The sequence below is a fragment of the Magallana gigas genome, chromosome 2, assembly GCF_963853765.1.
Source record: "Magallana gigas chromosome 2, xbMagGiga1.1, whole genome shotgun sequence".
Lineage (NCBI taxonomy): Eukaryota > Metazoa > Mollusca > Bivalvia > Ostreida > Ostreidae > Magallana > Magallana gigas.
The window spans coordinates 1,362,273-1,434,361 of NC_088854.1; the positions used below are offsets into that span (position 1 = coordinate 1,362,273).

The following is a 72,089-nucleotide window of genomic DNA, read 5'->3' on the forward strand; positions in this document are numbered from 1 at the left end:
AAACTTCATGCCCGGGTTATACACATATGTCTTACATATCAAATAGGTGTTTCATTGGCTTCCAGTCTGCTTGCGGTATGACCGCTGTTTGTCTCTAAAGGAATTTTGTACATAGAAAATAACAAGTCTAAATTTGCCTTCTCGTTCATCGACTCTTTAGTTAATTAAACTGGATTTAAATTTTGAACTATGCATTGTGAGCAAAATCTATATAGATTAAACATTTTGGATGACCAATACATCAAACAATATATACAATCTTATCGATCGAAGCATGGTTTTTTTGTTAATGTTATGAGACATAAGTTTACCCTTTTTTCAATACTTTATCACGGACAAAACCAGTCAAATTCATTATTTTTAAAACAATCTTCATCAATATCTTAGTATCTATCATCGGATACTTAGTTTTAATTTTTAATTTACCGTGTGCAGTACATGTATCTCTCTTCATATGGGCATTTTTCACACCTTATTCACTCATCTTCTTCAGAAAAGTATCAGGCAATTGCAAAAAAGCTAAATTTTAACATAGATTGAAACGCCTAATTAAACTTATGATTTTTGGAAGCATATTCGAGGAAAACGTGGACAATTACAAATTCAAACTTTCAAGATCCCGTCTTTCAGTACTGTGAGTACTTTGCTTTCATTTATTGCATATTAAATATACCTAGCAAAAAACGATGATATATAAGATTATACATGTATATGGAAAAAAAAATTATCTTACAACACCATTCATATATTCGAAAATAATTTTGTGTTGCTGGTGAGAATATTTCCAGTTTATTTAGCATGACTAAAATGCGTTTTCTATGAATTTGTTATTAATGATTAATTGTAATATAAATGTACTGTGACGCTGATGTAATGCTTTATTTTGGAAACAATTTAACCTCCAAACAGATAAAAGCTTACATGTTGAAAAACTTACAAATGTATAAATAACATCAGTTAACACACATCACAAAAAAATCCCCGTTCTGGAAAATGTGTTACTGACATATGATGCATAATAACTATATTGCGTGACATTATTCTGATGATTATTAACAGTAACTGAAATATGAAAAGTATATATATTGTTCAGTAAAACAAAAAAGGGTAATATTCAAGACACCGTTTTTTTTAGAGAAGCGTACCTATCACCACAGTAAAGCAAACGGATATCTGATCCGTTCTTCGTGTTTAAAGAAAGCAAAGAAATATAATTACAAGCAAAAGAGCGCAGTTTAAGAGGATTAACAGGCGACAGTTTAAAGAATTTTGAAGATAAGCCGTAAATAATATATTAATCTGATTTTACGCGACATTTTTAAAAATGGTAAGCTAATTTTACTCAATTTCTGTAGTTGAATAATTGCAAAGTATTCAAATTAATTTAAAAAGTAATAATTCTTTGGTGATTCAAATAGGTATGAAAGTAAAATTCAAAGATAATACAAATAAATGAAACAAATGCAACTTGTTATCATTGTGAATATATGAGCAACTTGTTCAGGATCAAAGTGAAGGATTAAATTTGAGGTCTTATAGAAAAACGATAAATAGAATTCAGAAAAATTGTTTAGAATAATAGTAAGGGTTCCGATTTTTATCAGAAGATTTAAATTGTCCTGATAACTGCTTCCTTCATAGACTGTATGAGCCATGATGGAATATATGTTGCTGTTAAAATTCATTTTTACATCTCACATTGAATCTTTCTTTTTTTTTTTTTTTATTCCATATTCAAAAATGAAAGAGCGTAAATTATCGTTATGGCCGGCCTTAAAATATGAAATAAGACAGCATTTAAACACGTATTATAATAGATATTTGAAAATATAAAGACCTTGTTGTCCTTTTAGCTTGGCTTGATTTTATCGTCTTTGTTTGTCAAATTTTCTGAGGTGCTGTTGTAGTTCATAACTATTCTGACATTTGGTTTGTAAAAACCTATAAGGAAATTAAAATAAAATAAGATTTTATATATGTGTAAAAATGTGCGCCTGTATTCATTGAATAAAACAGTACTCATATGCATTGCTATATTGTTCATTTATACAGTCATTATCCGCATTAATTAATGAAATTTCTTAAAAAGACGCCAAATTTTCATGTTATTAAAATTCTTGACCTTCGCAGCAGTTGATCGCCACCTGTTCATTTATATGGCTGCTCCTAGACCTGCTTGTTGTCCTTGGTAATAGTAACAACGCACTAACAACGTCATTGATTCGGAACCAACTCAGTTTACTGGAGAAACCGAACAACAAGTTGGATAATGTCTCTAAATGTGGATGTCGTAAGTCTTTATTCTTCCTGTTTTATTCTTATTTAGGTTTTCTACAATGTTTTTTTTAAATATGAATTTTATCAAAAAAATATTCAGTAAAATCAGAGTAATACGTAAATTTATAATTTTTGTATCAATCTACACTGACGGAATGCATCTCCAAACTTATTAAGTATAGTAGTCACGGAAATAGTCAAATCTCGAAGTGTGTTTAATGCTTCAAAACAATGCTTAAAACTTGTGAAATTGATAATGTCGTCCAATTACGATGTCATAATTGATTCAATTAGTCATTTTCGTTTACTTAACGGCTTCTATTGAGTTATGTAGAAAATGAAACAGTTTCTTCACATTCTATACCAAATCATAAGAAAAATTATTTCGATACCTATAGTAGCATTCAACTCGACATTATCTTAAGGGATAGGTGAACAGCTTGTTTAAAGGTTTTTTTGTGGGGAGAATGAGGGCATTTTAGATATATCGTATTAATCAAAAATGGACATAACTCTTAAATTTATCACTTATTTCCTTCACATTTCATTTAAAATGACAGTGTAAAATTCTATCTAGAATTTTATAAACATGTACACACCTTTCATTTACTAGATTCTGACCTTGAAGAGTTACTAAGGTCTAAAATGAATTGTAGACTTATTATTAACGAGATGAGTTGATGTGATCAAATTATTTATTTGGCGAAATAAAAATATGGTTATAATGTGGATTTGAACAATTATGGTACATTTTGGTATGTACGTTATCTAATATTAGACTTATTTTAGCCTCGAAAAGCCAGATTGTTTTCCATGCTGAAATGGGTTCTGATAAAACCTATAATAAAGGTTCCATATGGGTGTATGACAAAATGGTCACCAATATTGGAAATGCCTACAATCCTAGTACAGGGAAATTCAGTGCACCTACAACTGGTATCTACCAGTTCAATTGGTATACTTTGTGTAATCCTGGATCAATGGCACATGCGGGGTTGTTTGTAAATGGAAAATTCACAGCAAACCAAGTTTACAATAACGGGGGTGGTATCAGAATATGGATTACAGCGGGTAGCAGCATTGCCCTTTCACTGAAAAAAGGAGATGAAGTTTACATAATGGATGCCCATGGAGGAACTGCTCCGACACTACGAAGTTACTTTACGGCTTTTGGTGGCGTACGGATAAATTAACATATTGTATGTTCAATAATTATAAAGTTGAAATAAATATCAAACTAATGGTTATGTATACAGTATTCTTTATTTTTTGTTGAATAGTCAAATATCTTCGTCTTCTTAAATGATTGTTTGTGAGGTGCAAATGATCAGTCCAAAAACAAGAGGCCAACAAGCTTTGAAGGTCACATAAGGACATTAGTAACAGCTTAGAATTGTCTTCGATTGGAATAAAGACTCCAAAATGAATCTTAAAATGCAAAAACAAAACTCATTAACGCGCTTACCCCCGCCTTTATTATTTGATGTTTTCAAAACTCAATTCATGAAAGGAGGGGGAGCAAGAGTCAGAGGAATTTTGGATTTTTTCTACCCTAGCACAAGGAGCTAAATTTATAAACTCAGGGGTCATGAATTTCACAATTTCGGTCAAAGCCTCATAAATTATAACAAGAAATTCAGTATATAGCACTAAGAGTTGTAGTCGTAGTAAAAGTAGTCGTGGTAGTAGTTATATTAGTAGTCGTAGTAGTAGAAGTAGCAGCAGTAGTAGTAGTAGTAGTAGTAGTAGTAGTAATTGTAGTAGTAATTATAGTAGTAGTCGTTGTAGTAGTATTAATATTGGTAGTAGTAGTAGTAGTAGTAGACCACGATCTTGGTCTAAAATCTAACCATGTCTTTGGGTGTAAACAAGAAGACACCATACCATAACAGGCGGAATAGCACAGTTTTGGATCATTATCAGATATTATTTGAAGAATTTTATTGCCCGATTACACTACATTCAATGAACTCTACAACGAAAGAACTTTTTTCCATTTATTCTATTAAACTTCAGCGTTCTTAATCTGTCCCTCAGTTTATCGTTATCTGCCGTTGTTGCTTCTTGCAGACGTGTCTGTAGCCTTTGGTGACTGCATTACAAAGCCACCCCTCCAGAACCAATTCAGTTCTCCGAAAAAGGTTAAAAACATGTTGGATAATGTCTCCAGATGTAGTTGCTGCAAGTACTGAGTATTTTGTGCGCCTTTTTGACATTTCGAAAGGTGACACAAACTTTTAACGCTTGTAGTAATCTACATCAACGGAATTCCTAACGTCTAAATATCAAAGCCGGAAAATGATTTTTTCGACCAATTTCTAAATGAAACGACAAATGTAGTGGACAAAATTTAACATGAAAAATAAAGATACTTATCTTAAATAAAATTTTCATTTTTTGTTTATTCATTTGTTTTTTATTTTTATTTTCTTTTAGAATTGTTTAAGTCTATAATGAATTATGATTCCTGATACAGGATTTAGTCTTTTCGATCAAACAATAAATAAATAAGGTGGAGAGAAGAAGAAAGAAGAATGGATGGAAAACTATAGTACATTCTATTTTATATACCTATGTTTATTTGTATCTACCAGTTCAATTGGTATAGTTTGAGTCATCCTAAAGATACGTCGCATCCAAGGTTGTTTGTCAAGGGAGAAATAAAACCCAGACGGGCTTTCAATAATGGTGGTCGTTCTGATCAATGAATAACAGCTGGAAGCAGCATGATCCTTTCACTGAAAGAGAGAGATGAAGTTAACATTATGGGCATGAATATTCGGCAGATATTCGAAGTCATTTGACGACGATTGGTGGCGTACTGGTAAATTAATCATTCGCACTATCAGAGCTTGTGAATTAAAAAAGAAAAGAAAACCTATTGGAATATTTGGTATCAATGTACACAATGAAAACCACTAAATCTTGAATATTCAAAATCCATACTCTCCTTTGTAGAGCAAAATGGTTAACATGAGCACTTTTTCTAATCTAGGTCACTACTTCTTCTATGTGCTCAAACTAAACGACTTGTGCTGAAACACACCTATTAGATATAGTAATGAAAACATAATTTAGACATAAACAAAATAAACGTATTTGTATTTTGTTATACGAAGTTTTTTTCATTCATTTTCTTAAAAGATATAACATTGATTGCGATGGATAGATAATTGGATAACACGTTAGGTTGTAAACAGAGAAATGTTTATGGATCGACATCGTAACGAGGCGTTCTTGAAAATTACAATCGCAATTTGTCAAAGGAGTTAATTTAGTTAAAATTCATTTCTGACTTTATTAATTACAAGCCTCGATCAAAATTTCAAACGCAATAGCAGAGACTATTCGTGATTAGTCATTCACGGATCACGGTCAAATTTAACTCCTTGTGCTTTTCTGTCCGTTTTGTTTCGTAAAAAGAACTTCGAAGATAAAATTGCTTTCCTCTATAATGTCGGAGGAAATCATGCTCTTGAATCTGATTCTGCGATAGTTTCCCTTGAAAATGCCCAAGTAGACTCTAACTCAACTTTTCATTGCGTTGTTTTCAAATTTGTAACCGCTCTGCGACTTCAGAAGTGGTACTATTCCGCCAAGCTTCATCCGTTTTAATTCAAGTGTACAAGTGAATTTTCTTTTCTGGATCCATAAAGCCCGAAGGGCTTTTATGAGATTTGATTACGTGACCAACCCGTACTTATATCCCGATAAACATCCAAAAATGATATTTCTTACATATATATATATATATATATATATATATATATATATATATATATATATATATATATATATATATATATATATATATATATATATATATATACTAAGAATCTAAACATAAAAGTGTCTGTTACAACCTGCAGAATAGATCTCACAAATCACAATGCCCCAGCAAGTAGGTAACTGTTCACAGTTTAATGTCTTTGAACAAAAGTCCAATGAGATGTTAATAGGTATTTTTTACTATAATGTAATTCTAGCATATTCTAAAATATATGTGTACAAGAAGTTACATGAATTACCTGGACACTCTAGAATGTTCTAGAAAGAATAACTGGCCACTTCAAAATATTCCAGGATAATGTTTTGTACAAGTTGCTATCCTTTAAAAAAGGACTGCAATACGTGGACCACATGCATGTGTTTTCAACGAAAACGTGAAAGCCTTAAGATTATCAAAGTTTCCACCGACTCTAGCAGCCCACTTTAAACCACTAAATTTGTACGGTATATTACGTATATGTATAGCCCTGACTTTTTATATTAGAGTTTAAAGGGTTCATTCTCAAAAATAATTATGATCTATATTAATAAAGATTGCATGTATAGTATCAGGCATTCGGCGAATTCTACTATTTGCGCACACATTACGCTTGCAGAATTTTGTAACCTACATGCAGTGACAGCTTTGTGTAAATTAATTTCATATTTTGATGCATTTTTCTTGAGATTTTAACTTTTATACAGTCACATAATTATTCAATCATACTTAAATGCTTAAAAAAATGTAATCGGGAAGTACTCTACTGTAGCGTCGCCTGCTGTAAAAGTAAAGTTAAGCTACATGATTGCAAATTATGCTATTTGATGCCTATTGTAATTTCGGCATAAAATTAAATTATTTCGTAATGCTGACAGTTCCTATCACATGCCGATCATTTCTTTTAAACGGAATACTTTGTTTCTGTACTGTTTACCGACAACTTTACAATTACAGCGCCTTTGAACTTGGTATGGTATCCTGATACCTATTTAGATAAACGTGTGCTAGCCTGGTTCCCTGAGCTACCCATTACGCCTAGGAACCAGGCTAACTCATGCACAGGTTGAATTTTCCCCATAGCATTCGGTTTAACCCCGCTTATATATTTTCTGCGTGGACCTCAGGGCTACGCAACAAATCGACTAAATATTTTTTTTAAAAATGAGTATAACCAACGCCTTGTTTCAAACCATATTGACATACATATTTAAAGTTTTGTTTATTTGAAAATAATCAATTTTTTAAATTTTTATACGCTGTAAAGTTAAAAGTCTTGGTTAGAGATAACCAGATATTTTTATTCTTCAATGCCACATGAACTTTTAATTCCAATATAACAAATAAAGGAAACAACACCTCAAGATTATGTGTCATCCTACAAAATTAAACAACACTTTTAGCGTCTTTCTGCACATGAAGTCAAGCCGGCTTAGCTTGCTTAAAGAAAAAATTCAAATAATACAAAAATAATATATTTTTTAAATATGTGCCAATAAATTAAATCTATACCTTTATTTTATATAGGCTTTAGATATACGCAACGGAGTAAAAAAAGCAAGCTAAAATATGATTCAATGTTTTAAACGTCATTTTTGTTAGAGCAAATATCATTAATGTCAATGTAGATAACAGAAAATAAGCTTAAAGCCCAGCCTATTTTGTATTCAGCTGTTGCCTTCATTTATCATGTTCTCAACAGGCTCTAACCAGAAGTACAAACCAAACAGTACAGATTAATTCATAAACAAGAGTTATAAATTATATCTTGAATGATGATACTTACAATTGCTAACTAAAACAATTTACTAATGATAAAGTAAAAATGACATTATAAAACAGTTAACCTACTACTTTGCATCAAGCTCAGGCCGTAAAAGCACAACAAAAATATACACAAATGGTAAGTATTTTTGTTTTTTTTATTTTTTAAACCTTTGCTTCCTGGTTTATTCAAATTAAATCAACTATCCACTTTTGGTTTTATTACATTTTAATTGCAAGGTATCATGTGACTAAGTATCTCTACCTAATTAAAAGTCAGGTACTTTGTTGTAAAGATGATAAGAGTGAAAATGAAAAAAATCAATTTTGATTGTCCCTTAAGCATCAAAATAAAGAGAGCAAAATTACGAACATTATCTTTATCTTCGACCAGTTTGTATGTTTAAATGAACGTGTACATATCATTATTTTCTTAAATTTTAATTTTTTTGAAAGAGGTTTGGCGTCAGCAATTTGTGTTCTCAATGAAATAACCCACCTTTAGCCAATCTCAAATGCTTAAATTAGAAACAGTTTAACAATCAAGAATATATCAATTACTGTAGATTCTTAATTGAACGCTAGGAATTAATATCCGCGTAAAATCGCGAGAAACACCCTTCGCGGATTTTAAAATCTCGCCATTATAATCTGAGAGTTCAGAACTATAGGAAATAAGGAGAAAAGTTCCACGTTCACGATTTTATATTCTCGCAATTTGATACAAACCACCAGGATCGCGGAATTAAGTACTCGCGTAATATAAGGAATTTAGAGTATAGTTACTTGAATAAATTTTTATTTATAAGGCATTGGTCAGTGCTAGATTATGCAACTGAAGGCAGTTCAAATAATGATCATAAATTGATTGAAACTAGCTTCCCTTTTCAATTGCAGTATTAACAAAATACTTGTTAATCACGGCATGATTTTATAAACTCTAACATAATTAAATGAGGGGTAATCAGACATTGAGCATCAGCGTTCTTTTTCACAGCAGTTGGTTGCCACTTGCTCCTTTCTTTGTGTGCTGCTAGATGTGTCTGTTGTTCTTGGTGAATGCAACAATACAATGATATCATCACTGATCCAAAACCAAATCACTTTGCTGGAGAAAGCCACTAACATGTTGGATAGTCAATCTGAATATAGATGTCGCAAGTCTCGAGTTTCACTTGTTTAATTTAATCGTGTTTTAACTTATTACTTTGAGAATAAGTTAACTTATTTGTGAAGACAAAATTCCCCAACTAAAGATTGAATATGTTATAACAAAAATATAAAAAAAGAATTCTAAGCATATGAACTTGACAAAAGCTTAATTCTTCATAGGAATCTAATGCCAATTGCGATTTTTTAAAATGTAAATGTACTGTTTTATATCATAATGAAATTATGTCGAGTCGAATATTCACCAAATTTACACCAAAAGTCGATTTAAATATTTTAAGAAAAATAAAAAAAGTTTCGTTGAATTAAAATCTTTAATTCAAAAAAGTTAAATTCTATTTTGGCATCTTATGTCAAATATGGTGGTATCTATATCATTGGGGTCCATTGGGTACAAACACCCACCGAAAATGCATACATCAGCTTGTATTAAAATATTTCAAATATTAGCCACGTGTAGGCTCTAAAAATCGGTATTATGCTATATATACATATTTGAGAGCGGATTTTGAATGAAACGTAATATGTCTCGGTATATTTATTTCTTTCTACAAAGGTATTTTATCTGCCTTATTCGTACTACTTTTTTGATATTAATATTTTAATTTGGGAGAGAAAGGTACATTATTATCCATGTATTTTTTTCACTTGTGTGATTATACTACAGTATTAATCTTCATTTTAGCTTTAAAAAGACAAGTTGTATTCCATGCCGAATTGGGTTCATATAAAACATACCAAAAAGGTTCTATCTGGATTTATGACAAAGTTAATACAAATGTTGGAAATGCTTACGATCCTAGCACTGGGAAATTCACAGCACCCACAAATGGTATCTAACAGTTCAATTGGTATACTCTGAGTGATCCTAAAGCAACATCTCATGCCGGTTTGTTTGTAAATGGAGAAATAAAAGCACGTCAGGCTTCAAATAACAGTGGCGGTTCATACCAATTTATTACAGCGGGTAGTAGTATTGCGCTTCTACTAAGCAAAGGAGATAAAGTTTATATAAGGGATGGTATGGCTATACGGCAAATCTTCGGAGTCAATGGACAGCGTTTGGTGGCGTACTGATAAATTGACATATCGCAGTTTCATTGAATGTAAAGTCAAAATAAAAAAAAAAAGATTATTCACTAATTACATGTTTACTTGTCAAAAGTGTATCGGAAGATATATGATCGACACTGTCAACCTACCTACGTAAAAAGATAATATTTAGTGGGTGTCAAGTGTGTAGAAGAAGAAAAATGAACAAGTGACAGTTTTTAATTTATTCGGGAATACGAAATTGCTATTCTTGTCAGAGGGTTTTGTAGCATGGTTATTATTAAAACCATGGCTTGTGGTTATAGGCAAAGGTTATCATAGTGTTTTAATAAAAGAAGAGAGAACTTTGACCTACATTGCTCACATCAGCAACAGTTATCAATGGAATCATTGCATTCCTCTTTAAATTACAAAAGAAGGTGTAACTTTCAAAAATGAATTTACTCTATATTAGGATAACAAGATGCCAATTCAAATTATCACAAATAGTAGCAATGTATTAATTAAGAAAATTTTAAAATGCATGCCAAATTGAGTGTAATAATTATATTATAAGTAATCTATAATCGTTAAAATTTCAATTACTTGTAATCGTAATTAAATCGAATACAGCAAACATTTTCGGTGTTTTTATAATTAGATATTCGATTTCTCCCCAGAGATAACAAATGCTATGTTGTTTTGACATATTCTATTAAAATAGCACTGTTTGAAGATAAAAACTTGACTATAAAGATAAAGATATCATCATTTATTCCACATGAGTTTTACTCTTTTTGCTTCATGCAGCATGCTTGGTCAGTTGGTACGTATGCACTTTGTTCCTTTTGTGTTTTTTACCTTCTTTGAAAACTTTTGTTGAGGACGACATGCTCAATTCAATTTTACAAAATGATGTTCATGAACATTTTATATCAATTAGGGTTACTTATAATATATCAAAAGTCAACCACAACATTTTTTTATTGAAATCAACTCCAATTTTTTGCTTTTCATTTGAATATATTGGGGAAAAGCGTTCTTGTGAGAAAAAAAATTATGTTTAAATAAGTAACCATTAGATTGTTCAATCCATATTGAAATATGATACATTTATGGTGATTTTGAATTAATATCGTTAATAATTAAAAATGACCATGTCATTGGACTTTATTGCCAAAGTGCGGTGTGTCTTTCTTTTCTTCAACTTATCACGAAAAATGCAAGTTTTGAGAAAAAAGTTTATGTATAAAACTTTGTGGTTAATTATACCAAACAGCTACTAGAGTATGTTACACTTTTTTTTAAATGATGAAAAAAATACTTCAAAACTCTATTTTCAATACGAGTATTGAATGCGGAATGAGCATGATGTGTTCATCTGTAGAATATTAACTAATAAAGAGTAAATAATACTCTGAATAAAAAAGGACTTACTGTTTAGGGTTTTCAGTTTTCCATTGCAAATGGTTAGCATTATTTGAAAATATCAATTCAAGACTTATAGTGAACTTCAAATAAAAATGTAGTTCGTAATGTTACGCCTAACGCGCATACTCGTATCTCTCTCTCTCTCTCTCTCTCTCTCTCTCTCTCTCTCTCTCTCTCTCTCTCTCTCTCTCTCTCTTCTCAGTAGTTTCTCTGTATCATAGTCTGAATAACATCTATACTTGGTTCATATTCATAAGTAACGCCAAACAATGACTATTTGCCACAATTTGAATGAAATAATAAAAAAAAGATATTGGTAGGGGTAATTTTTTCTCCCTCGTTTCACTCCTCCGAAAATAAATATTTTCTTGACTAATCTATTAAAAAACAAAACAAATATTTTAGGATTGATGCGTTCGTTACAAATCGCATTTAATATTCATAGTATAACATACAAATAAACGACAACATAAAAAAAATCTCAAAAAACATATTAGGGTCAGGGCGGGTAGGGAAAGCCAAAGACAACTTATAGTGCTTTGTAACGAACGTCACAGTAATCGAATACCCCCTGGTAAATTTATTCATACTGAGCGCGAAAGCGCTCGTGCATATAACCAGTCTTGAAGTAAACCAGGTAATCTGAAAATCAAGAGTGATTAAAAAACGAAAACTATCGGAAATTAACGAAGTTAAAAACGTAAAAAAATAAATTAATGATATTAATAATAGTTATCAGAAGATACTCTTAGTAATAAAACTATTGGGAAAGATTACTGGGAAAATATCGAAAAAAGTATATCCTACAACATCATTCATATATTGGGAAATACATTTTATGTTGGTGAGTGAATTTTCAGTTTCACCTTACATGACTGAAAATCGTTTGGATGACTAACTGTTAGCATGAATTGATTGAAAGATGTACTGTGACGGTGATTTATACACACAATATTTGGAAAACAATTCAACCTATCAATAGATTTATAGCTTATATGTTTGGAAACTAACAAAATGTATGAATTAATTCCGTACTGCCTTGAAACTCCCTGTTTAGGTAAATGTGTTACCTACATATGATATATAATGACCATATTGCGTGACTTTATTCTAACGATTAATAACATTAATTGGTATATTATGTAAAGTATAGATATTGTTCAGATACCGTTGTTGAGAGAAGCTTACCATTGTAAAAGCAATCTAAGCATCCAATTAGTTCTTTGTGTGTAAAGAAAGCAAACAATACCCATACAATAACAAGCGGAAATTAAAGTGCTTTCAGGAGGATTGCCCGACAAAGTTTAAAGAATTCCAAAGATATTAATCAGATTATACACGACAAATGAAATGGTAAGCCGTTTTTACCAATTTTTTTGGTTTTATATTTAAAAAAAATTGGGCAAAAGATATTTTTTTTGTTTCTGTTTTTTTGTTTCATATTTAAAAATTTTTTTGCAAAAGATATATTTATTTATAAAACAGAATACTTTCTATGATGATTCAATAAATATGGAAGTATTGAGCAATATAGATAAAACAAAAAGAAATGGTTTTCCTTAAGTGACTGTTGAACTATGTACGAAACCATATTGCTGTGTCTATTTATTCTTTGTTGAATCTTTGTTCAAGTATCCATTTTTAGTAACAAAATAATGAAATAAGACGACATTTTAACAATGTAAGTTATCATAGACGTTATTATAAACATTTGATTAACTAGTGTTATTAAATGAACTATACACTATTAAGTAAGGTATTTTTTAAACAATAAAAAGAATGAAATGCTGGCAAATTAATTGAATATGGTTATATTGTAATTTTTGCCAGTAATAACTATGTGAAAAGAATCGAATCGAATAGCTATAAGAAAAAGAAAATTTTCTCAATTTAAGAGATGTAAATACAAGAAATTCAGCAAGTTGTGCTTTTAGCCAAGCATAAAATTGCTGTTAAATACCTTTAATTGCAGAATTGTATGAAGCATTGATCCCACCTGATAACAAATTAGAAAACAGAAACATGGTTTGTATGTACGTACATGAAAACTCTTAAACTTCAGCGGTTTTTTTTCTCTTCCCAGCAGTCTATCGTCACTTGCTCCTTGGTGTGGCTTCTCGCAGGCTTGTCTGTGGCCCATGGGGACTGTAATAATGCACTGACAACGTCACTGATCAGGAACCAACTCAGTTCTCTAGAGAAATCCATTAACATGTTGGGTAATGTCTCTAGATGTACATGTCGTGAGTATTAAGCGTTTTGCACTGTTTCTTGACATTTTGGAAGGATACATTAAAATTGCATAACACATTAATGATAATCTCGGTACTATTAATAATTTTTAAAACTTGATTTGTGAAGTCATCATATATTTTCTTCAAATCTCGCAATGGCTTCAACGATTTAAAGCTAAAAACCTGGTAATGATCATTTTCAAAACATGAGTTGGTGGAAATTTAACATTTTTAATTTTAGAAATATAAATCATAAGCGATTAATAAAATCAGATATATATTCTAATTTTAGAAATGTAAATCATCAGCGATTAATAAAATCAGATATTTATTCTGATAACGATCTGTTCATCTTAATTCATAAATCTAAATAATGCATTACTTTTTTGATGGTTCCAAAAAGAATTTGTCACAAAGGTCATAATTCCAGAATAAGGGTGATTCTTTTTGTAGTATTTCTCTTAAATGTCAAGAAAGTTGCCATGAAAATTTTATAATTTATAAAGTACATGCTAAGGTTGATATAGCAATTTAAAAATTAACATTGACAATTTTTTTATGTGCCATCACATTTTGTTCAAATTTAGAATCAAGGACTTCAAAATTTGAAGTGCTGATTTAAGCAATAAATTGATACAATTGTGATATTGCTAGGTAAACAAGCCAATGTTGCAAACAATTTCGAAATTTGTTTTTGTTCTCAAAATAAATGAATATGATTTGCAAATAAATTCCATCAAATAAAATAATTATTGCAGAAAATTGAAATTGTTCAAAAAATTCATTATGCCAGAAAAGGGGAATAATTCCTATCAAAATATCGTCCTTGCAAGATAGGAAAGTAGTCATGAAAATGATATTAGTTGTAGTGGACATCTTAATTTACGTGTGCTAAAAAACCAAAAAAAATTATTGACAAATAATTTTCCACTGCAACCCCCTTTTCACCCTTAAGATAATGTCGACAAAAATGCTAGACAGAACTTCCTATCAAGATTGATTTAAATTAAACATTAAATTCATCAATTTTCGGTTGTTGTTTTTTTTTTTAGAGAGAATTTACAATACCTTTACTTTTTTTCTTAATCATAACTAATTATGTGTCAGAATAAAAATCGCTAACGTCCTAAATGTTTTATACAGATATTTAACAATTATTAGTTTCAAACAATCAAACAACTACAAAAAGAAGCGATGAGAAATTATAGTACATTCTCCCATATACGTTTACTGACTTCATTTAAGCTTCAAAAGACCAAGTAGTTTTCCACGCAGAAATGGGTTCCAGTAAAACCTATAATAAAGGCTCTATCTGGATCTATGACAAAGTTGTCACCAATGTTGGAAATGCTTACAATCCTAGCACAGGGAAATTCACCGCACCCACGGACGGGATCTACCAGTTCAATTGGTATACTTTAAGTAATCCTCAAGTAATGTCGCATGCTGGGTTGTTTGTCAATGGAGTAATAAAGGCACGTCAGGCGTCCAATAACAACGGTGGTACAAACCAATATATCACAGCGGGTAGCAGTATGGCCCTTCTATTAAACGAGAGGGATGAAGTTTACATAATGGATGTCCATGGATATACGGCCAATCTGGGAAGTCAGTGGACAGCATTTGGTGGCGTACTGATAAACTGACTTAAAGAACATCTAATGATTGTAAAGTTTAAAAAATAAAGAAAAAAGTATCTAACAACTACCTTATTTTTATCTAGACAAGAAACATTCAACACCTATATGTTGGATTTTCGAATAAGTAGTGAAAGAAATATGATCGAAACTGGCCACGAACCCACGTGATTTGGACACATATCCTCTATGAAGTTTTCTTTATTCATGATTACGAAATTGCTCGTCTTTTCAGAGGGTTGTTGTAGTATGGTTATTATTATAACCATGACTTGTAGTTTAAGGCAAAGAATAAAAAAAAATCATCAATGTGTTTCATTAAATAAGAGAACTTTGAGCCGCATTGTTCACATGAGCAATATTTATCAAAGGGAAAATTGAATCCCTCCTTAAATTCCTTTAATGAAATAGAAGTGAGTGGTATTTTTAAAAATAAATTTACTCTATATCTAATCTATATTTGTATAACAAAATGTTCGTTAAAGTTATTGCAAATTGTGATTCTTAAGAAGATTTTCAAAGAAATACCAATTTGAGTGTAATGGGTTTTTTTTTTCATTTTTATGAAATCAAAAGTATATTATAATCATTAAAAATTTCGATTATTTGTAATCGTTATCAAATCGATTACTGCAAAAATAATTGGTTTTTTTTTAACAATTACAGTACCAATCAGACCCAACCTAACAGAAAGTAAACCCTAACTTAACCATGAGTTTACTTTTAAGGTTAACTCTAGGTCTACTCTTATAAATTATATGTGTTTGTTTAAACATATTTTTATTGTACAAAATTACAACTGGAATTGGGCACAAGTTCAAAAACTTAGACCGCTCTCCCCCAATACAAGTATATAATTTAGTACTGGTTGTAACGCGCTTTCTGATTGGCTAAAAAATTATTTTATATTGTATAAAGAATGTTGCCTACGTCATAGTAAGACTAACGTCAAAAATGTATTAATCCGCCTGACGTTACGTTGAATTTTGTACAATTTAATGTCATTTAAAGGTCATTTTAAAGCAAAAAATTAAATCATTACGACATAAGCAATGAATTCAATATTTTTTAGTTTTATACAATATAAAATGGTTTGGGGCAGTTTGCGCTTTTTTATAAACCGCTTCGCGGTTTTGATAACGTAAACTGCCCCAAACCATTTTATATCGTATGATACTAAAAAATATTGAATTCATTCCTTAAATAATAAAATACAAATAATGTTTACACAACACGTAGGGTCAACAGATCAAAAGACAGTAATATATAATTTTCAATGGTGTGCAAACATCAACTAAATCTTTTTATTTCTTTGATATTCTGTATGCAGGGTTATTTTCACCTCGTGTAATTTTCGCCCTTTTACAATTGCAAACGGTTTCGCCCTGTCTTGAATTCGCCCAGGTGTAGTTATGTTAAGAGATATATTACTTGTAAAGTAGTGTTCGTTCGCCCAGTCTTAAGGTCAGACGACACGTTCCTCAATTTTAGATAACTTTTTCCAGGAATTTGTTAATGGTTTACTACTACTTTGACAAGCTTTCTTGCAAAAAATTTGGGTACCTTACCAGGCATTTCTGCAAAAATCTAGAGTATTCAATTTCCTTTATAATCTTCTTGAAAATACACTTGAATTGCTGATATAAAAATAAATACATCTACAGCACAGCGAAACTCAAAATATTATTGCTATATCTCCGTCGGGGCGGGGCTTCGAACTCACGATCTCTAGAACCTATACGCTTCTGGCAGTGAGCGGCCACGGTTCTAACCACTCGACCATTTAGACATAAACCAAATCCAGGTAAATTTTGATCATTTTTAAAATAAGTATAAAATTAATACATGTATTTTTATGGAAACTCTTTATTACGAGGAGATACAAAAAAGATTCTCGAGGAACGTTTCGTCTGACCTTAAATTCGCCCTCTGACAACGAAGCGAAAGGGGCGAAAATAAAACGGGGCGAATATTTCCCTGTATCGCCTACAGTAACGATAAACTAAAGAAAATAAATGTTTGTTTTCGCTAATACTTATTGTACTGTTGTCCCAAAGTAATACATGGGTATTAACAATATTTAAATTTACAATATAGAAAATTTCGTTAAGCAGAACATTTCTGGCCTCTTTATAATTTTTTTAAGTGAAAAAATAATGGTAAGAGTCTTGTATGTGTATTTGGAATATATAATGAGCATGAATTACAGGCAGTAAGATTATAAACTAAATGAAAGGTCTGCTTCACATGTACACTCAGTGCGTGCGATGAACACCAAAAGCAAACCCCAAGTAAACAAAAAGTAAACCCTGAGTGGTCCTTCAAAAACCAGACCCAGAGTAAATTCCGAAAGTAAACCCGGGATTTAGTTGGGGTTTACTCTGGTGTTAGGTTTGGTCTGACCGGTACTGTACATATTCGACTTCTCCTTTAAGTGAAAATACCATGTTGTTCTGAAATGCTGTTTTAAAATAGTCTGCAAAGGCTGTTTAAAAACGTAAATTATGAGATAAAATGCCTTCATTTATTCATTTAAATGATTATCAACCTTTTTCTTCATGTGGCCATGCTTGTTTATTTTTTACATATGCGCTGTGGCAACGCACTTTGAATAATTAGGCACTTTCAAAAAAGGGGCATGGTCACGATTTTGGTCAAAAATGTTTTTCCGATTTTAATGTTTGCAATGCTTCAGTAAGGCATTTTTAATAGGCAACCAAATCATTTTGAATGTTGCAGTAAAAATTCCAGTTTTAGACCTGAATTGAATGTGTTGAACGTTATAAACTGCTTATTTATGCTTAAAATGAATAAGAATATTGACAAATTAGCTCGAAAAAGATTTTTAACAGGTATATTGAACCTATGTAAACAAAAACAGGGTACCAGCCTTGTTCACATGACAAAGAATTGTAAGCTCTGTATCTTGCTCACAACTCTACGACTGACTCTCAAATTTCACTTGATCATTAGAAATACATTCCTAAAGCATTGTAAATAATAAAATAGTAAAACTGAATTTGACCAAAATCGTGACATTGCCCCTTTAAATTTTCGACCAAGTTAACCCACTTTGAAAAAAATGTTGAAAGTGTGTTATGAAGGCATATCAACAATTTTCAGTATTGAAAAACTTAACTAACTTTGAAAAAATAAAAAAAAAAATTCTGGAATTTGATTCCTAATTTGTTGATAGTATAATGATGTAATGATTTGTTAACACTTATGAATATAATTTACCGTCTTTGAGAACGGGGATAGGAGTGGGGTGGATGGGGGTTAACCAAAGATATAGGTCAATTACCAGTACACCATTTAGTTGATTACAGGAAGAAGGTCCCCTACCTCTCTTTTTTTTCTTCCAAAACATATATGATATTCAGTAACTTGAAGTAAACGTTAAAGTTTGGAAAAAGAAATACGCTTTGTTGTAAATTAAGAAAAGTGATATTGAAAAAAAACCCTGGTCAAACAATAATTTTTCCAATGGTAAGTTAAAGAATGTATTAGTGTTTCAACATAAACCCTCTTTTCAAATTCTAATCAAATAAATCACTTCATTTGAAAAAAAACCATATACATTGACACACATTGAATTATTATAAAATAAGAAATAAGCATTAGGGTGAAGGGTTTTTTTTTCTCCCACTGATCCTCTTAAAGATCATATTATTTTTGATAACAATAACTAACGTATTCTTTTTTCACATCATGTTTGTTTATAAGCACATGCAATTAAAGCCACTTGAAATATGCTATACATTTTCTCCATCATCAATAAATTTAATCATTTTCAATTCTGACATTGCCCGATGTACCAGATACAAAGTAAATTTGCAGATACACAAAAAAGATGCAGTTTATCAAGTTAGCTCAGAATGCATTTGGTTCTTTTTTTTAATATATCCCATTTGGCTAACCAGGGTTAAAACAATCAATCATTGTACATAAAATTATATAATATATTGACTAAACCCTGAACATTTTTTTTTTAAGTGCGTTGACTTAGTTGTTACAACTACAATTACGCACTTTGAAAATGTTATTGTGGGAACCAAGTAACGCACTTTAAAAAAAATTTCAAAGTGCGTTGATATCGTGGATATTTAACTCACTTTGAAAAAATAGTTCAAGGTTTGGTCAAAATAATATATATCTTTATATACAATAAAAATTGTTTTAATCCTGTTAAGTTTATTGGATATATTTAAAGAAGAACCCAATTCATTCTTATTTTACTTGATCAACAGTTTCTTGATTAGAAACTTTTAGAATTTTTTCATAAGCATATGTAGGTTTTATATAAAGAATACCCAGGAGATTTGAATTATCCAAATATGACAAATCGATCGCTTAGCAACTGCCTTTTCCTTTTTGTGTATCCAACACATTTACTTCTTATTTGGTACATTAGGATATGCTAGAAACGAAGATGATTTATTTAAGTACTGATAATAGAGATCGATGTTTAAAATATTTTAATTGGCTTCAGTTGCATGTGCCGTTAAACAAACATGGTGTAGAAAAAAGGATACGTTAGTTATGTTTAAGAAAAACCCCACCCTAATGCTTAATTTAAAGTGATGTTATATTTTAATGTTTGTCAGTTTCACTTTTTATAATGAAGTGATTTATATGATTAGAATTTGAAAAGAATGTTTATGTTGAAACACTTAAAGATTCTTTAACATACCATTAGAGAAATTATTGTTTGGCCAGCTCGTTTTTTAATATCACTGTACTTAATTTACAACAAAGTGCATTTGTTTTTCCGTTCTTATACTTTAAATCCAAGTATCTTAATGTCGTGTTTTTGAATGAAAAGACGAGGGATAGGGGACCTTCTTCCTGTAATCAATTAAATGATGTACTGGTAATAGAGCTATATCTTTGGTTTATCCTCACCCCCACCCAAATTCTTAAAGACGGTAAATTAGATTCACTGGTGTTAGCATATCCCCATACTATCAACAAATTAGGAATTACATTCCAGAATTTGTGATTTATACATTTTTTTTTTCAAAGTGCGTTAAGTGTCTCGATAAGAAAAAATGTTGATATACCTTCATAACGCACTTCGAAAAAAAAATTCAATGTAGTTGGATTGATCCAAAACTAAACGCACTTTGATTTTTTTTTCTTTTCGAAATGCGTAATTTTATCAAAGTGCGTTGCCACAATGCATATTGTACGTTCCGTGTATTCTGCTTACTTTGAAAAGTTCTGCTGAAGACGACTTGACTCATTTAATTCTATAATAGTAATTTTTGTGAAAATGTTTATATAAGTCACTTAAGATATTTCAAAAAGCAATCACAAAATAATATTTAAATTGAATCCGATTCGAATATATGACGATTTTGAACAAGAGGCCCACGGGCCACATCGCTCATCTGAGCAACAATGGGCATGACTGATTAAATCAGCATTACAGTATCAGAATCAAAATTATATCTTGCAACTAAAAATTTTTTAAAAACCTCAAATTTTTATTCTCATATTTTTTTTGATAAATACTAAGCTTCTTTTGTAGTTTTAGTACGTGTATGAAGATTTTCCTTAAATCCTATATAAATACCCCCCCCCCCAACTCTGTGGCTACACTTTTCACTAGAGAATCATGGTTTGATCAAACTTTAATCTGCACAACCTGTGCTTTCATATAAGTTATTGCTTTTGGGACTGATTGTTTTTCCACAAAATTTATAAAGATTTTTCTCTATATATTCCATATGTAAGGAATTTGTAACCCTAACCCCCACCCACTGTGGCCCAATCTTTCTCCGGGGATCATGACTTGAAGAAATTTGAATTTACAATATTTGAAGATGCTTCCATACAAGCTTTTCTGGCCAAATGGTTTTTGAAAAGAAGATTTTTAAGGATTTTCTGTATATATTCGTATGTAAAAATCCATCCCCTATTGTGGCCCCACCCTATCCCCGGGGATCATGGTTTAAACAAACTTGAATCTACATGATAACGTGAGAATTCTTCCACACAAGTTCAAGCTTTTCTGGCTGAATGTTTTTGAAGATAATTTAAGATTTTCTCTATATATTCTTACGTAAAAATTGATTCCCAAATGCATGTAGACCCACCCTACCCCCGGGGACCATGATTTGAACATACTTGAATCTACGCTACCTGAGGAAGCTTCTACTTAAATGTATGATTTTCAGGCCTAATTTTTTTTTTAAAGAAAATTTTCGATTTTCTCTATATATTTCTATGTACCCCCCATTGCTGCTCCATCCTACCCACGGGGACCATCATTAAAACTAATTGAATCTACACTACCTGAAGATGCTTCCACATAAATCTATAAGTTTCAGCTTTTCTGGCCAATTTTTTGGAGAAGATTTAAAATTTCAGCTTTTCTGGTCTATTAGATTTTGAGAAGATTTTTTTTTAAATACCAACAAATTTTTAATAATTATAAATTATCTCCCCTATAAAGAGGGTGTGGCCCTTCATTTGAACAAACGTGGATTTCCTTCACCCAGCTGATTATTAATATATGTATCATAACAAATGACAGTGTCATTGATTTCGTTTATACGGTAGAACATGCCAAAGTGAGGTATGCAGTTACTCTCCTTCAACTATCATGAAAAGTACAGTGCAAACTCTAAGAAAAAGGTTTATATACATATTTCGAGGTTGATATATAAAATCAAACAATTGTTAAAATTGCTACACATCTTCTTTGATAGAATACTTATAAACTATGTTTTCAATACGGGGTTTGAATGTTATAGTAAAGGATTTTGTTCCCCGCAGAAATTCGGTTTAGCTCTGATAGATAGATGGATATATTGATAGATAGGGAAGTTAGATTCACCGATCCAGAGAAAAATAGTAACATTCTGAATTAAAATAGACAAAACATTCCAAAATTTCAGCCTTCTGTTAGAATGGTTTGTTTATTTGGAAATATCTATTCATAATTTAAAGCGAATGGCAAATGAAATGCAGCACGTAAAGTTACGCCTAACACTTTCTCTCTCTCTCTCTCTCTCTCTCTCTCTCTCTCTCTCTCTCTCTCTCTCTCTCTCTCTCTCTCTCTCTCTCTCTCTCTCTGAGACGATCATTAAACAATCAAGCAGTATAGGAATGACTGTATAAATTTTTTTGTTCATCGACAAATGAATCTAAAAACCGCATCGCAAACTTTATGAAAGCCAAAGGCTTTTTAAAAACTCGCGGTTTTTAGATTCATTTGTCGATGAGCAAAATCTTTATACTGTCAATGCTCATAATTCAATTTAAAAAAATGTTGTATGTTAAAGCGAAATTTATTTGTAAAAAGCAAGACTTAACAAGAAACAAACAAGGTCATGAAATTAACACGCGGAGTGATTTACTCGAGGAGTTGATTATTGTGTAATACTCTGGATCTGGCTTTACATTTACATTGATTGAACAATTTTGAAAAACAGAATTGTTTACAAAAGATTTTGCTGATACATTTGAGGTTTGTTTTTTGAACAGCGATTGTTGAAACAGGTATGCACCCTCACTGCCCTGGTCGTCGGGATAGCTGGGCCCTGCACCGCCATCGCTCGCTGATGCCAAGCTCTAGAGAGGTTTGTTTATTGCGAGTTTCTGGGTTTCCCGAGCATTTTCTCGCACAGCTACTGATAGAACCTTCGTTTCTGTGTCCACTCATAAACATTATATGACGAAGTTCTATTCCTGCGTCACTGAGCGCCTGAATGCTACTTGCTCGGAGGCAGTGTGCTGTGTATCGTTATTTACACTTAGCATTTTTGGATATCACATAAGTTTTGAGAATTGATATTTTTTTACTGGTCTATCTGAATACCAGATATTTTCGTTGATGCTTCTGTTTTACAGTGATTAAATAAAGCCTTTGCATTGGGGTCAGTTTTGCTAAGGAGTAGTTTCAGTGACGCAACTGGGCATTGTTTGGTGTTTGTGGCATACATTCTTTTATCGTTTTTTGCTTCTTCGTTTGTTACCCTCCTTGAATTGTTTTTTGTTTTGTTTCATGGGACAGGACGACATATTCATGTTCATTTTCGTCGGTAATAAATTCAAATGTTCATGAAACTCTAGACCGCGGGTTACGAAATGTATTGCTATATCGTACCAGACACGGTATCTCAAGATTACTGGGTTGTCGACGGAGTAAAGGTACTCGCGGATTCTCATCAGATCTTCAGGAGTAATGACTTCCTTGTGCTTTGTAGGCTTAGAAATTCTACATTTCATATTATGTTTCAATTTTCCATCCAGATTATCATTTGCACTTTTTGTTGCGTGGACCCTGAGGTCCACGCAGAAAATATATAAGCGAGGTTAAACCGGATGCAATGGAGAAAATTCATTCTGCGCATGAGCTTGCCTGGTTCCTGTGCGTAATGGGTAGCTCAGGGAACCAGGCTAGCACACGTTTATCTGAATCGGGATCGGGATTCCGTGCCATATGCACACATTATTAAGTTCAAAGGCGCTGTAATTGTAATGTTGTCGGTAAACAGTACAGAAACAAAGTATTCCTTTTAAAGAAATGATTGGCATGTAATTTGAACTATCAGTATTATGAAATAAGTTAATGTTATGCCGAAACTACAACATGCATCACAGTCAATCGGAACTTCTCGGGCCTTTCCGGCAAGCTCGGAAAAACACCTCGAATGTATTAACATCACCGGATGTTAGAATTTTATACAAAATGGAGTCGCTTCCCATTAAAATAAGTATCGGTTAGACAGTCTTGTGTGTCGCTTCTTTGTTATATTTTAGTGTATATTGTTTACTTTAATGAAGTATACCTCACATCTCAACAGATTGTAAAATGTGTTGTATTTACATCAAGTTTTATAAAAAGGGGGGTTGTCATGGACGCCTAGGTAATACATTCGAGGTGTTTTTCCGAGCTTGCCGGAAAGGCCCGAGAAGGTGCGATTGGCATCACAGGGGCTCGTCACGAAGTTTTTTCAACCTTTTATATATACCACCTCTATACTATATAGTATAGAGGTGGTATATATAAAAGGTTGAAAAAACTTCGTGACGAGCCCCTGTGCATGCATCAAATAGCATAATTTGCAATGTTTTGTTGTTTTCCGACTTATCGATTAAATTTTTCAAAGCATTTGAGTATGATTGAATAATTATGTCCCTGCATAAAAGTTTAAATGTCAAGAAAAATACATCAAAATTTACACAAAGCTGTCACTGCATAGTTAACAAAGTAGTGCGAATCGTAATGTGTGCGCAAATAGTAGAATTCACCGAATGCATGATACTATACATGCAAACTTCATTCATAGATAGATCATAATTATTTTAGAAGTATGAACCTTTTAAATTCTGAGATAAAAAGTCAGGCTATACATAAATGTATACGTAATACAAGGTACAAATTTAGTGGTTAAAAGCAGAGGGCTAGAGTCGGTGGAATCTCTGATAATCTTAAGGCTTTCACGTTTTCGTTGGAAACACCTGCAAATGGTCCACGTATTGTAGTCCTTTTTTAAAGGACAAGCAACTTGTAAATTCTTTATCTTTTACGATGTCCATGTCTCTTTCCAGGTCTGAAAGGTGTCTGTTTATGGCTGCTCGGATGTTTTTCATGGTATTTTTGTGATATTTAGACTGAGTATTTTCTGTTGTAATTTTTTGTCGGGCTTCAGCATAAAATTTGGATAATTTGGAGTTGAGATTGGCTGCTTCAATGGTGACAAAATCGATTTAGGGTTTAGCAATTTAGGGTTGTTTTCATGCTTCTATAGTTGACACCCCCCCCCCCCCCCCCAATACATTCGCATTGGCCACCTTTGTGTATTTTTGGTAATATAATAAAGTTCAAACAGAAACTGCTGTGATATGTTTAATTAAATTATAAATTTCACCAAATTTTAACTTTAGGAGATATTTTTATATTTTAAAAGAAAAATGATTACATGTACCTTGTATGATTTTAATACCCCATTTTGTGTTGCATTTTGTGGATTCCGTTTGCCGGCTGTCCCGAAACTTTTTCATCTCGTCCTCGGAAACTGTTTTAAACCTTTTCATCGATGTGTTCTCAGAATTTGCGTTTTCTAGAGTTCTTTTCATTTCAGCAATTATTTTTCGGAATTTTCGGACGCACCAGCATCATTGATTGTGGAAAAATGATCAACCATCTCATCAATTAAAAACTTGCAACAAATCTAAATTTTCACCATTTTCTTCCATTTCTAGTCTTACTTTGAAATCTCCGTGCTCATCCGATTCCATCGAGAAAACGATTAATTATTCTTGCAGATGTTTATGTATATTTCATTTCCTGACACTTTGCCAGAAAAATATTTAGAGTTATCCTTCTTTGTTATTTGGAGTAATCGTTCTTGATATTTCTTCATTATATTGATTAAATTTGTCTCTAATTATAGAATTTAACAATATATAAATAGTGCCTGTTTGGGAGGGTAACAGTTGAAATTGACACCCCAAGGAAACCATTGTCAACCGATGCGAAGCGGAGGTTGACAATGGTTTTCGAGGGGTGTCAATTTCACATGTTATCCTCCCAAACAGGCACCATTTATTATATTTTACTGAATGTCTTCATTTTTGAGATTTTTTAAAATAATTTTATATAGAGTGTGTTGCTAACGCTGAGAGTAATAGAACGGATTATCAACTGCGTCTAAACCAATCAGATTTCAGTATTTAACATGAAAGTATAATAATCATACATGCATTTCTTTTTTGTATGGTATATAAAAAAAACTAAAAATCGTCGTAATATTGATGGACAGCCAGTGGGTTAGTATTGAGTCTGTGCAGAAAGTAGGTCGCTATCCTCACATTCATCGAGCTATGAACGGAAAAGAGCGTGATGGTGAGAGATGGGAAGAAAGTGAGAAACACAAATAAAATTGAATTATAAATAAATGAAGTAGTTTCTTTATATGGCTGAAACCATGAATTAATAAATTAATTGCAAGAAAAATGCTAATACTGGGCGTGATTTTGAAATCAAAGTAACCTTTTAGCAGATGGTTGGAAATTAACATGTATAAATCAGTTTCATAAATGCACATCCCATTATCACATTAAAAGCTTGAAAGCTTCCTGTTCCAGAAAAGGTGTTACATTAATGTGATTCATAATGACCATATTGCGTGATATTATTCTAATAACAGTATTTGATACATGTGTAAAAAAAAATATCGTTCAGTATTATCTTAAAAATATTAAAACTATCGTGGATAGGAGAAACGAACCTATAAACACAGTATAAGCAACATATACAATACCTATACATCTATTCAGTTCTGGGTGTGTAAAAAAGAGCAAAAACAAAACAAAACACTGTAACAAGCAGCCGAGGAGGAATATCAAGATCAGAGTAAGGAGTTCCGAAGATTTACGTATAAACCAATAGAATTTTACAGGAAATTTGAAAATGGTAAGCTGATTCTACCAGATTTTTTGTCTAATGGTTGCAAAAATATTTATTGAAATAATAAAATACTTTAATTGGTTATTAATACATATATGAAAATATTTACATTCTACTGTGTTTTTCCATTAAATTCCGTGATGGTTAAATGCCTCTAAATGCAACACCTATTCACTGCGTATGAATTTACGAGTAATTTACATAAGTAGTTCTCAAACAGTGATTTCTATGTTATCGGTTAAAAAAATGTATTTCATGAATGTTGTCAAAACACCATGTTTTATAATTATACGACAAAAAAGTTGACTTTATTGTAAAAAGCAACAATTCAAGAGTTATTTATCATGGATTATATTTTCATGCTCGTCGATCTCATCTCAACAGTCTATGTGAAAACCAGTTTAAACCGGTTTTACAAAACAGCTGTTCTTGCTGTTACTTATTCACTCCCTCCGTGATCTGCACTTAATATCGATTTATTTAAGTAAACAATTGATTTCTTGAGTAAGGGAATGTAAATATTAGCATTAAATGATTTATTTTTGACGTCGTCGTGTCAATAACTGCCGTCAGGTGAACAGACAAATTATCATAATGCGCTAACGCGCGTTATTCAATTTGTCTGCTCACCTGACGGCAGTTATTGACACGACGACGTCAAAAATAAATCATTTAATGCTATAGTAAAGAAGCACTGCAAAAAAAATATAAAAAGAACAAAAAAAATCAGACGTCTCTATTCACAGGAGTCGGCAATCTTATCAATAAATAATACCTAGAGTCAAAATAAGTAAAAACCCAGCCATGAGCTTCGCTCACGAAGTGAGCAAAGCGAACAGTTTGCTTCGCTCGTGAGCGAAGCTCATGGCTGGGTTTTTACTTATTTTGACTCTTTAGGTATTATTTATTGATAAGATTGCCGACTCCTGTGCTCTATTTTTCAACAAAAGCGGTTAATATTCATTGTAATTTGTTGTTACCTAATTGTAGGCGTTTGTGCTCATTTATATTGAATTTAATTTAACAGTTTAAGAAATATGTATTCAAATAAATTTTTTAACTCTTAATTTACAAAATAATTATCGGCTTCGTTAAATACTCTCTATGATATCGTTACCCTCTTCCCGGTATAAATCTTCGATGATCTTATCTTTTGAAGCAGTTGGTCACCACGTTTTCCTTTTTGTGGCTGCTCCTTGGCCTGACGACTGTCCTTGGTGACTGTGACAATGCAGTGACAATGGTCAGGAATCTACTCGATTCTCTAGAGAAAACCACCAAAACGTTGGACAGCTGTCGTAAGTCTCGAGTGTTTTCCTCTTTCTGTTCAGGTCTGGTTTCTTTCTTTGCACTCACGTCTGGGTCATGTAAACAATGAAATCTGCATAACATGTAACAACTGTGGCAATAAGCTACGTTAGTTGGGTACATCGTAGAACTTGCTTAGTCAAGTAATCGTGAAACAAAACGACAAATGCACCTGAAAGCCATAATCAAGGCATCGTTAATTTTTGCCTTATAATGATATCGATGTTGACAATTTCTAATTATATGTGTTCTTCTTTTTTTTTTCAACAAAAGCAAGCATATCTAATTTGAATTTAAATTAAATTTACTATATTTTATTTATATGTATTCTACCCTAATATTTACCACTTTTTAGGTTTAAAATGTTTCAAACTAGTAACAGTAACTGGCAAATTCATATGGTAACAATAAATAACCAGTCAGAGAGAGAGAGAGAGAGAGAGGAGTGAGAGAGAAGGAGAGAGAGAGAGAGAGATTATTATTGTCCATACTTGTACCTTTACATTTTAGCTTCAAAAACTCCCGTTGTATTCCATGCCGAAATGAGTTCGCATAGAACCTTTGAGAAAGGTTCAATCTGGATCTATGACAAAGTGGTCGTCAACGAAGGAAATGCGTACAATCCTAGCACAGGGAAATTCACCGCACCTACGAATGGTGTCTACCAGTTTAATTGGTACACTCTCAGTGATTTCACAGTTACGTCAAATGCAGGGTTATTCGTAAATGGAAAACGAAAAGCATGCCAGGCCTCTACTAATAGTGCTGGTCGTTCACACAAGTGGGTCACATCTGGTAGCGGCATGGCCCTTCCACTAAATAAGGGGGACGAAGTTTATATAGGGAGCGTATATGGCGGGATAGCGAAACTACGAAGTCACTTCACTGCGTTCGGTGGCGTACGGATAAATTGACATTTTCTATGTGCAGGAATTGTAAGGATGAAATAAAGAATTAAATACCAGTACGTATGTTATCTTTATTACCTAGCAATTGAACATACAAATATTTTGCTCCTCAGTAGTGAAAGTATTTGTGTGGTGCAAACAAATCGTCCTTAAATATTGAACTTGATTTCTGCACCATTTTATCTAACAGTGTTTTTTTTCTTCTCATATTTAAACCCAATAGTCTTTAATGATTGTTATTTTGTAAGAATAATAAGACTTTTGAATTGATTAGGTTCAACACGACCTATCCATGACTGTTCAAAATTTAGAATAGTAAAATATAACATTTATCCACAAAATTATGTCCTTAAACCCAATCAATATTTATTTTCTCAAAATAATACTTGTATAATACTCAGTATGCATCAGTTTTGGATTATCATATTTAAAGCAATATTGAAAAGGTCCATTTAATAACACTTTTAATTGGTAAGTTTGTGATAAGAAATGAAATGTACACTGTTAAGGATATCATTTTAATAATGATCAACAGCACTTTGACATCACAATATAGAATACATTCTAGATGTAGCCTTATAAATAAACTGTTTATCATTGGGTCAAGGCTGAAACAATCAGCTTCAGTCACTACCCAACTCTTCGTCTGAAGTCTCTTCTTCTGCTTCTTCCAGCCACTTAATAAGAGGTGCCACCTACAAAACAAACAAAGGTTAACTAAAAAACAACAAAAAAACAAATAAAGCATCAACTCTAAACTGAAAAAGGATCAATGCTATAATAGCACAATCTACATCTCTGTGTGAGCATAGTGTACCTATAACTTCAATTTCACTGTGAATTTCCTGCCGCTTCCATTTTATACATGTTTCCAAAAAAGAGTGGAGCCAACTTAAAGGTGCATGGTCACGATTTTGGTCAAAAATTATTTTTCAATTTTAATGTTTACAATGCTTCAGTAAGGCATTTTAATAGGCAACCAAAATTTGAGTGTAATTTGATGAGTCATAAGCGAGTTACAGAGCTTTACAGTTCTTCGCTATGTAAACAAAGCGTTTGTTTACATTTTCAATGTTGAAGTGAAAATTCCAGTATTAGACCTAAAATGAATGTGTTAATCGTTAGGAACTGTTTATTTATGTTTAAAATGAATAATAAGACAGACAAACCAGCTTTAAAAAGATGTTTTACTGGTATATTGAACCTATGTAAACAAAAACAGGCCACGAGCCTTGTTTACGTGACAAAGCATTGTAAGCCCTGTATCTTGCTTAAAACTCAACTACTGGCACCCAAATTTCTTTTGATCATTAGAAATGCATTCCTAAAGCATTGCAAATAATAAAAACATAAAAATGAAATTTGATCAAAATCTTGACCATGCCCCTTTAATGTTAATTCACTTTTATATATGTAAATTAAAAAAATATTAAAAAAAATATATATATATATATAATATAGAGGGCATACTTCTGATTAAATCGTTTAACATAGAATTAAATAGTATAGACTATACAAAAACACTACAGACTTTCAAAAGGATGGTCTAAACAGATTGAACATAGACTCCCAAAAGCTTAAGTCGCAGAACATTTCAGCCTTTAAAAGCTGATAAATCTTGTATTTGAAGTAAACCTACCTGTTTTGCAATAGCTTTGTATTCTTCCTCTTTCTCCATGTTGTGCCATTTAATGAGGACAACCTCGGACAAAATGTCTGCGTCGTAGAGTATGTGGAGGAGCTTGACTAGGAGTGTACTGACTGTCTTGTTGCTCAGGGCGAAATCCTGCACAGATGTAGAAAGTTAAATAACGTAAAGTTACTCTGGGCGAAATCCTGCACAGATGCAGAAAATTAAATAACGTAAAGTTACTCAGGGCGAAATCCTGCACAGATGTAGAAAGTTAAATAACATAAAGTTACTCAGGGCGAAATCCTGCACAGATGTAGAAAGTTAAGTTAAATAACATAAAGTTACTCAGGGCGAAATCATGCACAGATGTAGTTAATAACAAAATTATTCAGGGCGAAATCCTGCACAGATGTAGAAAATTTAATAACGTAAAGATACTCAAAATGATAATGTAACCAAATAATGAACGATGGATAAGAAATCACAGACCACAAATACATGTGTACCTAATGCCACAAAAGGTTTCTGTAAGTATCCTAATATCAAACCCCATAACTGGCTATGGTATTAAGTATACAGTACCAAGAACAATTTATATGTACAAAACAGGTGTAAAACATATTAAATACTACTACCGGTAATAAAAAACAGTACAATATAGATATAGAAATATAGGACCTCATGATTTGTGATGATGGTATGTGATGTTGCATATTTTCTATTCTCGAGCCGTGGCAAATCAAAGCAGGTACACAAAGAGAAATTCATAAGTTATACATGACTTACCTCCAAAGCATGGAGACAGTCTAGCTGAGATTCTTCACTCTTGATGTAGTTTAGAATTAATGGTTTATATCTCACAAAATTCTGAAAATCAAAGAGACCATCCTTTAAAGTTTGCTATGTTGTTCTGAACTTTGTTGCTGTTTGAATCGTTTTAGCATTGAGCCAGATATCATATAACTTTCAGGTTTACATTACATTGGGTTTGTTTTTTGTTCATTGGTTTGAATATACATTAGGATGTGCCTTGTAAATCATACTTTTCTTAATATATTCTTGTTGAATCTGAAAATAATGACTTTATATCAATGCAGTAAATCCCAAATCTACCGAATCTTTTGGTTTTAAATCACCTTTTTGACATTGGCTAGCTAAGCACCTGGTTCCAAGTCTTGTGAGTCTCTCAGAGGAATTTCAATTAATCCTTTCATTACCATACCATACAAATCTCGGTACAAATCTCGGATGGCTATATTGTAAGAATGTCTCAGAAATAAATGCGTGGGTAAGAAATATAGCTTGTTAGATAATTTGAAATAATTCTTTACCTTATAAATTTTTTTTGGATATCTATTTATAAATGACACATTCAGTTACATTTTCTGAACATGAATACATGTATTTTAAAATAAAATGCCAACTCTTGATGATTTGAATTCAAATCTTGCCCATAAGCACTATACAAACACAAGTTTCATGTTAGGATATTGAAATAAGAAAAGAAAATTGGGAAAGCTTAAAGACAACTTGTAGTGCTTTGTAACGAACGTCGCAGTAATTGAATACTCCCCGGTAAATCTAGTCATACTGAGCGCGAAAGCGCTCATGCATGAAATAACCGGTATTGAAGTAAACCAGGTAATACGAAAACTATCGGGAAATAAATTGATGATATTAGTAATAATTATCACAAGATAAATATTTATTCAGAATCGGTTGCATTGTGTATAATGTAAAACTCCCTGTTTAGGTAAATGTGTTACATACATATGATACATAAAGACCATATTGCGTGACTTTATTCTAACGATTAACAACATTAACTGATATATGTAAAGTATAAATATTGTTCCGATACCGTTGTTGAGAGAAACGTAACATCTAATTAGTTCTTTGTATGTAAAGAAGGCAAAAATAACCCATACCATAACAAGCGGAAAAGTGCTTTCAGGAGGATTACCAGACACAGTTTAAAGAATTCCAAAGATTTTTCGTATATATAAATCAGATTATACACAAAAGTTGAAATGGTAAGCCGTTTAAACGAATTTTTTTTTCATTTAAAAAAAACTTCTTTGCAAAAGATATATTTATTTATACAACAAAATACTCTCTATGATGATACAATAAATATGGAAGTATTGAGCAATATGAATAAAACAAAAAGAGATGGTTTTCCTTAAGTGACTGCTGAACTATGTACGAAACCATATTGCTGTGTCTATTTATATATCTTTGTTGAATTTTTGTTCAAGTATCCATATAAAATGATAATATTATGGAATCTTTAGTCACAAAATAATGAAACAAGACATTTTAACAATGCATGCAAGTTATCATAGACGTTATTATAAACATTTGATTAACTGGTGTCATTAAATGAACTATACAATTACTAAGTAAAGCATTTTTAAACAATAAAAGGAATGAAATGCTGGCAAACTAATTGAATATTGTTATATCTTAATTTTAGCCATTAAGAACTATGTGAAAAGAATCGAATCGAATATTTATAAGAAATAGAAAATTTTCTCAAGTGATGTAAATACAAGAAATACAGCAAGTTGTGCTTTTAGCCAGGCATAAAGTTGTTGTTTAATACCTTTGATTACAGAATTGTATGAAGCGTAGATCCCACCCGATAACAAATCAAACATGGTTTGTATGTACGTACTTGAGAATTCTTAAACTTCAGCGTTTTTTTTCTCCTCCCAGCAGTCCACCGGCACTTGCTCCTTGGTGTTGCTTCTCGCAGCCTTGTCTGTGGCCCATGGGGACTGTAATAACTCACTGACAACGTCATTGATCAGGAACCAACTCAGTTCTCTAGAGAAAGCCATCATCATGTTGAACAATGTCTCTAAATGTACATGCCGTGAGTATTAAGCGTTTTGCACTGTTATTGGACATTTTGGAAGGATATAGTAAATTTCATGACACGTTTAAGTATTATCCTGGTACTATTAATAAGTTTGGAATCTCGCAATGGGTTAACCTGGTAAATTTGTGACTTAAGATACTAGTGATGTCGACCAATTTCTAAATAGTGCGACTAAAATGTTGGACAAAACTCATCGATAACAACAATTTAAATTAAACATGGTTTTGTTTATATTTCTCTTTTTTCATTTTTAGAGAATTTACCATATCTTTACCTATATAATAATCATATCACAGTTTCAAGCTCGCTAACTTCTTAATCGCTTTATACAGACACTTAACAATTAATCAATTTATTGAATCAAACAATTAGAAGCGATGAGAAATTATATTACATTATCACTTAAATGTTTATGGATTCATTTTAGCCTCCAAAGACCAAGTAGTTTTTCACGCAGAAATTGGTGTCAGTAAAACCTATCAAGGGACTTCAGTTTGGGTCTATGATAAAGTGATCACCAATGTAGGAAATGCTTACAATCCAAGCACGGGAAAATTCACTGCACCTACAAATGGTATCTACCAGTTCAACTGGTATACTTTGAGTGATCCTAAAGTTACGTCAAATCCAGGGTTGTTCGTAAATGGACAAATAAAAGCGCACCAGGCAGCAAACAACCAAGGAGGTGTTAACCAATGGCTCACAGCTGGTAGCAGCATGGCCCTCCCACTGAAAAAGGGGGATGTAGTTTGCATTATGGATGTGATTGGAGGGACGGTCAAATTACTAAGTCAGTGGATGGCGTTTGGTGGCGTGCTGATAAATTGATAAAATTTACCATCAGAGCTTGTTGGTCGAAATAAAGCAGAAAAAATATAGCTAGTGTGTATGTTATCTATGTTTACAATATACCTTGCTCCATGAATCAAAAGATCACGAGTGCAGTACAAACGATAAATCCTAAAACTTATTGATGTTGGATTTGAGCATCCTATTATATAAGGGTTTTTTTTTATCATTGAGCAAACTACACCAGTTTTTAGTTGCTTATGCTTGATTATTTTTATAGATATGGACCACTGTTTTAAGCCCGACTGTTTGAAAAGTTTGCCGTGTTCATTTGAAAATATTTACAATATTCTGTGTTTTTCCATTAAATTCTGTGATCCTTAAACGCCTCTAAATGCAACAACATAATCACTGTGTACACATTTACATGTAATTTTCATAAGTAGTTCCCAAACTGTGATTTCTATGTTATCGGTTAATTTCAAACGTGTTATCAAAACACAATGTTTTACAGTTATTCAACAATAAAATTGATTTTATTGTTTAAAGCAGAATTTCTGGAGTTAATTTTCATAGATTATATTTTCATGCTCATCGATCTTAACTCTACAGTCTATGTAATAACCTATTTGAACCGGTTTTATAAAACAGCTGTTCTTGTTATTAATTTACTCCCTCCGTGACCTTCAATTTGTATCGATTTATCTAAGAAAACAAGTTGCTGTCCTTTAAAAAAGGACTACAATACGTGGACAATTGGCATGTGTTTCCAACGAAAACGTGAAAGCCTTAAGATTATCAGAGATTCCACCCATTCTAGCCCCCCTGCTTGTAACCACCAAATTTGTACGTTGTATTACGTATATGTATAGCCCTGACATTTTATCTCAGCGAATTCTACTACTGTTAACCAACTTTTATTAGTTTGCGAAAAATTTCCACGAGGTTCGAGAGGGCCTCGTTGTCGCGAATATTTCTCGCAGCGATCCATTCGCTGTCGTATGGTTGTTATAGTAAGACTGGTATGGAGAAGGCTTGGCCGCGAACATTAGTCGTAGCGAACCAATTTATCAGAAGTAAATCGCGAAATAAAGTCGTCGTGAATAATAGTAGGTTTACAGTATTTGCGCACACATTACGATTTGCACTACTTTGTTAACTATGCGGGGACAGCTTTGTGTAAATTAATTTCATATTTTGATGCATTTTTCTTGAGATTTAGACTTTTATACAGTGACATAATTATTTAATCATACTTCAATGCTTAAAAAATTTTAATCGGGAAGTACTCTAGCCTCGCCTACTATAAAAGTAAAGTTAAGATACACGTGTATTCGGAAAACAACAAAACATTGCAAATATGCTATTTGATGCATGTTTTAGTTTCGGTATAACATTAACTTATTTCATAATACTGACATTTTATATCACATGCCGATCATTTCTTTGAAAGGAATACTTTGTTTCTGTACTGTTTACCGACATCTTTACAATTACAGCGCCTTTGAACTTATGTGTGCATATGGCATGTAATCCCGATCCCGATTCAGATAAACGTGTGCTTGCCTGGTTCTCTGAGCTACCCATTACGCACAGGAACCAGGCTAGCTCATGCGCAGGCTGAATTTTCCCCATAGCATCCGGTTTAACCTCGCTTATATATTTTCTGTGTGGACCTCAGGGTCCACGCAATAATTGATTTCATCAGTAAGAAAGTGTAAATATAAGCTAACGAGCGTTATTCTATTTGTCTGCTCACCTGACGGCAGTTATTGACACGATGACGTCAAAAACAAATCATTCAATGCTGTAATAATTACCCAATGAACTGACAATTTATGAGTTACGGCACAATGAGTGGTATTTGATAAGTAAGAGGCTTTCATTAGTAAAGATTAATAAAATTTAATTCCTTATTGGTATGGGACACCTTTACAACGTCAAGGTTCTATGTTAATATGTATTTATAAACACAGAATATTTTTTTTCTTCTCGTTTTTCTATTCATACAAATGCAAACAAATATTCATATCATGATCTTAGTCCGCAAATGAACATACACACATTCCTTTGCCTTCAAAGACATTATTTAACAGTTTTTATTACGGGCCGCCGGAAGGCGGTTCGTTATTTGATTTACATTTAAATATTGTTACTGCTTTCTGCGGGATAGTTTTTTTTTAATAGAATCAATATTATGCTTCTTTTTATGAATTAAAATAGATTTGCATGTAGAAATATGTTTTATGCCTTTTAAAAAATATCACATATTTTTGTTTTACTCGTAAATGAAAAATAGGTCATACTTAGTAGACTGTCCTGCTTGGCGCGTTTTTATCGAGACTATAATCTATTCGGAAAATGTTGGTGTTCTTCATTCTTTTCAAAACAATGCATCGGGATAGGTATGCGGGACATACTAAAAATCTGAATATCATTAAATTTTATGTAAATGATATATTTGAATTTCTATGTGCCGTGTCAAATAAAATGACTTTATATGTGTATTTATTACATCTCCATGTAAATTGTGGTAGAAAATATCATGAAATGACATACATATCAATTATTTACGCAAAAATATGACATATAAATGAAATTTTGAATTGACTGGAAAATTTGAACTAATCCATTTTTTTTTATCATGTGGTCCCTTGAAATCACATAAACTAATACATTAAGTTTTAATTCAATACAATGCAACAACAAAAAAACCAAAATGGTTTGAAATACATAATCTCCAAGAGAAAAATGATGAGTTGATCTTTGTATTCGAGTAATGTACAAGTCAACGTGTTCTCCATTACTTCATACTATGGCAATGATCATACAATTACCATTAGAAATGCTTACAGTAACGAACTCTATTCTTTATGATAAACTTCAAAACAAGTTGGTGAATGTATATTAGAATTAATCATAAAAATTAGTACAACCAACTTTTATTTTCTTCTTTGTGGTGTTTTTATGTAAACAACCAATGATTCATACAACAATTATATTTTTGGCGGCCCATTTGACGCTTGCGTCAATATAAGTTCTTGTTTTAATATGTGATAAGGTATAATCATATACTATAATGGATAATATATAGTGTTTTGCGTCAGACTTCCATCTAAGAAGGACTAAATTTCCATATATGGGAAAATTGGCTGTTCCTTGTTATTTTATGATGATAATTTATATCGTTTAACATATTCGACTCGTCCGACATTCAACGTACAGTTCTTCTAAAAAGTCCATCTCCAGAAAGGCAAACTTGTGGAACCTTACAGCTGTCTATAGCTACTTCTACATGCAAGCTTTTAGAAGCTAACTGAGCATGTAGGCGAGGGTCCAGAAGACAATCTATTTGAGGTAAACCTAATGCCACAAAAGGTGTCTGTAAGTATCCTAACAGCAAACCCCATAACTGGCTATGGTATTAAGTACAGTACCCAGTACAATTTATATGTACAAACAGGTAGAAAACATATCATATACTACTAATAAAAACAGTACGATATAGATAGAGTATAGACAAATATAGGATCTTATAATTTGTGATGATATATGACGTGGTTTTTTTTTATTCTAAAGCCTTGGCGAATCAAAACAGGTACTTGTTTGATACTGAAGAAGAGAAATACATATATACATCAGTTATATATGATTTACCTCCAAAGCATGGAGACAGTCTAGCTGAGATTCTTCACTCTTGATGTAGTTTAGAATACAAATGATTACCTTGATGCGTTTCATGAAAAAGATGTCTTCCTACTTCACAGATCGTAAAGAAAGATCTTTTACATCATCATCCACCAGAAACCTGTCTTGTAAATTTCTCTGTTCTTTTGAATTAACCCTTTCATTATCATACCATAAAATCATTAATGGTAAAATTGTTAGTACGCCTAATTGTAACAAAAATTGCCGAGGAGGTAAATATTTTATTACCAAATGATCATATCTTAAAATTATTACCAAATTATCAAATAATTATCACTTTGTATGACTCTTACACTGAGTATTAAGTTGGCATGGGAATAGTTCCGCGATGTTTTCTGCTGATGGGGAGGGACAAAGTCTGAGAAGGTTTTGAATCTCGTCAATTTAGTTATTTGCATTGCATTAAAAGTTCATGTTACATGTGAACATAATGTTTATATTGCGTGACATCCTTCCTGCTATCAATTACAGCAATCAATATTTGAATAGATATATTTAAGTGAAACAGACAGCCATAATTTAAGGACACTTGTCAGTCTGTGTAAGGTAGACAGTAACATTGTAAAGGTGGAAAACGCAACTCAAGAGGATTCCAAAGTAAGAGAATTTTGAAGTTGCAGATATTGACTCTGTTAAACACGGAATTCGAAAATGGTAAGCTAGTCAGTTTTGAGAATTTTGTCGGAATAAATCAAATCAATTTTTCCTATGTATAAAAATTACCATCCACTTTTCTGCAGATATGCGTCTGTAGGACAAAGTTACAATGCATGATTTCTTTAGGTCATGGCAAATGGTACATTATTGGATTAGGATATTATAAGATGTAAGGAATCTGCTATACTGAAAGAAAATTTTATTAATGACAGCAGCCTGAATCTTTTAATGAGGAATATTCTAAATAAGAGATGGACATTTAGGGTTAATAGTACGTTAATGTTAAATCAATTGCTTTTTCATATCATTTATATAAAATCAGGATCATTTCTAAAGCAATATGAGCTGTATTTTTTTTAATTTTAGTTTGCTGCAAAAACCGACAAGTAATGATAAATCTGAATTTAAAGCACTAACTTAAACTTAAATGATAAATAAGACTTGAAAAAAATCATTAACATCTGTCAGAAGAAAGATTTCTCCTCTAAGGAATAAAAAGCAGTTCAATTTTTGTATAGGGCGACAATAATTCAACTTTGCTCTAATTAAAGCTTCTTAATGGCTTTTCCCCACAAATATGGCTAAAAGAAATTTAAGAACCATGGTATTTTTATCATTTTAGTAGAAAATAACTTTTCGTAAAAAAAAAAATATTTTAACATGAAAATTGCAGCTCATATGGTTGAAAATAATGATACACATTACTATACCGTACACATTCACATGGAATTTGGTATTACTTTCTGAACTCTACGACATGTTCCTTGCATTGAGCTTCATCGTTCTTGTCTTTTGCAGCAACTGGTTACAATTTGTTTCTTTTTGTGGGTTCTGGGCTTATCTGTAGTCCGTGGTCACTGTAACAACACACTGACGACATCATTAATCCAGAACCAACTCAGGCTGCTGGAGAAAATCATCAACCTGTTGGATGTTTCCAAAAGTACGGTTACATGTATTTCGTAATTCCGCGTTTCTATTCCTTCCGTTTCATCATTTGGTTTCTTTCTGTACACTGATTCCACTGACGTGTTTACTATGACGTGAGGATACGTCATAGTAAACACGTGGTTACTGTGGTACAAAGTTTTATCATTGAGGTGCCACTTGAGAAATGGTTTGTCAAGTAATCGTTAATGAAAATCTTTCTTATGCATTCCTAAATGATGAGTAAATTATTCCTTTAATCTAAACCAAACGATGGATTCGATAGCTTAATGTTTTGTTTGAAACATTCTGCATTTGAGACTTATGGTTATATTGACGACCATTTCTAAGAAATACCGTTTATAAACGACTGATTTAAGTAGGCCATATAGATGTACGTTTGTTTTGAATCAAAGCATTTATTTTTTATTTGAAAAGAATTTGCCCATTTATATTTTAACATTTTTCCGGTTTTTATGAATTGCTAAAGTATAGTAAAAATTAGTTATCACTCACAAGCCATGACGAATTAATAAGGCCGTTGAGAATAATTACAAGTAATTCAATTCAATGTGAGAGAGAGAGAGAGAGAGAGAGAGAGAGAGAGAGAGAGAGACAGACAGAGAGAGAGAGAGAGAGAGGGAGAGAGAGAGAAGAAAAAAGAGAGTAGTCTACATAACTTTTATATGCTCATTTCATTGTAGCTTCGAAAAGTCCAGTTGTATTTCACGCAGAACTGGGTTCATATAAAACCTACCAGCATGGCTCTATCTGGGTCTATGACATATGATTTCTTTCGTTTGAGGGACGAATTAGACAGAAATCAATTTCTACTTGGTATAATAATGAATTAATTATCCGGATATATAAGGTTTTCATTCGAATACCTGTTTGTGTCACCTGGTTCTTAAGAACCGGTTTATTAGCAAGGCTATATAAAGAATTACTCAGGTGTTAAATACCAGTTTAGGACGACACGTACAGCGGAAAGTTTAAATTCGGCATGCAGAACGAGGAGATGTCGGGCGGGGCTCAGGCAGACATGCTACAAGCCATTCTCAACAAAATGAATGAACAGAAAATGGACATGGAGAATACTATGGCAATGCAACTTGATAATTTTAAAAGAGAATTACAGGGAGCAACTTCCTCCGTATCGTCTGAAGTGAAGAAGTTAAAGTCAGAACAAGCGATAGTCTGGAAACATCCAGGTAACAAAGATCAATTTGAACATAACGAGAAGATTATTGATACGTTGACGCAGGCTTCGTGGGCCTTGAATAACAATAAATATGATTATTGCATGGAACTTATTCATGAATCAGTTGAACTTTGTAATAAACGTAACAAACTTATCAAAATGGCTGATGCATCACCTTGTGGGTGGAGTACAGTGAAAAATTATGTAACCAATCCATTGGCTGATGATTCGGATGACGAAAAACGAATGTTTAAAGCGGAAAATAAAGCCATGAAAGAAAAGAAAGAAAAGGAGAAGCAAAAAGAAAAACTGAAATCTAAGAGTAGCTATTCTAATGTTAGGAGCAGTGCTCCTTATTTTCCTTTTCCAGCTAGACAGCCTTTTCGTGGCCCAACGCCCTTTGGCTTCCCCATCATGCCAGCTGCATCCAGATTTCCCATTGGCTGTTTCCACTGCGGAAAACCCAATCACCAAAGAAAAGAATGCCCAGAGCTTAAGTCCGCTAAATAGAGAGGCTAAACAGTCTAAAGAATCATCTTTGATAAAAGATAAGTATTATGATGGAAAAAGTTGTGTTGATGAGTTTAACGAATGCTATGAGTATAAAGAAGGTGGCAAAGTCTCTGTTAGAGGGCGATTAAAATCAAATATTGAATTTTGGAAATGCATTGATGCTTGTCATTATATCATAGATACTATTCAGGATGGTTATAAAATACCTTTTTATTCTTTACCACAGCAGAGTTTTTCGCATAATAATAAATCTGCTTTACAGGAAGATGTTTTCGTGCAGGGAGCAATAATGGAGCTATTAGAAAACGGTTTGATATCCGAACAAAATACAGAGTTTTTGGTTACTAATCCTCTTTCTGTTTCAGTGAACTCCAGTGGGAAAAGAAGGCTTATATTAGATTTAAGGGAAGTTAATAAGCATGTATGGAAACAGTCTGTGAAATATGACGATATAAGAACCGCTCTTATGTATACAAATAAAAATAGTTGGTGTTTTAAATTTGACATCACAAGTGCATATCACCATATAGATATTTTTCCTGACCATAGAAAATATTTAGGATTTTCATGGAAATTTGGTGTTCAAGATCGATATTTCTGTTTTAATGTTTTGCCATTTGGTCTCACATCTGCGCCATATATTTTTACTAAACTCACACGACCCTTAGTTAAGAAATGGCGTAGAGAAGGTAAAACTGTACTTATGTATTTAGATGATGGGTTTGGCTGCCATAGTAAGTATGACGAAGCATGCAAAATATCCAAAGAGGTACAGTATGATTTAGTTTGTTCAGGTTTTGTGCCTAAAGTGGAAAAGTCCATGTGGATCCCTTGTCAAGTTATCGAGTATCTTGGTGTTGTTTTGGATTGTAATATGGGGGAAATTTACATTCCTGAAAAGCGTGTATTTAATATTCAAAAAACAATTTTCAAAATTGAGCATTTTATGAACCAGAATTGCAGAATAAAGGTAAGACGACTAGCAAGTTTAGTTGCACAAATCATATCTATGTCTGTTGTTATCGGAAGTGTAGCCCAGTTAATGACCAAATGTCTTAGTATTGACATTGTGTCTGCTCCAACATGGAATAGCATGATTTTAATTTCTGAGGAAAGTAAAAAACAGATAAGTTTCTGGAAATCGTCTTTAGATATGTTGAATAGAAGGGATATGAAAGTTAAACCAAGTTCTAATCTGGTAGTGTACACAGATGCAAGTGATACTGGTTATGGCGGTTATTGCGTACGGACAGGTAAAAATGTTTCTCATGGTTTATGGGAAGAATCTGAGAGAATTATGAGTTCCACATGGAGAGAATTGGCCGCGGTGGATAGAGTTCTTCGGTCATTTGTACAATTTCTCAAAGGTGAGAATACAAAATGGTTTACAGACAACGCAAATGTTGTTTCCATTGTTCAAAAAGGGAGTATGAAAAATAACTTACAAGATCTTGCAATGAACATATTTCAAATTTGTTTAGAATATAAGATTGGTATTGAAATTAAATGGATACCAAGAGAACTCAATGAGCAAGCAGATTATTTGAGCAGAATTGTCGACTTTGATGATTGGGGTATCGTGAAAACTGTTTTTGATGACCTATCACGGGAATGGGGTCCGTATGATATTGATTTATTTGCTTGTGATTACAATGCAAAGGTAGATAAATTTTGTTCCAGGTATTGGAATCCTTTTACGTATGCAGTTGATGCATTTACTATTAATTGGACAGGTTTGAATGCATGGATCGTACCGCCATTTTATCTTATTCCAAGAGTTTTGGAGAATTTGAACGCATGCAAAGGATATGGAACATTAGTAGTTCCGCTATGGGAATCATCAGCCTTTTGGCCAATTTTAATTTCTGAAGTTTACAGGTCACATATTGTAGATTGGAAGGATCTTCCAGTAGCAAAGGAGTTTTACACACGTGGTAAACTCGGATCTGGTATTTTTGGTAAAGAAGATTTAAAGTTTAGAATGCTTGCATTTGTTTTTGATTTCAGAGTTTGATTTCAAAATTGTTTTTCGGCAGTTTTAAATTCTTCAAAATAAACAAATTTTATTGATTAATTGGGAATTATTTCCCATAAACTTGTATGAGAAATATCAGGCAATTTGCGCTATGTTGTAATAGAGATAAATATTTTATCACTATGGATTTACTGAAGTTTCTTTCACCACATTTGTGGTTTGTCATTTGGCAAGTTTGGTTTTTTATCAAACTGATATCTTCATTTCTGAAGAAAATGTGCTGAATATCTTAATTAAGCTGATATGTAGATATAAATATATGTATTTTTATACATATTCGGTAGATAATTTCAAAGCGAAAAAATATTTATTGGTGTTCCTTTACAAATTTGTTTTTTCAGGTATTTGAAAGAGATTTGATTCAGTTGCCTTCAAAGTTGCGTGAAAAAGTGTATGCACTTCCTGGGATTATGCAAGCGTCACGAGCGGATTCAACTATAAACAAATATTGTAACAGTTTCCTGAGATTTAAGAAGTGGGCAAAAGAACAAGGAATCGAGGAAAGTGAATTATTTCCTTCAAAACCTTTACATGTATCTATTTATTTAGCATGCTTGGTTCAACGGGCAAACTCTCCATCCCCTATTGTTGACGCATTCTATGGAATCAAATGGGCTCATGATCTTGTGGGATTCAATTCTCCGACTGACAATCAGTTTGTTAAAAACATTATGGAAGGTGGGAAACGTATAGTGGCAAAACCTGTTCAAAAGAAAGAACCAATAACTGTTGAAAATTTACGTTGTATGTATTTGAAACTGTTTGAATGTAATAATCTTTATAATCAAAGAATCATTTGTATGGTCTTGTTGGCATTCGCTGGATTTTTACGTAGCAGCGAACTCATAAATATCAAGAGATCTGATATTCAATTTTTACCTGATCATATTGAAATATTCATCGAGTCTAGTAAGACTGATATCTACAGAGACGGTACAAGAGTTGTTATAGCAAGAACATTTTCATATATGTGTCCTGTTTCTAATTTTGAATTGTATCTTCGTTTAGCTGGGATTCAAGACGATTCAGATGAATATGTATTTTGTGCTATTTCGAAATCGGGAAGTGGTTACCGGTTGCGTAATCGTGAAAAGCCTCTGTCTTACACCAGGCTTCGTGAATTATTCATCGGAGCATTTACAGGAATTGTAGATAACATCAAAGTTTATGGACTTCACAGTTTGCGGTCAGGTGGAGCGACTGCGTCGGCAGTGAGGGGAATTCCGGACAGGATATTCAAGAGACATGGACGTTGGCGTTCGGAATCTGCTAAGGATGGATATGTCAAGGATCCGCTTAGTGAACGTTTAAGTGTTTCCAAAGAACTTGGTTTATAATAGTTGTAATCATGTTGTTTATTGATTATATTGTATCTTTTTGTATTGATTTTTCTGAATATATATGAAGTTGGATTACGTTATTATATCGTATATTAATAGTAGCATTAGTTCCCCGTTCTTTATATTTACATAGCTGCAGCGTGTCGTTGCTAATTCCACACAATGTGTTGTTATTTACTAGTATCATAGTATTCAGCTTTCATTTGGAAAGTAATGAATGGATTTAAAGGAGAAATATGATTTCTTTCGTTTGAGGGACGAATTAGACAGAAATCAATTTCTACTTGGTATAATAATGAATTAATTATCCGGATATATAAGGTTTTCATTCGAATACCTGTTTGTGTCACCTGGTTCTTAAGAACCGGTTTATTAGCAAGGCTATATAAAGAATTACTCAGGTGTTAAATACCAGTTTAGGACGACACCTACAGCGGAAAGTTTAAATTTTCAGAATTGTTTTATTAAAATAAATAAATCATGTGATCCAACTTTATGCCATAATTATGTGTGTGTACATTTAATATGCCAAATATTAAATAGCTGCAGCGTGTCGTTGCTAATTCCACACAATGTGTTGTTATTTACTAGTATCATAGTATTCAGCTTTCATTTGGAAAGTAATGAATGGATTTAAAGGAGAAAAAGTAGTTACCAATGTGGGAAAGGCCTACAACCCTAGCACAGGGACATTCACCGCACCGACAGACGGGATCTACCAGTTCAATTGGTACACTCTGAGTGATCCTAAAACAATGTCGCATGCCGGTTTGTTTGTAAATGGAGCAATGAAAGCTCGTCAGGCAGCAAATAACAATGGTGGCAGTGGTCAGTGGTTAACAGCGGGTAGCAGTATTGCCCTACCCCTGAACAAGGGAGATGTAGTCTACATAAAAGATGTCCATGGATGGAAAGCACAACTACAAAGTCACTGGACAGCATTTGGTGGCGTACTGATAAACTGACATTTTGTAAGGGTGAAATAAAGAAAAATTACTAGACTAAATATTAAGCTTTATCTTTGTACATTGTATATTAGAAAGTATTGACAAGGCCGGGGGGTGGAAAACAATCAAGTTGGGATAAAAATATAAACCATCACAAATTATGAGATTTTTTTTACCACGTTTTACCCAATATTTTTTATTAAGGTCAAGATGTAAATAAAAAGGTGCCAACAGGTTAATGAAATTCAAGATAAAACTTTTCTCAAGGATGCTTCCTAACAATTTTATAGCTTTGTTTGATAAGGAGTACCTTGGCTTCAATTTTGGTAAACTCATTGAAACAATCATGTTTTAAACTGTCATTTTCTATGAAATATGAAGGAAAAAAGTAATAAAAATCAGACCCTCTCTATATATATTTACATTTTCCAGTGTCTTTGCCTGTGATAACACTACGTATCGATTTTGTACTTTAAAACCCATAATACAAGTGACGCCAAATTGAGGCGCCAGCGGGGTTTTCTTATTTATGTTTAAATATTTAATCGCACAATGGCTAAAAATTATATAAATATAAGTAATAAGGAATCATTCTTTGAATATTATGAGATGATAATTTCGTTCGGGGCGTGATCAAATCTATCATAAAGCCCTTCGGGCTTTATTGGATTTGATCATGCCCCGACCATAATACTCAAAGAATAATTCCTTATTCCTTACATATTACAGATAGGGCCTGGTTTTTTTAAATGTGTGTTTTAAGAAATTTTGTACAGTGAATGTATAAATTGGTGTATAAATACACGTCATAAAAATTAAAGGATAATTTAACGAAAAAAAGAGCAAGGTTCTGGGAGTCTAGAAACTTGGGTGTTGGTGGTGGAAAAGGGGGATGATTGGTCCCGTCCTCAAGCACCTGTGATTTTTTATGTCATATTTCATTTACTGCATGATGTCAATTATATTATGAATGAAGAAAGTTTCAACCCAAACAAAAAACCTACATATAACTTTTCCATATACATGTATATTTTTTATCAATTTATGTAAGAAAGTTTATAAAATAGCTTTAAATTAAATGTTTCACAATCATAACTCTAGAAGATATCCACTGCATATTGAGGAAAACAAGATCTCATGTTTTACAATACAGTCTTTAATAATGGAGGGTTGGGAAATGAATATCTGCTTGTTGTTTTGTAAGAATGATATAACTTTGAATAGCTGCGACATCACCTCCCCATAAATATCTGTTTAATCTATCCTTCAAAAACTAACGTTTCACTTCAAATTTCATTAGACTATTATAAGTATCCTTTTTGGATTGGTCAAATGAAAGAAATGAAAACATAAACTGTTAAGGATATGGTTTTAATGAAGGTCCATAGCACTTTGACATCACGACACAGAATACATTCTAGATGTATAACCCACCAACTGAAGTGTTTATCATTTAACATAATCTGCTTCAGTCACTACCCAACTCTTCATCGGACGTCTCCTCTTCTGCCTCCTCGAGCCACTTGATTAGGGGCGCCACCTACAAAATAAAGGTCGCGATCGATTAGCTTACAGCACCAACAACATATACATGAACTCTATGAACTGTCGAGGAATCAATGTACCGGGTAATAAAAGCACCATCTACAAACAGCAATAAAGCTGATTTTTATATTCATTAAACAGACAAATTGATTTCTATGATAAAGAAATCAGTTTAAGCATTTAAGTAGCCATTTTGTGACAGAGCCATAAACCATTTACAGTGGTGCACTTTTACAATTCTAAAAATTGTCAAATGAAAACTATAATAGACTGGTGTTTAAATGTTTTAATGGATGAGTGAAAAAAGTGGGGTAAGGGTAGGTTTCTCTCTTGATGCTACGTCCTGTAAATATATTAAGGTATCCGATCCATAATAGGACCTAATTTTTCCAACCTTGAATATCAATCCTGTATTTAAACCTTTGATATTAATTAAAAGCATTTTAGAGTAGAAAAAGATTTACCGACAGAAATTTTCAAAAATATTTTTAACGAAGCAGTAATTAATTAATCAAAATTGCATTATGGTCTATGGGAACAAACACATTTTTAACAATAAAAATATTAATTCGAGGAATATGAATAAATGCTTTGGTGGAAAGATGTATTTTATCAGGAATACAAAAACTAATGAAAATAATTTTTATACCGTATAGATTTTTCTAGAATTAATTTTAATAGAATAAAAGCAAAGGGGGACAACTCTTCAAGAAAGGGGAAAGGTCATTAATTAGGACACATTCCACTGAAAACAGTTACATATTGATACTTAAATATGAAAATTATGTCCAAGTATACTAAGTATTAAGTCCATACATATATGTAATGATCCAAGATTCATTGAATCTAGGGATATTATGGATCGAATACCTTAACATAGAAATATATAATATAGCACACTTCTGCACACTTTCAAAAGAATGACTTTTAGAGATTAGAAAACAGATAGACTCCCAAAAGATCAAGTTGTAGAACTTTCAGCTTTTCTAAGATACATTTTAGGCCATTAAAGCCTTAAAGGGGCATGGTCATGATTTTGGTCAAAATTTTTTTTTTTCAATTTAAATGTATATAATGCTTCAGTAAGGCATTTTTAATAGGCAACCAAAATTTGAATGTCATTTGTTGAGTTATAAGCGAGTTACAGAGCTTACAATTCCTTGCTATATAAACAAAGCTTTTGTTTACATTTTGAATGTTGAAGTGAAAATTCCAGTTTTAGACCTAAAATGAATGTGTTAGTCGTTAGGAACTGTTTATTTATGCTTAAAATGAATAAGAATATAGACAAATCATCTTGAAAAAGATTTTTTACTGGTATATTGAACCTATGTAAACAAAAACGGGGCACGAGCCTTGTTTACATAACGAAGAATTGTGAGTCCTGTATCTTGCTTAAAACTCATCGATGGGCACCCAAATTTCATTTGATCATTTGAAATGCATTAATAAAGCATTGTAAATAATAAAAACAGAAAAATAAAATTTGACCAAAATCGTGACCATGCCGCTTTAAAACTTGTAGACGAGAGACTGAAGACAATGAATTTGAGGTAAACGTACCTGTTTTGCAATAGCTTTGTATTCTTCTTCTTTCTCCATGTTGTGCCATTTAATGAGGACAACCTCAGATAAAATGTCTGCGTCGTAAAGTATGTGGAGGAGCTTGACTAGGAGTGTACTGACTGTCTTGTTACTCAGGGCGAAATCCTGCACAGATGTAGAAAGTTAAATAACGTAAAGTTACTCAGGGCGAAATCCTGCACAGATGTAGAAAGTTTAATAACAAAGTTACTCAGGGTGAAATCCTGCACAGATGTACAAAGTTAAATAACAAAGTTACTCAGGGCGAAATCCTGCACAGATGTAGAAAGTTTAATAACAAAGTTACTCAGGGCGAAATCCTGCACAGAAGTAGAAAGTTAAATAACGTAAAGTTACTCTGGGCGAAATCCTGCACAGATGTAGAAAGTTAAATAATGTCAAGTTACTTAGGGCGAAATCCTGCACAGATGTAGAAAGTTAAATAACGTTAAGTTACTCAATATGATAAAAGTGCAAAATCCTGCACAGAAGTAGAAAGTTAAATAACGTAAAGTTAGTCAGGGCGAAATCCAGCGCAGATGTAGAAAGTTAAATAACGTAAAGTTACTCAATATGATAATGTAAACAAATCCTGCACAGATGTAGAAAGTTAAATAACGTAAAGTTACTCAATATGATAATGTAAACAAATCCAGCGCAGATGTAGAAAGTTAAATAACGTAAAGTTACTCAATATGATAATGTAAACAAATCCTGCACAGATGTAGAAAGTTAAATAACGTAAAGTTACTCAATATGATAATGCAATAAGATTCATCAACAAACGATAGATAAGTAATCTCTGAACACAAATACATGTGTACTTAATGCCACAAAAGGTTTCTGTAAGTATCCTTATCTCAAACCCCATAACTGGCTATGGTATTAAGTACAGTACCCAGAACAATTCATATGTACAAAACAGGTGGAAAACATTATATACTACTACCGGTAATAAAAAACAGTACAATATAGATATAGAAATATAGGACCTCATGATTTGTGATGATGGTATGTGATGTTGCATGTTTTCTATTCTCGAGCCATGGCAAATCAAAGCAGGTACTTGTTTGGTACTCAAGAAGAGAAATCCCTGAGTTATACATGACTTACCTCCAAAGCATGGAGACAGTCTAGCTGAGATTCTTCACTCTTGATGTAGTTTAGAATTAATGGTTTATATCTCACAAAATTCTGAAAATCAAAGATACCATCCAGTAAAGTTTGCTCTGTTGTTCTGAACTTTGTTGCTGTTTGAATTGTTTTAGCATTGAGCCAGATATCATATAACTTTCAGGTTTACATTAAATTGGGTTTGTGTTTTGTTCATTGGTGTGAATATACATTAGGATGTGCCTTGTAAATCATACTTTTTTTAACATATTCTTGTTGAATCTGAAAAATAATGACTTTATATCAATACAGTAAATCCCAAATCTACCGAATCTTTGGGTTTTAAATCACCTTTTTGACATTGGCTAGCTGTGCACCTGGTTCCAAGTCTTGTGAGTCTCTCAGAGGAATTTCAATTAATCCTTTCATAACCATACCATACAAATCTCGGATGGCTATATTGTAAGTATGTCTGAAAAATAAATGCTTGGGTAAGAAATATAGCTAGTTAGATAATTTGAAATAGTTCTTTACCTAATAAATTTTTTGGGGATATTTATTTATAAATGACAAATTCAGTTACATGTACTGAACTTCAATACAGGTATTTTAAAATAAAATTCCAACACTTGATGATTTGAATTTAAATCTTGCCCACAAGCACTATACAAACACAAGTTTCATGTTAGGATATTGAAATAAGAAAAACTTATAGTTAAGCAGTCAACAAGTTGCATAATTCAATTTACTGTGAAATTCACACACTCACTTTAGAGAGTTGATCTCCAGAATGAGGTTTTCTGTGTTGTAGTTATCTTCTTTAGCTTTCACAAATGTATCCAACAGCTCACTATAGAACACTGAAAAACAAAACTAATGGATTGATGAAACGCAGTTCTGCAAGCTACATCTGCAAAAAAAAATTGGTAGAGTTTAAAGATTTCAAGTCCATTCCGTTACATGCCAAATAAGTTATGAAAACTTTCTCTTATTCACAGAGCTGACAAATTTCTTTATCAGAGGATACTGATTAAATCCCCATACCCATTCATGCAAAACAGGTATCATTTTTCCCTCCTGATTAGTATGTGCTTCCCAAACATCACAAAATTACAAAAATAAATCAGCACAAAATAGCTACTGAATTTTAGAGACAAAGTGTCTTTCCAAATTTTCCCATCAGTGGGTGCTCGAGCCCAGCTCCGTATGACAGATTTACAAGATGTCTTGAATGTACGTGACATCAATCATTTAATTAAGGGACATGTACAAAATCAGCTGTAATCTGACAGATCTGTGTGTAAGTTAACGGATTACATGTGTGATGACGGACACATATGCCCCCCGATATCATGACTTACACTCCTCATCATCCAGCATGGCCTCGTCATCACTGGAGCGCTCCGACAAACTGGACGCCTCCGTGGAGGATTCTGATTGGATGCCCAGACCAAACATGTCCTGAACAAGATCGTTGTCTTCGTCATCGCTGTCCTCCGGGGGCTGGTGGAGGAAGGCTTGGGACTTACTGCCGTAGTTGATCATGCTGACAGCATCTACAGAAATATAATATATAACTATATGATATAATATATAGTTGATCATGCAGACAGCATCTACAGAAATATATAAAACTATGATATACAGTTAATCAAGCGGTTTGCATTAGCGCTGATCTATGGACAGCAGAAACAGGCCAGCATAAAACCCTGCTTGAAGTGTTACAGTATAATACAATCTGTGTAACAGGAATACTGGCGTTGTATATTTACTCTTCTACTTTACAGTAAAATACAATCTGTGTAACAGGAATACTGGCGTTGTATATTTACTCTTCTACTTTACAGTAAAATACAATCTGTGTAACAGGAATACTGGCGTTGTATATTTACTCTTCTACTTTACAGTAAAATACAATCCGTGTAACAAGAATACTAGCTCTGTATATTCACTTTTCTACTTGGAGAAAAAAAAGGTATAAGTCAAAAAAGGTTTTACGGCTTCATTATATAAAACCAAAAGGAAGAAACTTACCCCTCATATCCAGCCAATACATGTATTGGGTAAACAGTACTACCCGGACACATGTATCTATACTATCTAAAGAGAGTAACTATCTGATTAGAAGAAACTTACCTCTCATATCCAGCGAATACATGTATTGGGTAAACAGTACTACCCGGGTACATGTATCTATACTATCTAAAGGGAGTAACTATCTGATTAGAAGAAACTTACCTCTCATATCCAGCGAATACATGTATTGGGTAAACAGTACTACCCGGACACATGTATCTATACTATCTAAAGGGAGTAACTATCTGATCAGAAAATTAATGTAAACCATGCGTATAAATTCTGTACCTTGATCAGCCTCGGTCAACTCGTCTCCGAAATCATCATCCATGTCCTTGGCTGCCTGTAGACGCGACCTTGCTTCTATTTTTACACTGGGTCCAACCTTGACCTGTTAAATTATCAAAAAAGGAGTGTCAATAATGGTTAATCCAGTTCATCTAAATCTGTATGTGTACTTACTTTTGAATTATAGGTAAATACAATGTGAGGTAAAAATTCACAGGTTACAGAGAATACTGTGGTTTCTTCATCACTCATTGATTAAATCAACAAAAATTCTTGCCCACTAATATCCATGAAAAACCAAAGTATCTGACATAACAATTACAGGTATTATAAAGTCAGTAGATTTTAAACATCCTTAATACAAATCCAATTTTTTTGATTGATAACATTCACAAAACATCCACATAGATAAAAGCAAAGTTGTAAGACTAAATCTTTACAGAGTTTGAATACTTGAATGTAGGGCGAGTGGAAATATAGGTTTTAGAACTTGTGCCCAATACCATAGTATAAAAAAAATGAAATACAGTTAAACTTCAATATCTCAAACACTGATATCTCGAACACAATGAATAGTAGAAGTGATTTATAAACTTATACTTTAAGTAATTTACCCTTGATATCTCAAATACTTGGATATTTTGAAGTCTACTACTAATCCCATCTGGTTCGAGATGTTTAATTGAGTTCACCTTTATCTACGGAGAGCTTACTTTATATGACAGGACACAGCCAGGACCGACGGAGGTACAGGCATACACATCGACGTTATCACAGATCACTGCAGTGTCTACACAGCACTGGTCTTCTATTGTCACTCCGTCCCAGATGTACGCGTTCTCTATCACCACGTCACTTCCTGTCGCAGAATTAAAACTCAGGTCAAGAGGGGGAAACGAAAATATACAGTCAGATAAAGAAAGCGTGTTTAATTTTTGCATGCAAAATGTCTCACAAATTTCCTCCCCTGACTTTTTACTAACCTAACATACTAAGCTACTTTTAATTAATACATTTTTACAAATGTTATGCACTGTTTACCTATTTTACAGTCCTTTCCTATCACGGAGTCGGTTATCCTAGTGTTGCTACCGATTCTGGTTCCTCTCCCCACCAAAACATTCTGCTCCAATACACAACCTCTGTCAAACAAAAACAAACACATGTAAACACACACACACATGAACATAGGAATTAGTATGTTTTCATTTCCTCAAAAGTTAGATCTCCATCCTATATCAGCTATTGCGATAAAGATATCGGCCGAGTGGCAACAAGATGATAAACCTGTGGTAACTACTTACTTTGCTAACATGACATCTTTACTGGTGTAGATGTTGTGTCTGTTGTGAGAGATGATCTGACCCTGATTGTCTGTCTGTGTGTCAGGAACCAGAGGATAGGACCAGCGGCATATCACATCACGACTACAATAAATCACATCAATCAATCTAAAATTGTCTGTCAGACAGGTCATTGAGTCCTGGAGACCTATTCATAATGAATCGTACGTCTACAATTAAACTTTAAACTTACGACAGACGTACATTTACATTTGGGGCTATTTACAATAGCTGTCGAAGATAATGACGTTATACGTCTTTTACAGCATAAGTGTGTCTTAGTCCTTAGTTTCCGACAATGCCCATGTCAGACACTGACCTTTGAACTCTTAATCCTGACCTACCTGACAGTGTCATACATCTGTAAATTGGAAACTCTTCCCGTGTACCCATCATTGAGGACACACATGTGTATTGTCTTCTCCATGATCTGTAACATAAAGCATTTAACTGCAGTAAACCTGACAGTTGATCTTCTATTACATATGACTTCCGCGATAATACATAATACAAGACAAACAGATTTCATTTGAAATACCTAAGGTAATGCATGTAATTTTAAATGATAACATGAAAAAAAGATTCAAAAGATAAGGAGAAAGAAACTGAGAGGAATTGAATACAATGAATTATACACTGGACCTACGTCTTCATTGTCCAATAGTCCTTTGACAAAGTGGTCCCTGTTGAGATAATCGAAGTTATCCTTGAAGAGGGCCAGGACTTCAGGGGAACACACACTGATCTGACTGTCCAGTAGGTCGTACCTCAGCTGTACATCCAAGTTGTCTGCTAGGACATCCTGTAAACAGAGACAACACATGCTGTTTATATAACAACTATAAACATATACAACACAGACTGTAAATCTAACGACTGTAAACAGAGACAACTCAGACTGTAAATCTAACAACTGTAAACAAAAACAACACATGCTGTAAATCTAACAGCTGTTAACAAAGCTAATAGACTGTTAATCTTACAACTGTAAACAGAGACAACACAGACTGTAAATCTAACAACTGTAAACAAAGACAACACATGCTGTAAATCTAACAGCTGTAAACAAAGATAATAGAATGTTAATCTTACTACTGTAAACAGAGACAACACTGACTGTAAAGCTAACAACTGTAAACAGAGACAACACAGGCTGTAAATCTAACAACTGTAAATAGAGACAACACAGACTGTAAATCTAACAACTGTAAACAAAGACAACACATGCTGTAAATCTAACAGCTGTAAACAAAGATAATAGACTGTTAATCTTACTACTGTAAACAGAGACAACACAGACTGTAAATCTAACAACTGTAAAAACAAAGACAACACATGCTGTAAATCTAACAGCTGTAAACAAAGATAATAGACTGTTAATCTTACTACTGTAAACAGAGACAACACAGACTGTAAATCTAACAACTGTAAACAGAGACAACACAGACTGTAAATCTAACAACTGTAAACAGAGACAACACAGGCTGTAAATCTAACTACTGTAAACAGAGACAACACTGGCTGTAAATGTAACAACTGTTAACAGAGACAACACAGACTGTAAATCTAACAACTGTAAACAGAGACAACACAGGCTGTAAATCTAACAACTGTAAACAGAGACAACACTGGCTGTAAATGTAACAACTGTTAACAGAGACAACACAGACTGTAAATCTAACAACTGTAAACAGAGACAACACTAGCTGTAAATCTAACGACTGTAAACAGAGAAAACACAGGCTGTTAATCTAACAACTGTAAACAGAGACAACACAGGCTGTAAATCTAACAGCAGTAAACAAAGATAACAGACTGTAAATCTAACAACTGTAAACAGAGACAACACAGACTGTAAATCTAACAACGGTAAACAGAGACAACACAGGCTGTAAATCTAACAACTGTAAACAGAAACAACACAGACTGTAAATCTAACAGCTGTAAACAGAGACAACTGTTTTTGATAAATATTCAAATACACTGGAATTTAATAAAGAACGGAGCATTCTGACAGAATAAAATGTAATTCTGTAGGTGTAACCATATAATGTGCATTACAAATGATATCGACAATCCAGCTCCCGTGGTTTCCAGAGTTACGGCCTGACAGAAATAGTGGAAGTACAATATGTAAACCCATACTCTGATGTAAATTTGGCTGAAAAAAATACGTATTTATTTAAAACAAGATTTAATTGCATAAACTGAAATGAGTTGCCAGTTTGGATTTATATTATTTCACAGTTGTTTAGATCCATAGCAACAGCAGAAAAATTGATCAATAATTGAACAATAATTATCCGACAGAAGGCCGATAGATAAGTGGCCGGATTATGGGAGATAACTCTCACTAATCATAAGCAGTCAGTTATTTTCATCGAGGCCAGTTTACAATATAGACAAGATCCTGATTGCACAGCATTTTGTAATCAAAGATTGATAGGAAAATGTCAAAGGATTGAATAATTTTGCCGCATTGGATAACATGCTGAAATGCACAACATCCAGATTCAACATTACTATATATCCTTGGCCTGTGTGGGTTTTCTTACCACTGGGATCTGAAGCTTGGACTGCTCTCTGACCCTCTGGTAATGCAGCACCCGATTGGATGTCTGATCTACCGCTAAAAAAATGTCATCCTCCTTGTTTCGAGACCGATGCCCTGGAGGAACTTTCTGGAAAATCATGGTCATCACAGAGTTTTTGTTTTGAGGATTGGTCTTATCTTGCAATCGCTTCCTGGTAAAACAAAACAGACATTATTAAGGTAAACATTTAGTACATACATGCATATAAATCACATGAAAATAATCAATTTTGAAATACTCTATTATTGAAAAATGTAACATTGAATACAACATACATTTACCCCCTAAAATCCACTATTTGAACCATAAGGTTGAATTTTCCTACATGATTTGTTTCAAAGACACAATAATTTCAAACGCAATAAAACTGATTCTTTTTAGACTCCATTTCAACTGATATACAAAAAGGCAGGCTTCCAAAATTTGTTTTTAAGTGTTGAGATGGTACATACTGTAGATTCCAAATAAAACATGAGGAATTAATAGCTGCGCAAAAACGCTAGAACCACATCTTGTGGATTTGAAAATCTCGCTTTTATTTTTCAGACAATTTAAACTTAAAACTTGCATCTATTTTTTGGACAGATGTTAACTAATGAAACTATGATAAAATTTGCTATCTTAAATTCTTGTGATTTGATGTAAAATGGTTAAAATAAAAATTTTACATTCGTACTCGTGTAAAAAAGGAATCTATAGTCCAATGGACTGATACAACAACCACACTCACTGATACAACAACCACACTCACTGATACAACAACCACACTCACTGATACAACAACCGCACTCACTGATACAACAACCACACTCACTGATACAACAACCGCACTCACTGATACAACAACCGCACTCACTGATACAACAACCACACTCACTGATACAACAACCACACTCACTGATACAACAACCACACTCACTGATACAACAACCACACTCACTGATATAACAACCACACTCACTGATACAACAACCACACTCACTGATACAACAACCACACTCACTGATACAACAACCGCATTTAACAACCACACTCACTGATACAACAACCACAGTCACTGATACAACAACCACACTCACTGATACAACAACTGAACTCACTGCATTCAACAACCACACTCACTGATACAACAACCACACTCACTGATACAACAACCACACTCACTGATACAACCACCGCAGTCACTGATGCAACAACTGCATTCAACAACCACACTCACTGATACAACAAACACACTTACTGATAAAACAACCAGTCACTGATACAACCACCACACTCACTGATACAACAACCACACTCACTGATACAACAACCACACTCACTGATACAACTAATGCAGTCACTGATACAACAACTGCATTCAATGATACAACAACCAAACTCACTGATACAACAACCACAGTCACTGATACAACCACCACACTCACTGATACAACAACCACACTCACTGATACAACAACCACACTCACTGATACAACTAATGCAGTCACTGATACAACAACTGCATTCAATGATACAACAACCAAACTCACTGATACAACAACCACAGTCACTGATACAACAACCACACTCACTGATACAACAACCACAGTCACTGATACAACAACCACACTCACTGATATAACAACCACAGTCACTGATACAACAACCGCACTCACTGATACAACAACCACACTCACTGATACAACAACCGCACTCACTGATACAACAACCACACTCACTGATACAACAACCACACTCACTGATACAACAACCACACTCACTGATACAACAACCACACTCACTGATACAACAACCACACTCACTGATATAACAACCACACTCACTGATACAACAACCACAGTCACTGATACAACAACCACACTCACTGATACAACAACCGCATTTAACAACCACACTCACTGATACAACAACCACAGTCACTGATACAACAACCACACTCACTGATACAACAACTGAACTCACTGCATTCAACAACCACACTCACTGATACAACAACCACACTCACTGATACAACAACCACACTCACTGATACAACCACCGCAGTCACTGATGCAACAACTGCATTCAACAACCACACTCACTGATACAACAAACACACTTACTGATAAAACAACCAGTCACTGATACAACCACCACACTCACTGATACAACAACCACACTCACTGATACAACAACCACACTCACTGATACAACTAATGCAGTCACTGATACAACAACTGCATTCAATGATACAACCACCAAACTCACTGATACAACAACCACAGTCACTGATACAACAACTGCACTCACTGATACAACAACCAATCTCACTGATACAACAACTGCATTCAACAATTTCAGACAATTTAAACTTAAAACTTGCATCTATTTTTTGGACAGATGTTAACTAATGAAACTATGATAAAATTTGCTATCTTAAATTCTTGTGATTTGATGTAAAATGGTTAAAATAAAAATTTTACATTCGTACTCGTGTAAAAAAGGAATCTATAGTCCAATGGACTGATACAACAACCACACTCACTGATACAACAACCACACTCACTGATACAACAACCACACTCACTGATACAACAACCACACTCACTGATATAACAACCACAGTCACTGATACAACAACCGCACTCACTGATACAACAACCACACTCACTGATACAACAACCACACTCACTGATACAACAACCACACTCACTGATACAACAACCACACTCACTGATATAACAACCACACTCACTGATACAACAACCACAGTCACTGATACAACAACCACACTCACTGATACAACAACCGCATTTAACAACCACACTCACTGATACAACAACCACAGTCACTGATACAACAACCACACTCACTGATACAACAACTGAACTCACTGCATTCAACAACCACACTCACTGATACAACAACCACACTCACTGATACAACAACCACACTCACTGATACAACCACCGCAGTCACTGATGCAACAACTGCATTCAACAACCACACTCACTGATACAACAAACACACTTACTGATAAAACAACCAGTCACTGATACAACCACCACACTCACTGATACAACAACCACACTCACTGATACAACAACCACACTCACTGATACAACTAATGCAGTCACTGATACAACAACTGCATTCAATGATACAACAACCAAACTCACTGATACAACAACCACAGTCACTGATACAACCACCACACTCACTGATACAACAACCACACTCACTGATACAACAACCACACTCACTGATACAACTAATGCAGTCACTGATACAACAACTGCATTCAATGATACAACAACCAAACTCACTGATACAACAACCACAGTCACTGATACAACAACCACACTCACTGATACAACAACCACAGTCACTGATACAACAACCACACTCACTGATATAACAACCACAGTCACTGATACAACAACCGCACTCACTGATACAACAACCACACTCACTGATACAACAACCGCACTCACTGATACAACAACCACACTCACTGATACAACAACCACACTCACTGATACAACAACCACACTCACTGATACAACAACCACACTCACTGATATAACAACCACACTCACTGATACAACAACCACAGTCACTGATACAACAACCACACTCACTGATACAACAACCGCATTTAACAACCACACTCACTGATACAACAACCACAGTCACTGATACAACAACCACACTCACTGATACAACAACTGAACTCACTGCATTCAACAACCACACTCACTGATACAACAACCACACTCACTGATACAACAACCACACTCACTGATACAACCACCGCAGTCACTGATGCAACAACTGCATTCAACAACCACACTCACTGATACAACAAACACACTTACTGATAAAACAACCAGTCACTGATACAACCACCACACTCACTGATACAACAACCACACTCACTGATACAACAACCACACTCACTGATACAACTAATGCAGTCACTGATACAACAACTGCATTCAATGATACAACCACCAAACTCACTGATACAACAACCACAGTCACTGATACAACAACTGCACTCACTGATACAACAACCAATCTCACTGATACAACAACTGCATTCAACAATTTCAGACAATTTAAACTTAAAACTTGCATCTATTTTTTTTTGGACAGATGTTAACTAATGAAACTATGATAAAATTTGCTATTTTAAATTCTTGTGATTTGATGTAAAATGGTTAAAATAAAAATTTTACATTAGTACTCGTGTAAAAAAGGAATCTATAGTCCAATGGACTGAAACAACAACCACAGTCACTGATACAACAACCACACTCACTGATACAACAACCACACTCACTGATACAACCACCGCACTCACTGATACAACAACTGCAGTCACTGATACAACTACTGAACTCATTGATATAACAACCACACTCACTGATACAACAACCGCACTCTCTGATACAACAACCACACTCACTGATACAACAACCGCACTCCCTGATACAACAACTGCAGTCACTGATACAACTACTGAACTCATTGATATAACAACCACACTCACTGATACAACCACCACACTCACTGATACAACAACCGCACTCCCTGATACAACAACTGCAGTCACTGATACAACAACTGCAGTCACTGATACAACAACCACACTCACTGATAAAACCACCGCACTCTCTGATACAACAACCACAGTCACTGATACAACAACCACAGTTACAAATCTGCAGACTCACTTGTGCTCCTGTAGAACATCCTGGAGTCTGAGGTTGGCGACAGTGTCTCCGAATACCAGGACAAAGTCACTACGGATGACTGACTTGTCGTGTATTTCTCTGAGGGCGTCGCCCATTGACATGCAGGACTCAGATAGGACCGGGGTAATGGTACAACTGGAACACTCGCTCCATTTCGATTGCCTGTAATTTATAATTAACTGTAAGTGATTTTAAACATATTAATTTTATATTAGGATATTAGCATGGTACTGTTATTTTAAACTTATCAAATAAGGTAAATCCAGATTTGTCATTCCCGAAACCATGGATCTGTTATTATAACAACTGAAGCCTGTGTCAAACACCACTGGTTGACTGCTGAGCATTTCACTTCTCTTACCACCATAAAGTCTTTCCTTTAACTCTTCAGAGAGTATGTCCTCCCATCCCCTGTGCTGTACACTAAACTGTCATACAGCTTATTATTTCACTGATTTCATCCATTTTATTTCTGAATCATAATTACGTACAAAAGACTAGTGTCTTGATGTGACATCTATCTCTCTTGTTATCATGTACTAGCTGCATGTCTGTAGCTCTCGGCCTGAAAAATTTCGGATGGACGACCTGGGAGCTACAGTGCCTCCCATTATGGGAGGCACTGTAGCTCCCAGGTCGTCCATCCGAACTATGATAGTATGATAGTATGATACTATGATAGTAAAAATCTGCAATTTACATAGCACAAAAACTGCGCTAGTTTTGAACTGATTAATCTCATTCATAAACACATTCTGTACAAATATTTGATCCCAAAAAAATCCTGGACATTTTACTACAGATATCGTCACTTCACTTGTCTCTGATAGTCTTTTAAACACCATCACCAGCCTTGTAAATTGAAGTGTTGCAGTTTGTTTACATTTAAAAATGGCGACTCTAGATCTTGATGTGAATTAATATACTTCATTTTCTGAGGTCAGTTATCGTGTTTAAGATAAAAAGTGAGGCAAGTAAAGTGACAATATCCGTAGTAAATTGCCTGAAGAAATTAATGGTACTAATTGTTTTTACAGAGTTTGTGAGAAAAAAGGTTAATCAGTCCAAAACTAGCGCATTTTTTTGTGCCCCATAAATTGCAGTTTTTTACCATGGGAAGCACTGTAGCTCCCAGGTCGTCCATCCGAATTGTTTCAGAGCGGGGGCTACAGACCTGCAGCTAATCATGTACATACCTTATGTGAGTCCTAATTTGATCTGCTAGGTGACAACAGAAAACAAAGATTTCCTGCACTCCCGCAGTGACCAAGAATTCTAGGGTATAATCCAGAACTGGAATGTTGGCCAATGGCAGAAGGGACTGGGAGGATAAAAAAGATAATACAAAATTAAAGGTATCAATTGCACATTTTACAGACTTAACTTCCAGAATATCAATTAAGACAAAAAAATTATGAAGCACCTGACCAAAATGGTTCAATAAATCTAGTAATCTTGATTCATATGTATGGATCAAATTGGTTTTATTTTCCATGCTGATTTGCTTGGTTGATAAAGCACCTATGAAAAGATCTTTTTTTTGGGGGGGGGGGGGGGGCTGGTTTGAGTCCCCGGCCTATTTCAATCGATGCCATGACAAGGTTTCTGGTATTGACAAGTTGACCAAAGAACCTGGAATGTTAATATTTGGGGGAAGAATGGTTGTTCATACTGGTTTAATCTCTGGCATCAGACAGCTCAGCTGTAAGCTCAAGAGACATAGAACCATCATCATATTGTCTATGTCTCTTGATTTGTTAAAATATTAATTGGGGCTATAATGACCATGGAATTCGGCCTGGATAGCTCAGTGGTAGAGCTCCTGACTACAGTTGAAGGGACCCCATGCTAATTCCTTCTTTCCTACTACAAGTTGTGTCATTGCCTTCCTTCTGCAAGTAATATAAAAGTCCTGACAAGTGAACTTGTATTGTGTCTTACTAGGCCTAACAAAAAAATTGTGTGTTTAGGGTAACATTGATGAAAAAATTAGGTTAGGTAGGTAGGGATTTTTTTTTATTTTATCATATTTTTTTTGTATGAATCCTAAGAATGTTTGTTTGTTTCATATTTAAAAACGTATTTTTTATTGGAAATAAGATAAAATTCACAATCGGATAAAATCAGACATCTATTACAGTGTTTTCCCCGGAAAAATTTTTGAAGCATGGGGGGAAGTTTGTCAGAGTAAGTGCGCGGTGCGGCATTAAAGCGCCTAAGCCGGCGAAATCACTGTGTGTAATAATATAACCATTTGATGAAACGTACTACATGATATGTACTATAACTGATGCATTTTCATGAAATCTACATCAACAAGTATCATTTCAATTCATAATTATATTTTAATATCTGTGTATATTTAATATAAAAAAATTTTGGTTTTTTTCTGGCAAAACTAATAACATTTTTTTCCAAAATCAGTTTTTTAAGAGGTTGGTCCTCACAAGTTTTCACAAAACACAAGAAATATAGATTCACATGGCAGTTCAACATCAGCTTCTGTCCCACTCCTTCTTCTACATATTATATAGAAGAGATTTTTTTTGGGGGGTGTTGAACAAGAAATAGGCAGAACAAGTCCATACAATTACAGCAAACTTGATTCAACTTATTCTGGGCAGTTAATATTTCTTGTTTAAATTGGGGGTCCATATGAAAGTTTCTGTGATATCTTGACACCAGTCCCCTTCCCGGGGGACGTTTACATGTATGTACACAGTCATTCATTTTCATAGGCATACAATATACGATGTTTCTAGTCATGTGACATCGCTTCCTTGCATTTCTGCAATTAACTGTAGTTTTTTCTATATTATGTACATTTTTTCAAGTTTCCAATATCCTTGCGGCAAATAAAGAGTTCAGGCATATCGAATCCAAGCTAACACCATCGAGTGAACATTGTGCTATTTTTAGATTTTGGAAAATCCACAACATTCGATAATGGCGGAGATGTCGAAAAAAAGCACATTATATTAAAACAAGAAGTAATCACGTCTCTATTTATGCATTAGTCACCAATTAATAAACTCAGTTTTAATATATCTTAATCATAAGCTAAGTCCTTAAACCGTAAACCATGTGTGCCCCCTTGCTGAGATCGATGTCGAAATTAATTGCGCTCACTGCGGGTGCAAGTGTTTTTCTGAAGTTTGAGCGGAGAAACAACAACTTTATATTTACTAATTACAGTTAAGATGTGTAATAATTGGAAAAAGAATTTTGCTTTGAAATAAACATGCATAGCGGGAAGCATGGCGGCATTGTGTGATACATGGCGGGGGATCTTCAATGCATGGCGGTACGGCCATGCAAAATCGGCCTGGGGAAATTTTTAAAACACTGTCTAAAAATGGTAGGATCGGGCCATTTTTGAAGGTTAGGTCGGGTTACCCGAAACACAAAACTTTTTTTTTTAGGCCCTATATCCAAGGATAGAGGAATGTTGAAATTGTGGTTATTAGACTCAGTGTGTATATCAACCTCCAGCCATTGTAATAACTACAATTTGAATTTTACTAATTTATCGATATTTTTCAGTGTATTCCCAATTTGTGCAGTTTTCTAATAATATACACTGTAAACTCGGGTTCGTTATCCTTTCCTGGCAGTTGCATCACATCAGATGTTTCAATATTGGACGTCAGCAGCTAACAGAATGGTGAAAAATAGCTGGAAATTACCTTAGGCTTTTCATTTGTAATTGGAGCAAATCGAACATTAAAACTATCCGCAATTACAACAGCCTGAAAGACATCTTCTTGTTGTATGTCTTCCCCACGTTGTTTTCCTTTGCATTTGGAGGCCATGTTTGTTTGTTGACTTCCGGTTTAGTTCATGATTACAACAGGGTATACTCAGTTTACATCACACTATCTCTATATTTATTGAGAGCAAAATAGAACAATAAATATTATTTACACCAAGATATGGTGTATAGGTGGAAAAAATATAGCCGTTTAAGAAAACTCAAATCGATTTATACATTTTTAATGAAAACTTCAACCTGGACACCCCTCAAATATAGTAAAGTCACGCATGAAGTTGGACGAGGGGGATAAACGTTCTGTCAGTCAAACAGTGTGTCTTCAAGGTTCTTATTTCTTCATTTAACTATTGACTTGTTGATCAATTGCATGTTTAACGATATTTTTAAATTATAACTGCAAGCATTCTATAAGTCTAACAAATTTGCTTTGCTAAACATGGTAGAAAAACCAGATCTCCGATATATTATATCCAGTTGTACATGTACTGTACAGTAGTGTTGTACAAGCATGTATTCTGTTTATGTAATTTTATGATTAAGAAATATCCACTGATAAAAATGTGATATTAAGTTTGAATATGAACTGCTTGTGAAATTTAATTTATTGAGACATGATTATAGATAAACTGAAGTCCAAGTTATTAAATCACTGATGCATCCATTGGGGTATATTTAAATGCTGTATCTTTAATTAGAATGTTACGAGTCTTGTTCAACAGAGCGAGTGCTTGCATGATCAAAAAAATTTTTTAAAAAGGCATACTCTGCTGAACTCTTACCAGCCTAAGACATAATCATGCAAATCTTACATTAGAGACAGGTAGGCGAAAATAATGAAAATGGTGCAAAACATTTGTTTGCTTTTTCTGCATCAAAAAGTGGATATATTGATAGATTTATAAGAGAAAATGGCGCTGAAGACTTTTCATTTGCCTTTTCTACATCACAGTAAGGGGATAGTCAGGTGGAAGAGAATGGTGCAAAACATGTTATTAGATAACTTACCTCTGTTGCAAGTTTGAGTACATTCATGTAGAGGTCATACTCCATGCAAAACATTGTGTAATTATTGAACTAAATTGGGGGTAAACTCTCATGTTTGTCAAATACAGATTTTAATGTGATGAAATATAATGTATGACATGTTGAATGATTGTACAAGTGACATACTTACCAATGATTAAAGTTTGTTTCCCATGTTCCCATTTGGTTGAAGATTAAGGAAAGCAATTTAGCTTCTGTACTTTTTTCCATTGTGATTCCATTGATAAGGCCTGAAACTTTATTGACTTCTAAACATGTATTCATATGGGTGTGGACAAACACCTCTTTAATTATCTATTAGTATAGAACGTTTTCACACCATGAATAAGTTTGGAATATAACACCTTGTCACACATTTGAACAAAAGATCTCAAATGTTTTATTTCCATTTTTTTTTACATGTTAAAAGCTAGAAAAAAAAAATATGCATAATCAAATGCACTTGATAGTTTATCTGAATCGGTGCATGTCAAGTCAAAATGTTTGAGGTAGATGTTTAATCTTGCATCCTTTTTCAGTATAGAGCCTTTTACAAAAATGCTGACATAGATATTCCAGATATCAGACTTGAAAATCTTGACAAAAATGTGAACAAATAAAAATGCTCTGCATAACTCTACATAATATTGGAACTAATTGTGTGCTAGCAGATTTGGGCAATGCATGTATATTGACAGTAAACATGGTAAAGTCACCAATGTCTGGCAGTTTGTTACTGAGTCAAGATGGTTTTGGAAATGGCATCATTAATACAGGTATTCATTGGGGCTCCGCTCTGCAGGCGCCCTATATTGATCAGTCTGTCCTTCTGTCTGTCCAACCATCCCTCTATCTGTCCATTCCATATCTCTTGTCCGGAGCATATCTTCTCTACCCTTAACCCCAATCTGGCTCATACTTCACCCACAGGGTGCCTTTGGGTAAAGTATGTGCAGTGACCTTGAACCATGTTTCTAAGTCAAAGCTGAAGTTCATAGCAGAATTATATGAAAAATTCTTGTCCTGAGCTTATCTTCTCTCCCCTTGGTCCAATCTGGCTCAAACTTCACTCACATAGTACCTATGGCTAAAGGGTGTGCAGTGACTTCGAATGAAGTTTGTAGGTCAAGGGTCAAGGTCATATTGGATCATGGAAAAGTTATTTTTCAGAGCATATATACTCTCCACTAAGCCCTCTTTTGCTCATACTTCACATAAATAGAGCTTTTGGGTTAATGGTGTGCAGTGATTTGTACCAAGTCAATGTGAAAGTCATTGCAGATCTCTTTATAAATAGTTTTAGACCGTAGATTATTTCCCATTCGCTTAATCTTTCTCAGGTTGTACAAAAATGCCTGTATGTAAGTGGTAATGAGATTAAATTGAAAGTTTTATGCCAGCTGGAAAATTTAAAGGTCAAGGTCAAAGCAAAATTCTCTGAAATGGTTTTCATCCTTCTGTTCATTATTTAAGGGGGGCCCTTTGAGATGGTCACCATCTCAACGTTGTCTAGTTTTATGTTATATTGTAAAAGCAAAATTACTTGTTGGGGATTGAATCTTGGTTAATTAAGTAAGTCATTTAACCCTTGTACTAATAATTGCTATGTGAAATTGGGATACATGACCACCACAACATTTTAATTAGTGGTTATGATAACTTTTCAAACTTAAAAATTATTAAATTCCCACAAAACCATTAATATCACAAGTCAACAAAATTTTATTCCCACGAAAAAGTAAAGATAGTTATGTTATAATGCCCTTTTTGCAAACTGTGTCCCTTCACTCTACCCAGACACAAAATATCTTTCCAATAAAAAGGTCATGCTACAGTTAACATCTCGCAGTCATCCTGTTTCAGACATTTTAAGGCCATGAAGTTTTTATGTGCATAAAGTGAAAGAAGAGCCAGATTAAACCATGCATGTGATAAGTACAGACCAAAATCAATAGACATTTGAGTCAGAAAAGATCCCCATTATCATTGTGTACATACATTTCAATTTTTGTCCCTGCCACATGTTCCCGCAATCACAGAATAATTGCAGTCAACTGCCCTTTAAACCACAATGATGTTGTTATTGACTTTCCATCAGTTATATATATAGCTCAAGGCAGGAAATATACAGTGTATTAAAGACATACAATCTGTAGTAAAGGGAGGCAACAATTGCTGGTTTGGATTTTTACTGCTCTCTAAGGAAGAATTTTCAGTATCAGTAAGTGACTGCTTCAAAATTTACTTCCCACTAGCAAATATATTGTTTCTAAACATACTAAATGCTGTTTAAACATTTCATAAAATTTTATTTCAAACTTTTACGGCCGGGATAGCTGAAATTTCATTCTTGTATAACTTGGGAAACTTGAAAAACATTTAAGATGCAATAGTCCTGAGTGTTAATCATCATTTGCATAATTGTGGTGTCTGGATTAGAAGACATTTATTTTGTTAAGCCAACCATCTTTTTTCATTAGCAAGTTTAACCATGACCATATATTTTTTTAACTAATATATTACAAGACATTTATTTACTTTACAATTGATTAAGTAAAACTTAATTTAAAGTGCAAGGTCAGAGTTTGAGGTCAGTTAAGGGTTAAACTCTTTGATATAGGACACAGCTAGGTCAAGTTAACTTTTCTGACTGAATTTTTATACCAGATCCTTCAATTTTAGTGCCCAAGCCCATTTAAAAATTACTTTTTGTGTTTTAATCTTTAAAACAGAGTAATGGATTCATATCAGTGTATTGAAATAAATTGATAATACATGTGTTTAGCCTTTTACCATAAATAGTGAAATGTGTTTCATTATAATTTCTATTAAAAATTCATTTCCTTTGACATGAATTTATTACTAATTCTTGTGAAGTATTTTCACAAAAAATTCTTGCCAGTGAAAATATTTGTGCCATATAGATTTATTGTTTTAAGCAATCTTTTCTTCAAATAGTAATTTACAGTTTTCTTCATTTCTTGCCACAGAATACAGGGTTGTCTCTAAAAATTGAAGTAGAAGGAAGAAATAAAAACGTAGAAGGGGGGGAGGGTCAGGGGGTCTTGCTTATAGCTACATTGTGTTGAAATGCAATAATAGACAGGTAATTAAGGCATTACAGGCGGGTGAATTCCCTGCCTGTCGGGTCTTAGAGACAACCCTGACAGAATATTTTTTGAGTTAAAGCCAGTAATTTATTCTTTTTTTAGGACCTTTTCAGACATAACCCTGTCCAATGTCAGTAATTGATTCTGCTTGTAGGACATTTTCAGACATGACCCTGTCCAAGATCTGTTGTATAGGGGCGGGGTACGTGGGGGGGCCGACCTGTACCATCATCGCGGACAAGTGTCAGGACGTCACGGTCACCGTCACTGACCTCAGCCAGGACCGCATCAACCAATGGAACTCCGACAACCTCCCCATTTACGAGGTAGATATAAGGTTGAACTTCTATACTTATTATTCCATGATGTCTTACCCAGCTTAGAGGTCAGTTTCCTGTAAAAAGCCCCTGAGCCTAAACACAGGACTTGATTGCTAGCTGCTCTGATACTGAGCAGATCTTGTTGTTATGAGAACTTGGACTTTATGATCTATGCATGTATGACAGTATAACTGGATTTTTCTGCTGGGTGCTTTTTTTGCTTAATTTGTGGTATACTGGTAATTTCAATTGCAACAAATTCAACTGCAAAATATATTCATTTAGTAATATTTTAAGGTATTACAAAAATAAAATAGCATTTGAAAAATTATATGTACCTAGTTTAGAATGAATACACAAACATTTGCTCCCACAGAAATAAAACCCACTGCAGGTAAACAGTATCAAATTTATGCATCACATAAGTGTCATATGCTAGCTTGCACTCTAAATGATTTTAATTTGAAATGAGATTCATTTTTTAGAAATATGAACTCAACTGACTTATCTATTTAGGGCAAGTTGTTGATATATTTCAGCCTGGGCTTGATGAAATTGTTCGCAGGAGAAGGAACAAGAACCTCTTCTTTTCTACTGATGTCAAAAAGGCCATTATTGAAGCTGAATTGATCTTTATATGTGTAAACACCCCGACAAAGAACTATGGGCTTGGTAAAGTGAGTACTGGATCAAATCCCCAATTATTGACTAAGGTTTACTCTAACACTTTTACTGACTAAGCATTTCTACCAAAAATCTAGACTTATTTTTCATACGATGCCATGCACATAGTTTTCCTTCATAATTTATCTTAATGCTGCTTGGTCTGATTTTTTGGCTATTTTAGTATCACATCTATAGCATACATTTTGAGAAAAAAAAACTGTAGAAGTAGCAAGTGATGAATTGTCCATTAACTGTGTGTAGGGGAGAGCTGCTGATCTGAAGTATGTTGAGTCAGCTGCCAGAATGATCGCTGAAGTGGCTAACCAGTCCAAGATTGTGGTGGAGAAAAGCACAGTGCCAGTCAAGGCAGCTGAGAGTATATCTAATATACTGAAGGCCAATCATAGAACAGGTGTCCAATATCAGGTACAATATAACAGAGTATATCTAACATACTGAAGGCCAATCATAGGACAGGTGTCCAATATCATTTACAATATAACAGAGTATATCTAACATACTGAAGGCCAATCATAGGACAGGCATCCAATATCATTTACAATATAACAGAGTATATCTAACATACTGAAGGCCAATCATAGGACAGGCGTCCAATATCATTTACAATATAACAGAGTATATCTAACATACTGAAGGCCAATCATAGGACAGGCGTCCAATATCAGGTACAATATAACAGAGTATATCTAACATACTGAAGGCCAATCATAGGACAGGCATCCAATATCATTTACAATATAACAGAGTATATCGAACATACTGAAGGCCAATCATAGGACAGGTGTCCAATATCAGGTACAATATACCACAGAGTATATCTAACATACTGAAGGCCAATCATAGGACAGGAGTCCAATATCAGGTACAATATAACAGAAATGGGGATTGAATATATAACGCTTGTTGCAAAATTCAAGGCAGCAACTGTTGAATTTTTTTCTGCTAGACAGACATATTTTTGTTAATAGCCACTTACAAAATATGGTCGCTATCTGACGCTTTGCCGATATTAAAAGCATGAGAGAGAGAGAGAGAGAGAGAGAGAGAGAGAGAGAGAGAGAGAGAGAGAGAGAGAGATTTTCAGTCTTTACTACAAAGTATGCATAAAGACACACCAAAAGAGCTTCTGTACTTCAGTACTTTGATTACTGTCAATAACTGCAGATACTTTATAGTTGTACCTGTGTATAAATGGAATGGACCTAAACTCCATTTGATATTCATCACATCTGTTGTCCTCAATAAAAAATCAATACAATCTTTATTAGCCAAGAATTGATACAGTTTAATACAATATGAAATTTACAACATGTTACTTCCGATAACAACTTTAATAATTGGGGGGGGGGGGGGGGGGGGCAAGATTGTTGTTTAAACTATTGATAATCAGATATACATTGCCATGCATAAAGGAAAAACAGAGATCCGCTATTATTATGCCCCACCTTGAAGAGGGAAGGGCATATTGCTTTGCTGATGTCTGTTGGTCGGTCTGTCAAAGTTCAAGTTCATTTTCTTTGCAGAGGTTGCACATACTGAAATGAAATTTAGTATACAAATTTATCATAAGAACGTGTAGGTTTTGGGTGAGATCTAGCAATTTTTGACAGAGTTATGCCCCTTGGACTTGGAAAAATTCCAATTAGGTATTTGCTTTCCATTCATTATCTCTGCAAAGGATAAGCAAATTAATAACTGATATATCATGAAAATATGTTTTTGATAAAGAGGTGAGTTAGAAGATTTGTGCAACCTATAATTTTTAAACGTTTTAGCTTAGACACGTCATACTTGACATTTTAATGCATCTCATTACTGATTTATGACCCCTACTGATGTTAAGTTCAAAAGGTCGATTTCATTTCCATGTATACTGCCTATAATAAAGGTTTGCACTAATGATGTATGTCCAAAGAGGAGGGGGGGGGGGGGGCATAAGTGTTTCACAAACAGCTTTTGTTGAACCATATTGCCATCTGACAAAGTAAAGCTTTGAAATCTTTCCTCTCAAGTGATATAAAGAAATACATGTACTGAAATTAATACAAACAAATAAAATACTATTGTATTGATGGCACAAAAGGCAGAAATTTAAGAAATTAATGTTTATTGTAGTAAAATAGGTGACACACAGCATTTCCAGCACTATACAATGTATATATATATTATATGTGCCATCTTTCTAGAGTAATTTTGTACAATATATGTCTTCTTCACACAGGTGCTATCTAACCCAGAATTCCTGGCAGAAGGAACAGCAGTCAGTGACCTGCTACACCCAGACCGCGTTCTGATTGGTGGAGACC

At 33.7% G+C, this 72,089-nt stretch overlaps 4 protein-coding genes, 1 long non-coding RNA gene and 2 other non-coding genes across 10 annotated transcripts in view; 5 read left to right on the forward strand and 2 right to left on the reverse strand.

Annotated features, from left to right (window-relative positions):
• Positions 1–6,907: 6,907 nt before the first annotated feature.
• On the forward strand, positions 6,908–15,366 carry LOC117681165 (uncharacterized). The gene is made up of 3 exons (XR_010710591.1): positions 6,908–7,946; positions 13,524–13,683; positions 14,920–15,366. It is a non-coding gene; the product is annotated as an uncharacterized protein (transcript).
• An 11,144-nt stretch (positions 15,367–26,510) lies between these two features.
• Positions 26,511–29,008, forward strand: LOC105320320 (uncharacterized). The gene is made up of 3 exons (XR_010710593.1): positions 26,511–26,742; positions 27,896–28,034; positions 28,555–29,008. It is a non-coding gene; the product is annotated as an uncharacterized protein (transcript).
• A 445-nt stretch (positions 29,009–29,453) lies between these two features.
• LOC117681169 (uncharacterized) lies at positions 29,454–33,277 on the reverse strand. The gene is made up of 5 exons (XR_010710592.1): positions 33,263–33,277; positions 31,722–31,837; positions 31,372–31,452; positions 30,592–30,738; positions 29,454–29,647 (listed from the first exon to the last, which is right to left on the reverse strand). It is a non-coding gene; the product is annotated as an uncharacterized lncRNA (long non-coding RNA).
• Positions 33,278–40,336: 7,059 nt separating this feature from the next.
• LOC117689158 (integrase/recombinase xerD homolog) lies at positions 40,337–44,711 on the forward strand. The gene is made up of 2 exons (XM_066074439.1): positions 40,337–42,631; positions 43,641–44,711. The coding sequence occupies exon 2, from the start codon at positions 43,710–43,712 to the stop codon at positions 44,634–44,636; it is 927 nt and encodes a 308-aa protein (XP_065930511.1). The 5' UTR covers positions 40,337–42,631; positions 43,641–43,709; the 3' UTR covers positions 44,637–44,711.
• Positions 44,712–45,262: 551 nt separating this feature from the next.
• LOC117681168 (complement C1q-like protein 4) lies at positions 45,263–45,604 on the forward strand. The gene has a single exon (XM_066074357.1). It carries the CDS (start codon positions 45,263–45,265, stop codon positions 45,602–45,604), a length of 342 nt encoding a protein of 113 aa, XP_065930429.1.
• A 1,334-nt stretch (positions 45,605–46,938) lies between these two features.
• LOC105320319 (translation initiation factor eIF2B subunit epsilon) lies at positions 46,939–64,718 on the reverse strand. Its single transcript, XM_066074436.1, has 16 exons — positions 64,558–64,718; positions 62,068–62,192; positions 60,851–61,033; positions 56,091–56,280; positions 54,182–54,337; positions 53,880–53,965; positions 53,497–53,619; positions 53,234–53,334; positions 52,906–53,051; positions 52,193–52,295; positions 51,190–51,384; positions 50,598–50,688; positions 50,180–50,300; positions 49,829–49,909; positions 48,695–48,841; positions 46,939–47,126 (listed from the first exon to the last, which is right to left on the reverse strand). The coding sequence occupies exons 1-16, from the start codon at positions 64,681–64,683 to the stop codon at positions 47,055–47,057; spliced, it is 2,046 nt and encodes a 681-aa protein (XP_065930508.1). The 5' UTR covers positions 64,684–64,718; the 3' UTR covers positions 46,939–47,054.
• Positions 64,719–64,831: 113 nt separating this feature from the next.
• The window catches only part of LOC105320318 (UDP-glucose 6-dehydrogenase), a 15,351-nt gene continuing 8,093 nt past the window's right edge, over positions 64,832–72,089 (forward strand). The window contains exons 1-6 of one of the 4 annotated variants that reach the window (XM_066074437.1): positions 64,832–64,967; positions 68,931–69,102; positions 69,636–69,773; positions 70,024–70,174; positions 70,435–70,448; positions 72,005–72,089. The exon at positions 72,005–72,089 is cut by the window's right edge and continues 113 nt beyond it. In XM_066074437.1, the coding sequence (XP_065930509.1) occupies positions 68,944–69,102; positions 69,636–69,773; positions 70,024–70,174; positions 70,435–70,448; positions 72,005–72,089 (547 nt within the window). In that variant the 5' untranslated portion in view covers positions 64,832–64,967; positions 68,931–68,943. Of the gene's footprint in view, positions 64,968–67,758; positions 67,888–68,930; positions 69,103–69,635; positions 69,774–70,023; positions 70,189–70,434; positions 70,449–72,004 lie in introns of those variants that run through there. The other 3 variants (XM_011418220.4, XM_034444509.2, XM_011418218.4) reach the window with 3 other exon arrangements.

What these genes read in the sequence shown, in the direction of transcription:
- LOC105320319 (XM_066074436.1), bottom strand. Translation starts at nt 64,683, where the DNA reads ATGGCCTCCAAATGCAAAGGAAAACAACGTGGGGAAGACATACAACAA. An exon ending in TTACAAATGAAAAGCCTAAG is followed by an intron (nt 62,193 to 64,557) that starts GTAATTTCCAGC and finishes TTATCCTCCCAG; the next exon opens with TCCCTTCTGCCATTGGCCAA. An exon ending in CTGGAGATCAACTCTCTAAA is followed by an intron (nt 50,301 to 50,597) that starts GTGAGTGTGTGA and finishes TTTATTTTTCAG; the next exon opens with ACATACTTACAATATAGCCA.
- LOC117689158 (XM_066074439.1), top strand. Translation starts at nt 43,710, where the DNA reads ATGCAAGCGTCACGAGCGGATTCAACTATAAACAAATATTGTAACAGT.
- LOC117681168 (XM_066074357.1), top strand. Translation starts at nt 45,263, where the DNA reads ATGAATGGATTTAAAGGAGAAAAAGTAGTTACCAATGTGGGAAAGGCC.